Source organism: Vicia villosa, unplaced genomic scaffold (assembly GCF_029867415.1).
Source record: "Vicia villosa cultivar HV-30 ecotype Madison, WI unplaced genomic scaffold, Vvil1.0 ctg.000011F_1_1, whole genome shotgun sequence".
In the NCBI taxonomy this organism is placed as follows: Eukaryota; Viridiplantae; Streptophyta; class Magnoliopsida; order Fabales; family Fabaceae; genus Vicia; species Vicia villosa.
This window is the reverse complement of record NW_026704941.1, coordinates 1170024-1242112: the sequence shown is the minus strand read 5'-3', so window position 1 is coordinate 1242112 and position 72089 is coordinate 1170024. Positions and strand designations below refer to the sequence as shown.

The window sequence follows — 72089 nt, the reverse complement described above, 5'->3', positions numbered from 1 at the left end:
AAATTTTAAGGCATATTACAATAATTATCCACATTAACTTTAAACCAATAATGATGTCAATTTAACCATAACCATCGTGTTGATCTCTTTTTAAAGCTTGAATCACTCTTCAACAAATTTGATCAAGTCGAAGCAATGCTGGAACATTTATATTGGATTTGATTTCGTGGACATATATGCTAGTTTATGTTCTAGAGGCACCTTCTGAACCTGAATTTCCTTTGATTCTATGATGTCTCTTAAAATTGTAAACAAATTCAGTGTGTTTTGTCCTCTCATGATAAATTTGATGATTGTCCAAGTGAATGACAATTTCACTATACAAATTTATCTTTAGACATTCTTGAGTGATCTCTGACTCCTCAATCATACCTCCTAATCATATGGCTTCCTTGACCCCTTTAACAAAGGCAATATATTCTGCCTCAGAAGTAGATAATGCGACCATATATTACTGACTGATCTTATAAGCATCCAAAACAATGTAAATGCAAAACCTGGTAGGGATATATTAATGTATACATTACTTGCATGAATGGAATCTTTAAAACCCTCTAAAGCTTCTTCCTCTTGGGTTGCTTTGTTGTACTTTAAACCACCCTTTAAAGAATAAATCAATACCTTAGCGCCCTCTTAAAATCTCCCAATGAACCTGACTAAGATTTGTTATAAACTAACTTACTTTGCTGAATGTATATGCTAAATACGGTCTTTTATAAACCATACCATACATAATGCTTCCGAACCCACTTGACTAGGGAGTACTATTCATTATCTTTTTCTCTTCCTCAACTTGTGAACATTGTCTAACCGAAAGCTTCGTGTGGTGAACCAAAAGAGTGTTGACAGTTTTAGAATTGTGGTTTCTAAATTGGTCCACCACTTTCTTCAAGTAACTAAACGGGAATAATAGCAATTCACTCTTCTTGCGGTTTCTTATGATATCCATCCCCGTGATTCGTTTAGCTTCACCAATGTCTTTCTTCTCAAATTCACCATTCAAGAACTCCTTGAGCTTACCGATCTCTATCTTTCTAGACCTCGTCGTCAAAATATCATCATTATCTAATTAGGGGGAGAATGAGTTTCTCATTCCTTTTCAATATGCATACACAAGTGTCATAATTTCTTCAACAAACATACCTTAACCTTATCTTCTACAACATGTTCATATTGTTCTATGTATATGTATATTCAAGGTATCCATGCAAAATATTTGTTTTGACATCCATTTGCTCCAACTCAAGACTATATTGATTTACAATTTCTACAAGTATCCTTTCATAACTATATTTATCACAGGTAAAAATATTTCATTGTATTCAATCTCTTCCACCTCAGTAAAACCCTTTACTATAAGTATTTCCTTAAACTTTGGTTCTTCAATTCTTGAATTACCTTTCTTCATCTCATCATTGAACTCCATCAACCATTTTCACTATCTTTTCTTTTGAATGCTTCTCTGAAGGTTTTTGGTTTCGAGTCTTGATAATCATGAGAAATTTTCTGTTGTCCTTCAATAATACTTGAAACTGAAGCTTACCTCCTCGCCTCTAGTCTTATTATAGTAGGAACTCCCACCTCAAACTGAGTCTCTTTCAGCGTAGTTTATGTTTCTTTAACCTACACATCTTTGCACTTCATCCTAATACGAGTCTCATCAAAATCAACATCACTGATTATGATAATTGTTTATCCTTTAGTATCTATTTTCCACTATTTATAATTCTTCACCCTTTAGAATAATCAATGAAAACACACTTCACATCCCCGATATCAAGTTTGTCTTGTTTGATATGAGCAAGCTCCAAAGCTCTAAAATCTTCAAGTTTGAGTAGTCTACCAATTTCCCACTCCAAACCCCATAGATGTCTTGAATTTTATTCATGTAAATGGAAATTTCTTAATAACGTAAGTTGTTATAGCAACAACTTCAATTTTATTCATGTAAATAAAAATTTCTAAATAACGTAAGTTGTTATAGCAACAACTTCTCCCCTGAAACTCTTTGGTTACCCAATTCCCAACAACACTCACCTTATTATCTCCAAAATGGTTCTATTCATTCATTGTGGTAAGCCATTTTGTTTAGGTGTGCCAACAATGGTTCTATGTCTCATGATACATTGTTTCTTACCAAAAACATTATATTGCTCTTAAACAAACTTCAACCCATTGTCAATTCTTAATATAATAAGTTTAGTTTCCTATTTATTTATGGTAAAAATGTATCATTCATTAAACCTTTCAAAAATACCCCTTTTACTTTTTATGAATGTAGACTCATACTCTTATAGAGAAATCATTTATATTAGAGAGGAAATAAAATCCACCCCATGAATTGCCACGCTTGTCGGATCCCATAGATTTGAGTGGGCGTACTCAAAAGGTCTATTAGAATTTTGCACACCACTTCCAAACTTTACCCCATGTTGTTTTCCTGTAGTTAAATTATCACAAAATTATAGTTTATTTAGTTTATATTTCCCTAACAAACATTGTTTAGCAAGTTCAACTAAATCTCTTTTAGTGACATGCCCTAATCTCAAACGCCACAACTTAAATTTATTGGGAAGGTTTTGACTAGTTACTGATACATGACCAATAAAAGGGAAGCCATTCAAAATATATAACCCACAATTTTTGGACCCTTTATCCATTATCAATGCACCATAGAAAATTTTCAACACACTACATTCATTTCTAGTACAGTATCCTAGATCATCATCATGCTTATAGATAAAAAAATGATTAACAGCAGGGACGTTCCTCACATTGCACAAAAGGATCTCACGATCATTCAACATTTTATGTCTGACTGCACAAATACCATAAAATTTGCAGGTCTTATTATTTCTGAGTCAAACGACTTCACCTTCTATTAGCTCTAAAGTTTCAAAATATTATTTCTTTGGCCATGTGTGATAAGAGAAAATTGAATTTGTAACCCTACTCTTCTCTGTATCCAAAAAATTTACCACTTTTGTGTCAAACTTTCATATGAAAAGAATCACCATTGCTCCATCTTTCGAGATAATCCTTCTTGAAGTGGTCGATTTTTACCGAAACATTTAATCCAAGACAATCCTTCTTGACTTGGATCTCTTCCCTTTCTGATTTCCTATAATCTCATTGCTTCCTCTTGAGATACTTAATCCTTCATCATTATCATCAACCTTCAAATCTTTGAACTTTGATAAGGGAATCCTTGAAGTGCTCAAAGGATCTGGATGTTGAACTTAACAAGTGTAGAACATTGTCTTGATCATCAATATTTTGCAAATAATTGATGATCTTGTGAAATCCTATCAACTGATTCACATTAGGTTTATTCCCTACCATACATAAAGAATAAAGTTGATGTTTCAGAAACAATATGATACAATGTCTTGATCATATATAATAATTCAATCTTGAACCATATATCAGATATATGATTTACCTCATGACTCCCCTAAGTAATTTATTTCTTAAACATAAGATAATGACACATTTGTCTTTATCCACCATCTCAGCCTTCTAAACTTTGTTTAGGTTTAGAGGCATAAATGTCTCTTTAATTAATTCTTTTATACTCCTTTGCTGAATTAGTATTGCTTGCATATTCACCTTCCAAAACCAAATTCACTGTATTCACGTGTAAACTTACCCCCCCCCCCACGCAATGAGCACCACTTGTTGTGAAAAATGAATTATAATTCAAAGTTCAAACACACCAAGAATATGATATGTGGAGTAAAGAACAATAACAACCAACCAAGTAGTTTTAGTGAAATAAAAATATAACATGTGAAAATATATAGAAAATTGTTTACCCTTTCTTCTCATTAGGATTTCTACACCTTATGAAACATGTCCTTACAACAAGTTAGAGAGAAAATATGTATAGGTGCTAAAACCTTAAAGATCCAATACCCGCAAATTGCCTGATTGCTTGTCGGAAAACCGACAGTACTGGGACATGTTTTTTTCTACTATTTTTCTCACATGAGTTTTTAAGCAATATTACAACACTATGATAATAAAGAAAACAAATAATTTAATATGTCATCTCAATTAATTGTTTTTTTCTTTTTGGCTTTATTATTTTATTTGTTTTGTAACTTAAATGTTGTAGGAAGATATTAGCATCATGAAGAATATGAATTTGGATGCTTACAGATTTTCAATTTCTTGGTCTAGAATTCTTCCAAGTGAGTAAAACATGAACCAATTAACTTCTTTTGTTTGCTAATTTAATTTATGTTGACTTTTTCCATTAATTTTTTTTCAATCTCAATAAAATATCAATAGAAGGACATCTTAAAGGAGGTATAAATCAGGAAGGAGTCAAATATTACAATAATCTTATAGACGAGCTATTGGTTAATGGTTAGTATATTTAATTTATTTACTTTAATCTTTTTAAACTTCACATTTTAACATCTTATACAACAATTTATCAATAATGTAGGTCTACAACCATTTGTAACTCTATTTCATTGGGATCTTCCTCAAACTTTAGAGAACGAGTATGGTGGCTTCTTAAGCCCTCTCATCGCGTAAGTTATGCAAAAATCATGTTATTTTTTTACGTTATTGTATATTAATCAATCAACAACCATACTACACATTCATATCACAATATATGACTATTTTTTCAGAAAGGATTTTCAAGACTATGCAGAACTTTGTTTCAAAGAGTTTGGAGATAGGGTGAAACATTGGATTACTTTAAACGAGCCATACTCTTATAGCTTGGCCGGATATGCATTCGGATTCTTTGCACCTGGTCGATGTTCAAAATGGTTGAATCCAAATTGCACCAGTGGTGATTCCAGGAAAGAGCCTTATTTGGTTTCGCATTACCAACTTCTTGCCCATGCCGCAACTGTTAATGTGTATAAGAAGAAGTATCAGGTTTGTTATAATTTTGTTGAGTATTTTTTGTAACATTGAAACCATAATTCATCCAAATTATAATATTGAACTACAATTTATGTTTAGTTGCAAAATAAGAACACTGTGTAAACAAACAATTTGCGATTTGTGTTTCTATTTTCTCTTTTGTTACTAGTTGTTGGTCTAGCAAATTTAAATTAAGAACTTAATTTAAAGCTTTAAAAACCTACTTCTAAATTGATGTGTGATTGTAAAAAAAAATTTATATATATATATATATATGGCTAACAACTAAAACAATAATTTATATGCAGGAATCTCAAAAGGGGGTGATAGGAATAACCTTGGTGTCTCATTGGTTCATTCCATTTTCTGATAGTAAACTTGACCAAAATGCTGCCGAACGAGCAGTTGATTTCATGTTTGGGTGGTAAGTGCATATATTTGAATATTAATTAAAATATGCTTAATATTGTTTTGATTAAAGTAGTTAGAAGTTAGTTGTGATTAACTATTAATGGTTATACTAGTTATCTTAAAAACACTATAAATTTATTCTAGATTCATGCAAAATCAATAGTGTATCAAGGATTATGGCCTAAGGTTATACCTTTTGAATTTTAGTGCCTTTTGACCTGGTTGTATAAGATATTATTAAACTGATTCTACCTTATTCTTACAAAATTGACTTGTAAAGTGGTGGCGATAAAGTCTACTCATACATTATCTTTAATATATATGAGACTTAGTTTTTCTAATGCACTCATTCATGCCTAGCATTAATGAACTTGGTATGTTCTTATAAACGATGGATGACTCGAATTGGTAGACTTTAATACCATATTAGATTTTTAAATAGGTTTAATTCATGATTATAAAATCGGCATGTAAACAAAAAATCCATTCTTTATAAATTTTAGTCTGACTTTATCTTCAAGATACGTGAAACTTTATTTTTCAAGGATGTGGTGCAGAAAATCAAAGAGTTCAAAATACAATATAAATAGAGACGAGTAAATGTGCATTCTTTTTAATTGCAGGGGTTTGAGCCCCTTCTAGCCCCATCAAATGGACTAGATCCACCACTATCTATAAGTATCTTCTTCATACTGTCAATTTAAAAATCAATCTATATATCATTTATTTATTTTTATTGCTAGAATATTATCATGCTTCTCAAAAATAGTAATTGCGCTTCATGACTTTTTTTCTTCTTAATTTGTAACAATGATTACAGGTTTATGGAACCACTAACTTCAGGAAAATATCCACAAAGCATGCGTTCTCTTGTTGGAAAACGATTACCAAAATTCTCTAAAGAGCAAGCTAGACTACTTAAAGGGTCATTTGATTTTCTTGGACTAAACTATTATACCTCTAATTATGCTTCTAATGTGCCTCAACTTAAAAATTCTGAACGCAATTACAATACAGATTCTCATGCTAATCTTACAAGTAAGAATGTCATATTGATCTTCACTCAATTTTTTTTTATATTTTAAATTTGCGATAATAATTAAAACTTTGTTTTTATGATTGAAGCTGAGCGCAACGGAATTCCTATAGGTCCAAGGGTATGTATATGGCCATACTTTTTTTAAAAGATGAATATTAACATTGTTATAATTCAGCTATGATTTAAATGTATATATAGCTTATATTTATATAATAATCATCTTTATAGGCAGCTTCAAATTGGCTATTTGTTTATCCTAAAGGAATTCAAGAACTATTACTCTATGTCAAGAAAATGTACAACAATCCTTTGATTTACATCACTGAAAATGGTAAATATATTCATTATCCATTAAATGTCGTATATTATATAAAATAAACAGGAAGGTTAAAAGTTGTTTTTAATTTGTGTATGGTTTTTATTTTAACACTTTTGTCTAGCATTTATATGATCATAACTTTGTTTAATAAATGAATTTGTAGGTGTCGATGAGTTAAATGATCCAAGATTATCACTAAAGGAAGCCCTTATAGACACTTTTAGAATCGACTATTACTATCGTCATCTCTATTATATCAAATCTGCAATCAGGTAAGAAGCTTCTTTTTATACATTTTAAGAAATAGTTTTTTATCATACCTAATTTAATTTATATTTTTTTTATCATTAGGAATGGTGTAAACATAAAAGGATATTTTGCATGGTCGTTGTTGGACAATTTTGAATGGTCCTCAGGTTATACAGTACGCTTTGGAATTAATTTTGTGGATTACAAAAATGATTTGAAAAGATATGAAAAGTTATCTGCAAAATGGTTTAAGAATTTTCTCAAAAATAAATAAATTTTATATACCTTATGTTTCTATTAAATAATGTAATGAAACACATGAATCAAGTTTAGTCAAGTTTAATTTTAAATAAAATTGTGACCCTTCATTCTCAAAATGACAATTATAATGTTTGAGTAGTGACTCATTATTAAGACATGCTTACTATTTTTGTAAGTTTATACTCCAATATTACAAGATGCTTATTCCAAACATTGCTTGTTCCTTATTTAACATTTTAATTATTTAAGGATAATTGGTCATGCTAGAGTTTTTCATAATCTCTACTTTTTAGATCAACACACAAATATTTTTTTCCTTTTTGAATCAAATATAAAATTTCATACAAGTAATTACATTGTGGCCAAGCAATTTAGTCTTTGGAATCATAGCTTGACCATCCTTCTCAACATGTATTGAATTTTATCAATAAATTTTTTTTCTAGCTACTATTATTCATTATTCTCATACTATATATGACTACTACCATTATGCCAAACATATGAAGCTACCTTTTCCTTTGAGCAACATTAAGACCACATATACATTTGAACTAATCCACATGGATATTTGGGGTCATTTCTCAACTCCACCTCTCAAGATCATTCATATTTTATAATTGTTTATATGACTACACAAGACATACATGGTATTTTAGAATGAGGAGTAAATATGAGACAAGATCATTGGTCATAAAATTCATCACTTTTTCTCATACACAATATTTGGCCTCAAGGTCAAGTTTTGAAGGATTTAAAATGGAAAAGGAGTTTCTCATGACCAACAAGGAACCAAAGGCTTCATTCTATTTGATCTACTAATATGAGAACTATTCATCTCCATTAATTTTTATTCATTCCCAATTGCATATACTAGATCCACACTCTACTCTTTTTTAACACACCTGATGACAATATACCAAAAACATTTAAAATTTGCTTAAACCTAACAACTCATTCAGTCCACTGCCTTTGCACCCTAGTACCTATGCATATCCACTCAACTCTAACTAAACCTCTCCACACATCTTTAATTTCCCCTAATGACACTAGTTCAACTATCCCACCCCCACCCTACACTTCTATCAGAAGCATTTACAAACAAATTTTTTTGATGACTTTGTATGCAACTAATTCAAATCCTCTAACACAACAATGTATCACATTCAATCTGCCATTAAGCACTCACACATATCCTCTACCTTAAGGTCTTGTTACTTAGATCATAATAAAACTTGGACCATTACTCCTCTCTTTAACAAGAAAGTCATTAATGGTTAAAAGTGGTTTTTTAAAATCAAGAGACATGTTGAATCTATTGTTTAGTTGCGAAAGGATACCATCAAGTAAAGGCATTTATTGTATGGAAATATTTTCTCCTACTGGAGTTTAAGACGGGTGGATTAGATTTGTTATATTTTTCTTATTTTTACGTAGAAACGAGTGATAGTGTTTGTCTTGAACTTGAATGGAAAGGACAAAAAATTAAAGCAAAAATGTAAAAGACAAAAGAATTTATACTAGTTCTCCTTATCAATCAAGGGTGCATTTATTCCCTCCACTCTTTAGAGGATTTTTTACTATTGTTAGATCTATGTACAAGTCATCAACAAGACGTTCTTACAATCTTCTAAACATAACAAAAGAAAGAACCCTACTTTCTTTAGAATATATTATCACCATAACCTTAGTGATTAAGATACAACATACACTTTGAATAACTTTGAATAATATTTGGTCTAGGATTGATTAAAAGTTTTATTCATTTGATATTCTCTTTCATAATGTTACATATCGTGAGTGTTCTTTATAGCATCAAAGATATTGGGATGATTGTTGTACATATCATGAGGTAGATTCCAAACACCATCGGTGATGAATTGCTTCACTTTTGTGGAGTTGTCATGATTCACATTTTGAAAAATATCCACAAAATCTATGCTACACCAAGGATCAAGCCAACAATCAATCTTAGAGCCATCACCAGGGAGCTAGGAGAAGTTTGATCTAAAACCATCTGAAACTTGTGTTTAATGCTTCTCCATACGGATGAATATATAGTGACCAATGATCCTCCTTTTTCTTAGCACTTTATGCCTAAGCATAATTGTCCAATGCTCATTAGAGTGAATGAGCTCCCTACATAGTTTAAGACCAAAAGCTTCATTAAGCTTTGAAAGGTTCCTAATGCCAATGCCACATTCAGAAGTAGATGTACAAACCTTGGCCCAAAAGACTATAACCAGCTTTTTTATGATAATAAAGAGTTGTTTGAGATTCAAGAACAGTCTCAAAGCACTATAGTTAAAATATGTAAGAAATGAAAAGTGAGGTTTTTCCTGTATAATCATTATAACATTATTAAGTGATATTATAATTATTAATAAATTTTATATAGACACCTCATCTAAAATGATTTTTTATCTTTGTCATATGCCACATGTGCAAAAGTGGAAGGGAAATAAGAAAATCCCAAGGTTTGTGAAATAGATGGACTAAAAAGTTGAATTTTAATATGAGAGAATAAAAAGTTAAAACCATTAAAATAGGAGAATAAAAGTACATTTTATTTAGATAAAATATGTTGTATTCAATTTTATAAAAGTAATGCATTGAATGTCAAGTTAAGAAAATGCTAGGTGATAGAGAAAGTGATTACATTTAATCTCTAACCTTAGTAAATCAATCTAGTTTAATAGTATAGATTCGGGACTAAAGGAACACTTAATATTTAATTCTCCCATACTTTAAAATGAATGACATTTAATGTTTGTATACAAATTAATAAATATAATTAATAAATTAAAACAAAAATAATATAAATTTTATTATATTATCATTATTAACTATTGATAGATTTTTATAATCATAAATATAAAATAGAATATAATATTTTAAAGTAACTAGTACAATACTCCCTCTAATTATAATTAAGAAAATTAACTAATTGTAATTAATTTTTTTAGATTTCATGTAAACTAAAAATAAAAATTACTAAAACATCTTGGTTAATATTTGATTGATGAATATTTGTATTAAATATTTTTGAATCAAATGAAAAGTATATTAGCTAACAATAGTAGAATGTAATAGTTTTAAAGTGGATGGTTTTATATTTAAAAATCACCAATAAGGTACTTTTTGTTTATAATAGCAACTAGAGAAATGATTGTTTTTAATGAAAAATAAAACAATATATAATAAAATTGAAGTACAGGGAGGGAGGGAGAGGGAACTTGTTGTCCTTTAGAGTATTCATTATCCTTGTGAGCTTTTATATGATTATGCTCACGAAACTCATTATACGAGGGAATAAAGTTTTCAGGATAACTTCTAACCATACAACAAATTGAGCTTGACGTTGTTAGTCTCCAAACCAAATAACAAATTGTGAGAACAAGATTTAGTTCTTCATATGGCCTTTAGTTTTAATGGGAACAATACACAGTTTCATAAAGAACAACTTTGTACCTAATGGTTTGTTAAGTGTGCAGCTGCTAGAAAAGCAAGTTATGACTCTGAGAAAGTGACTTGTGACGTCACGAGACTCTAAACTCAACACCCTCCAACTTAAAAGAGATATACAAAAGTGTTTTCTAGAAAGATAATCAAGCTCTAGATCACTCTAATCAGCACTTTTGATCATCGCTCATCCAAAAAGCTTTGGTTTATGACTCTGACAAGAGAAGCCTCTAATGTTATCAAGCTCTAAAGTCTTACGCTCAACAAACTTTGAAGAACTGCTTTACCAGACTATGGATCAAGACTGTGAAGACCATGTTTTGAAGACTCTCTCATACAGACTTTAGTCCTTCTTTGCATGCTTCATCAACTCTCTTTCTGAAACCTTTAAAGATTAGAAGATAAGATCAAAAGGTTTTACGTGAGAAAATAGTACACATTACATTATAAATATTCCTTCCACTACAATGATTTTGTGGGAAATGACTGTACTATTGTACAATTTTGTCTTCCATTTTCACAAACCTTTATACAAGGATACATTTACATTTGTGGAATTCCATCTTTACCCCACAAAAGATCTTTTCATTGGCTGCTTAAAGGAGTCTTGTAAGAATGGAATATATAGAACTCGAACGTGAACATTGCAATACTGTGAAACTTTGAGAGAAATAAAAGCATACATGCGAGGAATTTTTGTTCATACACTTTCATAGTTAATATTTTTGTGTAAATATTTGTAATTCATCTGTGTAATCTGCTTTCATAGAAACATCTTTGTAACACACTTTGTATCTCAACTTTTGAGTTGTATTTCCTTGAGAGACTAGGGTATAGTAAGAATTTCTCAAAAAGACATTGACATTTTGTCTTTGTGGTTGTAATCAAGTTTAGTTATAGTGGATTAAGTCTTTGTGATAAGGCGAAATCACCTTGGCGGATGAACTGGAGGTAGCTTCGTTAATAGCGAACCAGGATAAAAATATTGGTGTTCATTATTTTTATTCCAAATTCTCTCCTTGAATGTTTTTGGTTGCAAAAGATTTTAATTTTTGGAAACTCAATTCAAACACCCTATTTCTTGTATTTTCTTAACCTTCATGAACGAGGCTTGAACGGGTAGGGTCGGGTGCGGGTTTCACACTACCCAAACCCGCACCCGAAATCACCATCCAAACCCAAATCCAAAGGCTATTTGAGTGGCAAAATAACATCCACGCACACACCCGTTGGGTTTAATTTTTTCCACCCGAATCCGCAGCCAAACACATTAAATACATTAGCAGCATTGAAATTTTCTATCAGAAAGTGTTAAATCATTGTATTGTGAACTTCCATGGGAAACACAATTTAAAAATATCTTTTAATTATGTATATTTTTATTACCAAAATATCCATTACTTTATCATTAATTATTTAACAATATCATCTTTTTCAATGAAAATAAATAAATTTTCTACGGGTATAGTTATATCTTGAATAAGGAATGCACTACATTTGGGAAGAAAATATTTTCATAATAGAAGACTTACCTTAGATGACAACAACTACTAGTACTATTAATATGCACTACATTATGTACATGCCTGATATACAAAATGTCATGAAAATGTAAAGCAATATTGAAAACTTGCAGAAACTATAACTTAAAGCATGACAGTTGAAAAAGTCAGTAAAACTTTCCCTCAGCCAATTAGCAGTTGCCTAGATATTTTTTTAGATTTTGTTTCTTGTTCTCCACCCTCTTCCAATTTCCTCCTCAAGTTTTTCAGATCATCTTCACTAATCAAACCATTCAGTGCTTTAATCAAAGTTTCCCCCATTTTCCTTTTGCACTCTTTACTTGTAGAGTCATGAGAAACAACTGAAACACAAATAAGAAATAACCAAGAAAGAAATATTAGAAATATATGAATCAAAGAAATACAACTTTCTCTCGAGAAAACCTAATGCTCTTCCCATGCAGCACTTAATCCGAACAAAATGGACTATACACGACGCTTTTGAAAACCAAGGAAAATAATAGTAAAACTAGATGTTGAATATGGCTCATATAAATACAACCAATTTTTAAATTTGTCAAAGCCAGGTTTTCATTATTTGAGATCCTTGGAGGCAAGCTGAAACCAAATAGTATTGATATGCAATCATCAATACTTTGCTACAATTGTGCTCACTTGAAATAGAAATTGCCAAAATAAAAGTAGCAACTAAGTCCAACACTTAAAGTAGCAGCAATTAAAACTAAAACTGAAAATAGCATTTGACAAAACAAAAAACTAGATAGATTTGCCTATAATAAACTGCAACAGACTCTCAAGCTCCATAAGATGATTACAAATTTGATCTTCTCATTTTCTTGCAAAGAGAGCTTTAGTTTCACATCATGTTAATTTAATATTTAATCCAAAAATTATTCCTGCAAATGTGTGGCTTAAAGACCCTGTTCAACGAGATAATCACTAAGTTTGAGTGATACAATCTTAACAATTGTTACCAAGTTAGAGACTCTGTTCAACGAAACCCTATTCATTCTCGGGTTCAACTCAACTCGCTTCAGCTTTCGTTCTCATCACTCTTCAAAAAAACATAATTCATCGGAACAAAACTCGAAAAAAAAAACAACTCTTTCGCTTATTTCGATCCTTTATGTTTCATATTTTTACAACAATAAGGTGGTTCTGTGAATTGGTTTGTGAAGGAAGGTTTGCGCGTTTCTGCAAATTCGTTGATGATGATGTTGAATCCGCCGTTTAGAAGATGGAAACGCAGAAGAGTGAAGCAAAGTCAATCTAGTGGAAACCCTATTTTGTTACACTTATATATAGTTAGGGTACTTAATTAATTTTAGGTCTAAGCAGGTGTGGTTTCGGGTGCGGGTTTCACACTATCCAAACCCACCCCCGAAATATCGGGTGGCAACCGAACCCAAACTTAGTCAACTCGGGTTCGGGAAGCGGGTGGGTCCCGCGGGTTTGGGTCGGTTTGCCATCTCTAGGCTTGAAGCGGTTATTCTTCACACGCAATGCTAATCTCGAACTAAGAGGTTTAGCTATTCTTTGAACTAAGCGGTTAGTCTCCAAACCAAAAAACAAACAGGGCTATTTCTTCTAACCTAACTAGGGTTAGATATTGGTTGACCACATATTGAACCAAGATTTATACCACGGTGATCTCAAACAAACTAACTTTTTACACTTGATTGAACTCAGAAACCAAGAGAGATTTTATACTAGGATAATATCAAATCAATAGAGCTTTTAATCGGGTTGATTTCAATAACCATTGTGGGGATTTTCAACGGTTGATCTTCAAGAACCAAAATAGAGCCTTTTCATTGGTAGAGCTTGTGAATCAAACAAATACTAAGACTAATCCCCCAAATACAAATAAGAGTTTTTTTAATGGTTTAGCTCCAAAAGAAAATGATAACTTCCTAAGAAGTGATTATTTACTTGAGAAAAATATACTCGTGGTTAATTTACAATCATACCTCACCTAGAATAATATATTCACTAAGACTCAAGAACACTCTCAAAGCAATATGGATAAAATATGTGAGAAAAACGAGAATGATTTTGAAAGGTGATGACAGAAATGAAAAATGAGGGTTTTCACGTTTTTTTGGATGTTTTGAAATTATGGAGAGCGTAAATATTTTCTGGGATTACTATCTTTGATTTTAGCATTTCACAATAACCCTGAGTCTTCTTGATGAAGCTTGAGATATCTCCCTGTTTGTTTCCATCATCTGAGATGTTGAAAGTTTAAACCAACAGTGATCGTAAACCCCAAGTCTTCACTTGGTAGTCATTGGACCATAATATTGACTTTAAACAAATGTTTTTAGCTTGATTCAGGAGGATAGCTTGATCAATCATCTTGTGCATTTATGACCGCTTGAGCTAGCTTCTTCAATTATTTGACTTCAAGTTTTGTCATCATTAAAACCATGTCGCCATTAAAACTAATCAGCTAGTGATTTTGTATTGTATATTTCTATCCATAAGCTTCACGGTCTTGGATCACTTCTTAATTATACCTGCAAGTAGGCATGACAACAAAATCCATACCCGCGGGTACCCACCTGAACCCGCTTCGATGTTAATGGACAAAATTCCCTTTGACTGGAGTTGGGTTCGGGTTTGGGTTTTCCCCGATTATAAAATATGGGGACGGGTCGGGTAATGAGGACACTAGTACTTGCCCCGTTTATTTTATTATGTACGTTATTATTTATTTTTGATAATTTATAATATTAAATATGTGGTCAATATTTTAATAATTTGTTTTTTATTTATTATTTAAAATATATGAAATGCATGTATAAAATTTTTTAAGATTCTTTTATTTTATTATTTATAATGTGATTTGATTTTGGAAAAAATAAATACTTTTATTTAAAAATTGACTATACTAAATAGATGGTGGCAGTGCGGAGATACTCGAACCCGTTTGGGACGAGTTTTGGTTTTAATTCTCCACCTCCATTTAAGTTTGAGACGAAGAACGAGAATTGTTTGGGAATTCAGATTTGGATTTGGGGGAGGTAAAAACTGTCTCCGACTCGCCCTGTTGTCATGCCCTCTGCAAGCACAAACCAGTATGTAAATTTTGTGGTAAGGGGAGTAGATTAGATGGAAAGAAGTCTAACAACTAAAGGAAGAGAAAGACCATGAAAGACTATAAAAGAAGTTATTAAGAAAAAATTCGAGATTAACAATTTGGATAAAAGTTTGGTCCTAGATAAAACATTACGGCGAAAGTTGATCCATGTCGCCAACCCCATTTAATAGACTAAAAAGTTATAGCAATCAAAATAAGGGATCAAACTACATTTAAGCCTATTTATTTTTTAAAAAACTATATTTTATTCAAATTTATAAAAGTAATGCATTGAATGTCAAATTAAAGAGATGCAGGGTGATGTAGAGAGAGATGAGATAGACGTTTAATGTCTAACCTTAGAAAATTGGTCCCGTTTGATTTCCGAACTAAGTGACACTTAATATTTAATATCCTCCTACTTTAAAATTAATGACTTTTAATGTTAATAAATACAATAATTGAAAGAAAGATAATATTAATTTTATTAAATTAACATTAATATTATTGATAGATTTTTTATAATCATAAATATAAAATATAATATAATATTTTGAAACTATTATACTCCTTGTAATTATAATTAAGAAAGTTGACTAATTGTAATTAACTTTTTTTTAGATTTCATGTAAAATAGGTCAAAATTACTAAAACATATTTAATTGATGAATATTTATATTAATATGTTTAAATTAAATAAAATGTATATTAACTAGTAATACTAGAATTTACTAATTTTAAAGTTAGTGATTTTTATTTATAAAAATGACCAATATTTTAAGCTGTTTATAATACTAACTAGAGAATTTTTTTTAATATTTTAAGCTGGTTTCCCGTTTTGTACCGTTTATTTTTAATATAAATGATATCTTATTCAAAAAAAAAGAGAGAATTTTTTTTAATGAAAACTAAAAAATATAAAAAAAAATACGGGATTGAAAAAAACACTAGGATACTTTTTAATCCTAAAAAAATAGAAAAACAAACAAAATCGACCAATAATAAAACAAGCCAAAACAACAACCACCACAAAAGACAAAAATTAAATAAGGGGAAATAATAAACAACAAGGACCGAAAGAAATTGGAGAGAACACCAAAAGCCACCCAACCAAGAAGCAACCACAAACATGCGTGTTTAAATCCTTAACGACAACTACTTATTCAAGCACATGACAAGATCCATTAACCACCCTGACAAGGGGTAAGAAGCAGAGGAAATTTTACCAAAGAGTCATTTTCAAGATAAAAAAAACTATCTCTACCAATTTTTTATGGTAAATGTCACACGTGCAATGACAGGAGAGAGAGATGGTGTTAATAAGAGGTTTCCACGTGTTTTCTTACGCGATTAACACCCATCGGAAGCCCAATGTACTTACACAAAAAGGTCTTATACTTACAATGAAGAAATCCTCCCTCCATAACCAAAAACTCAGAATTGGTGTTAACCCCGATCCAGTTACTTTTAGCTAAATTCACCCACAACCCCAGGGCTACCTCAAAACCATAAATATTGTCTTAATAACCTATAAATTATCAACAAAAGCCTTTCCAAGAACAAAAGTATCATCCGCATATAAGGAATGGGAAACTACCAAACCAAAAGTTCATGCATTAAATCCTATAAAAGAACAATATCACCTGCCCCTTGAATAAACCACTCATACCCTCAACAACCATGAGAAATACTAACGGGTTAAAAGGATCTCCCACCTTAAGCCCTCTCTAAATGTTGATCTCTTAGGCTGGGAACCATTAAATATGATAACTAGGCTCCTAGAGAAAATACAAGCTTGCATCCAAGCACGCCTTATAGTACAAAAGCCTAATATCTCCAACATATAATCACAGAAACTCTAACTAATCGAGTCTTATCTTTTTCAAAGTCTATTTTAAAAATAATATAATCCTTTTAGACTTCTTATCCAAATTGACAAACTCGTTAATGGCCACTACCCCATGCATTAGTAGATAACTTTTGATAATAGACGACTAAGTAGATGCGATGATATTGTACAACATAGTAGACTGGCAAAAGAATCCTTATTTAAGATCAACGCCACAAAACTGACCAGAAGGATTTAGGTAGCGTGGCTTTGTAAAAAAATAATCAAACATTACAACCATATCCTCCTTAAGAAGTTGCCAAAAATTGTTGAGGAATGAAGAGTTTAACTCATCAGGGCCCGAGTTTTTATTCCCCTCTAATTGAGAGACAACTAAATATATTTTAGAAAGAATAAAATGATAAGTGAATCTTAATAGGTTTTTACTAGGGACAATTAAAAATCTAACCGTGTTTAAAGTGGAACTGTCAAGTGAAGGTTATAAAAACTTATTGGTAAAAAACCTAATGCCTCATCCTGCACCTCATCCACCTTCTCCATCCGAACTTTACCAACTTGCTAAGCTAATATGGAAATTCTTCTCATCCTTTTCTTCACACAGTCATGGAAATAACATGGGTTTGCACCACCTTCTCTAAGCCACATATCCTTGGATCTTTGGGAAAGTTAGGAGTGCTTAGCATTGAGGAAAGCCCAAAGATCGGTTAAAAGCCTTCTATAAACTATCTCAACTTCTGAGGTGATGGCTTCCTTAACTTTAAGATTAATCTTTCAAATATTCTTTTGAAGGAGATCGATCCTACCATATTGGGACCCAAAAACATATCTACTTCACCTCTTCAAATATCCCTTGAGAGTTTTTTCTTCTATAAGAACAAAGGATTTCCATCCCACAATAACATAGTTAACCTAACTATTGAACACCCACCTCAGAGAAAGCATTATGGTTGAATAAAAGATCCTTAAACCTAAAAGGATTAGGGACCTATAGCTTATTAGAATACCGGATGACCAACAAACAATTATCTGAAACATCTCTCAACAACACCCACTAAGAAGTAGCTCCCCAAAGGTCACATAAACCCTCATACACAAGGATCATATCCAAACCGATACCAGCTTTACCATTAGGGATACCAAGTAAATTGTCTTCCCAACAAAGGAAGTTTGAAGAGGTTCATATGAGCATACAATGACTTAAAAGCACTTTGCTAATCCAAATCAACTAAAGTCTAATTCCCTCAAACAACAAGACCATCTTCCACATAAATGAAAAAACTAAAATCCCCAAATTACCTCCACATCTCACCACCAATATTACCTTTACATCTAATAAGATCATTTGATAGAGCCCTTGTCCGCAAAAGAATACTTGGAATAGATATTAACATCAATTAGCTTTCCAATAGAGACATGCTCCAAGAAAACCTGACCCACAAAAGAAAACAACGACGTCCCTTTAAAACTACACCAAATGGAAAACATCACCCCTACTAAGTTTGGTTTTCTGAATCAGTATAAAATCTTGGTTATTAGACAAGATAAATTTATCCATAATATTAACTACTGTAAGTACTTAAGTCATCACTGGTAAGAATTTGATGAAGAAAAATCTTAAAATAATTTACTTTTATAATAAAAATATACAGATAATTTTTATTTTAAAAAATTAATAGTCAATACTCTTTTTGATTTTTTTTCCTTCGATAATAGTATAACTATTTGCAATTATTTTAAATAACTAAAAAACAATAAAGAAATGTTATATTGAAAAAATGAAAACAAGATTCATTTTAAAACAAACTATTTTTTTTTTCTTTCTAAAAACACTCATTGGAAAAGAGAAGAAGTAATGAGTCAGAAACTCTACTTTCATTTAAACTTAAAATGTATCATTTCCAAATAAATAAATAAATAAAAGACTCTTTGAAAAATTCAAATCCAGATAATAAAAAATCAATAAAGTTATATAGGATACTCTTACAATAATATTCATAGTAACACTGTAGTGGCCTGTTTTTTCAAAAAAAAAAAAATTCTTTAAAATAGATAATAATAAAAGAAATAAGAATCGAGTCAAAATTGAAACGTATTGTTTGTTTTTTTCTTTTAAATTTTGGTTTTATATTTGTCTGTTTCTTCAATAGCAATAACGACAAAGCTAATCTATATTTTTCTTTTCTCTTTCTTTTTACTATAAAAAGAACCACATTTTCACGATCTTATGCATCAAGCATAATTGTGAGCCACTCTATGCTATGGCATTATTAAGAGCTCTTTTATTTCTTTCTCTCTTCAATCTCTTCACTGCACTATCTTCTTCAGAAGCTGTCTCACCAATTCTTGATGTTTCTTCACTCAATCGAACCAGTTTTCCCAAAGGCTTCCTTTTTGGAACAGCTTCTTCATCATATCAGGTAAATATTTTATATAGTTTTTATCGATAAATATTATAATTTTTTTTATCATTGACATTTACGAGATTTGAAAATGAGATCTCTTTAAGTGATCTGAGTCCGGTTTTACTATACTGATTTAGTGGTGATTGACGCTAGATTTGATACAGAGGACCACGGTTCGATCCCCACAACTGCAATTGGGAGGGGTTGGACAGATCCTTTTTAATTTTTGTGAATTGATTAATATTTAAGAAAATTAATTATTAGTTTACGGTTTTCATAAAATATTTAAAAAACTCATTAAGTTTATGTTATTGAACAATTAAATTGAATATATATGCAGTATGAAGGTGCTGCAAAAGAAGGTGGGAGAGGACCAAGTATATGGGATACTTTCACTCATAAATTTCCAGGTATTTTTAGATTCAAATTACATTTTACTATATTTTTCTTTTTGGTGTTTGTTTATTTATTTTGCACAATGATGAGTTATGAGTTTGTCTCTATCTTAGACAGCATTTTTATTTGAAGATGCTGCAAATAGTTGCCAATCAAGTCTCACATGGAATGATTGTTTAAAAAAAAAGTGTAACATGGAATGATTATATATTATATAGATTTCAGTGTTATAAATCTTTTTTTTTACCATTTTATTTACTTTTTTTTATATAAAATTATTATGCAAGTTTTTACTACCTTTTTATTTATTAATTTTTTTTTTTTACAAATATAATAATTTAATATAAGAAATGTGCAATATGCAGATAAGATACGAGATAAGAGCAGTGGAGATATTGCAGTTGACCAATATCACCGTTATAAGGTAAGATACTCTAATTTTCACTTTCTTTTTTTTTTTTTTTTTCTCACATTTTATGGTCATAGTCAAAGATATTCATAATTTCTTTCTTCTCAATGGAAAATTGAGTAATACTAATCAATCAAAAAAATCTTGTGGAATAGTCAAAGTCAAAGATATCTTGGGACGGAAGCTATTTGCTTAATTTTACATCCATTATAAGATATCACTTCTAATACATATGTGGAATTAGTTGAGACACATTGAGTACATCTTTACTGAATGTGAAATTATATCTATAAGTAATTTTTTATGTTCAAAAATGAAAACAATCCCAGAGAAAAGTCATATAGTATACATACATATTTTTACAATTTCATTCAAACTCTTTGTTTTTTTATTTGAGATTCAAACTCTGGAAAAGAGACGGATATCTACATATATTCCTATTGTATGGATATGATTCGAAATATGTTCGTTAATGCCTATTTGATTAAAAAGAAACATGAATTAAGGAAACAAAAAACTCTTTTTTTTTTCTTCTGGATTTAACCTTTTCTTTAGACTTTATACTTGCAAATCCTGATAGAAATTTTGCAAAATTTAAATTTGTGGAAAAAAATCTGTAATAATATGAAAAAAGACATAGGACTTGATATTATATTCTTATGTATGTGAACCCACTAGTAATAATATGTAATTGTTAGAAAGTATAGGATAAGTATTTCTTTTATCGTCTCCTCAGGGATTGATGCGATATTATCGTCGTTCTACAGCTTAGTGTATTTTGAGTTAAGTTTAGGTGAAAGTTTGGTGACATGAAATGTAAATAGCATGCAAAGTAAGTAAAGACAATAAAATAGGGTCTGAAAACGATTTGAGAAAATTGTGTCAAGATTAGTGTTCGTTAGTTTGCTTCATATGTACTCTAATGATCATATATATGAACCTATTAATGATTAATACAACCACGTATCCTCTCGATACTGTTTATCTCTAAAGCAATATCGTGATTATTATCATATTAACCGTCAGATGATCTCTCATGCCGACAATCAACGTGATAATCTTAAAAGCTTGATACAAGTGATTATCAACTCACAAATCTATCTCTAGAGTTTGTTTATTGATAGATGAATATCTTTTAGGTCTAGCTTTGAAACATATCTCTCAATAGTGATCCAAAACAACAAATAAAACATAAATAACAATATATTCACCATATATTAATCATCAACCAAGTTCATACATAAAAGATCAAAGAAAATACATATTTACAAACTAACTACCTCTAATCTTGACACAAGATGAAACTTAGCTCTCCATAGCCATGGAAGCTTCAACAACAAGCAACAAATCAAGATTTAGTGGCATCAAACTCAAGAAGAATGAAGAAAGATGCTTGGAAATCTTGATTTTACACTTTTGAAATGGTTTTTCTCTCCTCTTCTCTTGCCCTGGCTTTTTCTCTAAAGTTCTGTTATGATAAAAGTTAAGTGAACCACACAAAATATCAAGTTTAAGTGGCTAAGCACAAGAGAGGAAAAAGTAGGTCCGCTAAGCGGGCTAGGTCCGCTAAGCGGAATAGCCAAAATATCTGTTTTGTCTTCAGGGTCCGCTAAGCGGACTCAAATTTGATGTTCTCCTTTGCCGAGATCCGCTAGAGGCCCGTTGAGCGGACTTGATGACCAAAAGTTTCTGCCTGCCTCCGCTAGAGCTCCGCTGAGGGGACCTTTTGGTGCAATTCTCCTTCTTTTGGTCTTCCAACCTCCTTGCAAGCTTGTTCCAATCATTTCTTTTCATTCCAACTTGCCAAAAAATGCTAATACCTATAAAATATATTAACAAAAGTTACTAAACTAACTTATATACAAAATAAACAAAAAGTTATTTATTTACATCCTAATACATCAAAAGGAAATCAAACTTGGCACAAGAGTTTAGAAATACCACAAAATTCATATACAAAATATATACAAATGGGATTCTAACAGTAATAAATGGGTAATATCATTTCATGGTGGTCCGTATATATTTTTGGGCCAGGATAGATTTGAACCAGCGTAGACATATTGCCAACGAATTTTCAGTTCATCCCTATTAATCTTCCAGTCATCGACTCAGGAAGAACAATTTTAGTCTTTCTTGATAATCCTTGATCCACTTTCTTTCGTAGTACCCTACCCTTAGAAGAAATTGAATCCTCACTGCCCCCTTGAAAGAGAGATGTCTTAAACCGCTAGATGATGGAGGCATCCTTGCCCAACTTCCATTCTACTATGTTCATAGCATGAAAAGTGGAGAGAGAGAGAGAGAGAGAGAGAGAGAGAGAGAGAGAGCATATCATATGAGAATGAGTAAGTTATATGAAAATGCGAGAATGTAATAATAGCCATATGATTTATATTTAATGGTTGACATTAAAATATATTTTTTAAAATTTGATTAATAATTTCTCTTTCCTCTTAATGACACTTGATTTATTAAAGATCACAATTTAATATCAACCATTCCTTTTTCAATCTAATGGTTTTTATTCATTCTCACATTCTCATATAACTTATTCATTTTCACTAGATATACCATATATATATATATATATATATATATATATATATATATATATATATATATATATATATATATATATATATATATATATATATATATATATATATATATACACACACACACACACATAATGTTTTTTATCCTAGCATGCATATGGATTACTTTCCATTATCTTCTTCTCTTCCTTAGTTTGACGACAATGTTTAATCAAAAGCTTTGTGAAATGAACCAAAGGAGTGTTGACGGTTTTAACACCGTTCATTCTAAACTGCTCAAACACTTTCTTCAATCAACTAGAATGAAATAAGAACAATTGATTCTTCTTGCGGTTTCTCATGATATCCATCCCCATGATTCGTTTAACTTCACTAAGGTCTTTCTTCTCAAATTCACCATTCAAGATCTCTTTGAGCTTACCGATCTCTATCTTGCTAGAGCTTGCCATCAAAATATCATCACCATATAGAAGGGGTGTAGAATGACCTTCTCATTCCTCTTCAATATGTATGCACAAGTGTCAAAATTTCTTCTTACAAAAACATGTTTAAGAAGAAATTCCTCAAATATATGATACCACTAACTTGAGCTTTGTTTCAACCCATACAAATATTTCTTAGCCTTATCTTCTACAAGACCTTTAAGTTGTTCTACGTAGATTGACTCTTCAAGGTGTCCATATATAAAAAAAAGATATTTTAAAGTTCATTTGTTTGAACTCAAGACTATATTGATTTATGATTTCCATAAGTATCCTTTTAAAGTAATGTTTTACCACAGGTGAAAATATTTCATTGTAGGAAATCCCTTCTGTTTGAGTAAAACCATTTGCTACAAGTCTTGCCTTAAACTTTGGTTATTCAATTCTTGGAATACTTTTATTCTTCTTTAAGATTCAGTTTCATTCAACCTCTCATTTTAGGTAGTGTCACAAGCTCCCAAGTATGGTTCTTCATCAATGAATTCATCTCATTATTCACAACCATCAATAATTTTTTACTATTTTTTTATTTTGAAGGCTTCTCTAAAGGTTTTTGGTTCTGATCCTTGCAACCCTTCTGAGTAGACGTACATAAATGGCTTACTAGAATTATGCACAACAGTCTCAAACTTTACCCCATGTTGTCTGCCTTTAGTGAAATTATCATAAAATTCTAGTTTGTTTACTTTCCCAGTCCCTAGAAAACCTTGTTTAACAATTCCAACTAAACCTCTTTCAATGACAGACCCCAATCTCAAATGCCACAACTTAAATTTATCAAGAATGTGTTAAGTAGCTACTGATACATGACTAATAGTAGGGGAATCGTCCCAAATGTAAAAATCACACATTTTCTTACCCTTTAACCATTATCAATGCGCCATGGGGAATTTTCAACACCCCACGTTCAATTCTAGTGCAGTAGCCTAGATCATAAACATTCCTATAGACAACAAAAATCGGTTAAGATTGGGGACGTACCTCATATTGCATACAAGGAACTCACAATCATCAAATATTTTTATTATGGTTGTACTAATATTGTGAACTTTGTAAGCCTTATTTTTTGCTAGTAAAAAAACTCCTCCTTATTTCAGCTCCAAAGTTTCAAAATATTATTTCTTTAGACACATATGATAAGCGAAAACTCAGTCGATAAACCAACTCTTCTCTGTATTCAAAATTGTTACCACTAGTGCATCATTACTTTCATAACCATCTTCATCTAAGGCATCCACAATCTAAACATAATCACGCTTACTCCCTCTTTCAGGATATCCTTCTTGAACTGACTGGTTTTTTGAAAAGTAAAACATTTAAACTTTGACTTATAAAAATCGTACACTTGGACTTAGACTTTGACCTAGATCTCTTTCCTTTCTCGTTTCCTCTATTCTCAACTTTGGTAACTTACGACTGTTTGGACTTCATCCAAAGTGATAATACCTTCATTGCCAAAAAGAAGGACATCATTAAAGTGCTCCAATGATCTGAGTATTGAACTTAACAAGAGTAAAGCATTATTCTCATCATCAATATTTAACTCAATACTTTGCAAATCATCAATGATCTTATGAAATTCTTCCAACTGCTCCACAATAGATTTATTCTCCACCATACGGAAGAAAAATGTTATTGTTTCAACATAATATGTGATCAATAAATTGGTCATATATAATTGTTCAATCTTGACTCACATCTCAATTGCAGTCTTTTTCCTCATGACTTTCCTTAATACTTTATCCATGAAGCATAAGATAACAACCCTTTTGATTTATCCATCATCTCATTCTTCTTAATTTTTGTGAGGTTTAGAGGCATCAATGTCTCCCCCTTCACGACTCCAAAATATGATTCATTAACAAATAGACCCGCTGACAATCTGAAAATCTCTATACTTGTCTAGATTTTCACTATCAACCAGCCTCTGATCCGCCTCGAAACATCGTCAGTTAGCTTTTCCATGTCGCCTCCTCCACGACATCACCGACTCTGTTGTGTTGTGTTGTCTCTGCTCGCCAAAAAAATAGCAATATTGAAATATGTTTTTTTTTCTTTTTCCTCACTTGAGATTGTAAAACATATTACAACAATAATAAATAATACAAAATATGATTTACCTTAAATTCAATAATTGTGTCGAACATAGAAGTAGAGTGCAACTCATAAATAATACAAGAATAAAATTTATCTTAAATTCAATAATTGTGTAGAACAAGAAAGTGAAGTGCAATTATTACCCCGTCTAAAATTGAGTATACTGTGAATGACATCATATAAAATAGAAATACATTTGGATGTTACCTTTGCTTATGTTTGTTCTTACCTATAAAGAATTATATATCTTTTCAATCATCAAGTTCTATATTTCATAAGCTAAATGAAATGTAGGAACACTTGTGTCACATATTCTAAGCATGTCATACATGGAATTTATGAAAGAAAGAATGCAATATATTTTATGCCACCATAAATTATTCAAAAGAAACTACTTATTTTAGCTTTTTCTTAGTTATATTTACGATAAACACTCTACACTCGTAGATAATGGCCATATTTTATAAAGCATTTTTCAGCATCTTGATTATTTTAAGCACCATTATCATTGATGTAAAATGCGTTTCACCAAAAGAAAACATTCTATAGTGAAAAATTGATTAAAAATGACCAATGCTATAAAGATATACATGATGAAAGTTTGATAAAAGATACTTTATCAACCAGTTCAATGATCCAAATGAATTCAAAATAAACATTTTCATTTTTATCAATGTTCTTAACTACATATAATTTAATTGAGTAAACCTATGTTTTGTAATTGAAATTTTGAATCACATCAAAACTTTTAACATGTGGGACAAAAAAACAATAACAATAAATCAAATGGCTTATGTGCAATAAAATGTAAAATATGAAAACACAACAAAAATGTTTATTTAATTCGATAAAATTTGATCTACTCTGCGGGAGAGAGTTACTATGCAATTCACAATACTTCAAAATTATTGCAAGAGATTACAAGATAAGTTACAAGAAAATAGTATTCATAGTTTTTAAGAATAAATTATATTTTCTATCCAAGTGTTTCTCAATATCTCCAACTCTTAGCAAATGAATTACACAAACTCAAGAAGTTTAAAGTGTTTTTCAAACTCCTTTAATGATTCCAAAGACTAGCGAACTTCAAAAAATAAAATCTTAGCATTTTTAGCCTTACTTATCACTAGGATTTTTACACCTTATGAAACTTGTCCTTAAAAAAATTGGGAGTGAACCATATTGATAATTATAGAAACCCTGAAAATTCAATACATGTAAATTGTCTGGCCACTCGTCAAAAAATTGGATGAGACATGTTTTTTTTCCTGTTTTTTTCTCACTCGAGGTTTTACGTCCCCTGCAATTGATTATTTTGTCTATTTTAAATATTGCAGGGAGATATTAGCATCATGAGGAATATGAATTTGGATGCTTACAGATTCTCAATTTCTTGGTCTAGAATTCTTCCAAGTGAGTTAAATATAAACCAATTAACTTTTATGTTAGTTAACTTAACTTAATTATGTTGATTTTGTACATTAATTTTTTTTCTTTAAATCTTAATAAAATATCAATAGAAGGACATCTTAACGGGGGTATAAACCAGGAAGGAGTCAAATACTACAATAATCTCATCGATGAGTTATTGGCTAATGGTTAGTATATTTACTTTCTTTGCCTGAATTTTCATTACACTTCACATTTCAACAATCCATACACCATGATAAACCAATATAATGGAGTATCAATATTGTAGGTCTACAACCATTTGTAACTCTATTTCATTGGGATCTTCCTCAAACTTTAGAGGATGAGTATGGTGGCTTCTTAAGCCCTCTCATCGCGTAAGTTATGCGACAAAAAATCATATTTTAATAGATCAACAATAATATTGTGCATTCATATCATAATATATGACTAATTTTCAGAAAAGATTTTCAAGACTATGCTGAACTTTGTTTCAATAAGTTTGGAGATAGGGTGAAGCATTGGATTACTTTGAATGAGCCATACACCTACAGCTTGGGTGGCTATGCATCTGGATTCTTTGCACCTGGTCGATGTTCAAAATGGTTAAGTCCAAATTGCACTGGTGGTGACTCAGGAAAAGAGCCTTACTTGGTTTCACATCACCAACTTCTTGCCCATGCCGCAGTTGTCGATTTGTATAAGAATAATTATCAGGTTTGTTATAATTTTGTTAAGTATTGCTCGTAACTTTGAAATCATAGTTCATTCAAAAAATAATCACACTTGGTCAAACATGTAAATAAGTAGTTTGCAATTTGTATTTGTATTTTCTCTTTTTTTTCTAGTTGTTGTTCTAACAAATTTAGATAAAAGCTTAATTTAAAGCCTTAAAAATCATACTTCTATAATGATGGGTGATTGTTAAAAAACCTAGTTGGCTAACAACTAAAACAATGATCTATATGCAGGAATCTCAAAAGGGCGTGATAGGAATAACCTTGGTGTCTAATTGGTTCATTCCATTTTCAGATAGCAAACTTGATCAAAATGCTGCTGAACGAGCAGTTGACTTCATGTTTGGGTGGTAAGTACATATATTTAAATATTATCCACTTAATATTGTTTTAACTAAAGTAGTTAGAATTTATTTATGATTAGTTGTTATTTGGTTAATATATGTGGAACTTGCTTTTTCCAATACTCTCACTCACGCTTAGCATTACTGGACTTGATATGATGATATAAATGGTAGATGATCTGAATCGGTAGACTTTAATACCACAATAGATTTTTAAACATTGTTTAATTCATCATTATAAAATCGACTTGTAAAATGAAAAGTGTCACTCCATATAATTTATAACCATACCTTATCTTTAAGATATGTGGTACTTGGTTTTTCGAGGAAATGGTGCAAGTAAATCCAAGAGTCAAAATACCAATATAAATAGAGATGGATAAATTTGCTTTCTTTTTAATTTCAAGAGTTTGAGTCCTATCAGGTGGACTAGATCCACCACTATCTATAATTAACTTCTTCATACTATCAATTTTAAAATAAATCTTTATATCATTAATTTATTTTTATTGCTAGAATTCTCCATGCTTCAAAATAATTTTAATTGTTCATCATGAATTTTTTTCTTTATTTGTAACATTGATTACAGGTTTATGGAACCGCTTACAACAGGAAAATATCCACAAAGCATGCGTTCTCTAGTTGGAAAACGATTACCAGAGTTCTCTAAGAAGCAAGCAAGACTACTTAAAGGGTCATTTGATTTTCTTGGGCTAAACTATTATACATCTAATTATGCTACTAATGCGCCTCAACTTAAAAATTCTAAACCCAATTACAACACAGATTCTCATGCTAATCTTACAAGTAAGAATGTCTTTAATTAATGATCACCACTCAATTTTTTTATACATTTTCAATTTAACGGTTAACTAAAATTTTGTTTTTATGATCGAAGCTGAGCGCAACGGGATTCCCATAGGTCCAAAGGTATGTATATGACCATGATTTTTTTTAATGACAAATATTAGTATTGTTAAAATTCATCTATGATAAATGTATATATAATGCTTATATAATAATCATCTTTATAGGCAGCTTCAAATTGGCTATATGTTTACCCTAAAGGAATTCAAGAATTATTACTCTATGTCAAGAAAATGTACAACAATCCTCTGATTTACATTACTGAAAATGGTAAATACATCTTATTTCATATTTATTATCCCTTAAATGTTGTATATTATATAAAATAAATAATAGATTGAATACATAACAATTTTGCTAAAAAGTTGTTTTTAATTTGTGTATGATTTTAATTTTAACATTTTGATCTAGCATATATGTGATCACAACTTCTTAAGAAAACTTAATTTGTAGGTGTCGATGAGTTTAATGATCCAACACTATCATTAGAGGAAGCCCTTATAGACACTTTTAGAATTGACTATTATTATCGTCATCTCTATTATATCAAATCTGCAATCAGGTAAGTAAATTATTTTTTATATATTTAAAACATAGTTTCTTTCTTATACCTAATTTAATTTATATATTTTTTACTATTAGGAACGGCGTAAACATAAAAGGATATTTTGCATGGTCATTGTTGGATAACTTTGAATGGTCATCAGGATATACAGTGCGCTTTGGAATCAATTTCGTGGATTATAAAAATGGTTTGAAAAGATATCAAAAGTTATCTGCGAAATGGTTTGAGAATTTTCTCAAAAGATATTAGATATTCTATACATGATATTTCTAATAAATAATATAATGAAACATATGAATCCAGTTTAATTTTAAATAAAGTTGTGATTGTTCATTCTCAAAATGACAATTATAATGCTTAAATTGCGACTTATTGTTAAGACATACTTGTTATTTTAGTAAATTTACAATCTAATATTATAATAATATAGTAAGATGTGTAATTTCACTTATGCAAATATATATAACTATTGAAAATATATTAATGTCTATCTATCAGTCAATTATTTGCTATACTATCATACTAGCAAGGGAACTAATTTAAATCAAATTATTGAAATAATTGATTGAAAGCATTATAAGTCCTTTTAAGGGATTTTTTAAGGACTCGTTTCAATAAGTTTTAAATTTAATATGGAGTTGATTAAATATATTAAATAAAATGTGTTAGGGCGCAATCATCCATGGAGTTGGGATAATCTCATAATAATATTTTTTATAAGCAATAATGCATTGAAAGAGTATTAGGGAAACTCGACCTAATTATAAGAAAGAGAGATAAGGATTAACTCTAACAAAACAAAGGGTTAACCAACCACTCCTCTCTATAAAAAGAAAAAAAAACCCTTATAACGAGCCCCAAACCAGTCCCAAGACAACACCTTAAACAATGTCCAAGGAACCTTTTATACCTCCATTAAATAACGTATCATTTCTAGATAACTAGATGGCTCTAACAACTGCTAACCAAATAAAAATTCTAAAATTCTTCTTTGATCTATTGTAAAACACAACTTTCAACTGTAAAACCTCAAGTAAATTACGAATTCGGAGACCTTCCTCAAAGAATTAATTGTCGACTACAACACATGAAATATAGTATATCTCGAGACGGGACTTTTGGCATAAGGCTCGCTTCAAAACAATAAAACATAAGTTTCAGAAACAATTAATTCCCGCCATTTTCCTTTATGAATTGGCTTCCGGCCCCAACATGAAAGATGTAGAGAAAACCAAAAAAGTACAACTTATGAATTTTCTACTTGCACCATAAAACAGACTTTCGTGCCATACTTTCTTCAAACTGCGAGAACTCTTTATTATTTTTCTTTGATTTTTGAGCGACAAAATAAACGTTCTCCATAACTTATAGCATAAAGAAGAGGGATAATTTTGGGGTGCAACAATGTTATAAAAATCCAAGGTAACAAAGCTATAAGTGAGCGCTATTTTTAATACATAAAAATAATAATAAACCTATTCTCTCGATTTTTTTGGAGAATCGAAGTAATATAGCTATAAGGTATCTCGCTTCAAATCCCTGTTGCCGCATTTAAAAAAATTCAACGATTTATCACTTGGTGTCTTTTCCAAATTCCATGTTTTTTTTTGTTAACTAGTAATTCTCAAAATCTTTGTTATCAATAAACAAGATTAGACAATAATAGAAAAAGGAAATATTTCATTGATAATAAAAAAATAAGACAACAAAGAAAACTATTCGGCATATTCAAACTTCTCAGTCCACTCAAGTTCAACATTATTCCTAACTATCCCTAACTTAGAAAAAAGTTCAGAAAGAACTCTTCTATATGGTATGAGGAAAGTCATTTCCTCCCGAGAAATGCTTATCTTTTCCTTCAAAAAGTTGAAAATGGTAATAGGAAGATTAACTCTAACGTTGTAGGTGAGGAAGTACAAGAGATGTTTGTCATACCAAGTAAGCGTTTCTAGTTGTTTCTCTCTTTCGTGGAGATTTTCCACTATAAGTTGAAACCAAAATTTTGCAATAGGTTGTAGAGAAGTAGGACTGGTGGGCTTATCTTGGTTGGCATAAATTCGGTAAATTTGGGTTGAGTAGACATTGTTGAATTGATAATGTTCAACATAATTACATGTCTCTTGACAGTTAATTTTCATAACAATCAGTGATGGAGTAATGCAGAAATGAGATCCATTGACATAGGACTAGATAACTTCATCATGACCAGCTGGCACAATGGAGACATTCATCCAGAACTCTTTAACGAGATTAGTTTATATGGAGCCATGTACAATGTGAAAGTAATCATTCAACCTTTGTTTGTTAAAAGCTTTCCTTAGTTCAAAATGATCGAAATCATTGAAATCAACAAACTTTTCATTGATAATGAACAAAAAATTTGCATCCATTTTTTAATAAAATAGACTTTCAAATAAGGAAATAAGACATATAGAGTTTGAAATGAGATGTTGAAAATACGAAAAGACTTTGAAACAAGGTTTAAAGGCAGAAAGAGTTGAAAATGAGAGGTTTAAATAGCTCAAAAGTCTCCTTGAAAATCCAAAAGAGACGTTACGACTTGAATATAGATGATCATTGTTATTCTAGTGATATGATTTTAATACATGCCGCCACATTTTAATTAGTTTTTAAAATAACATAATACCTCGGGTTTTCGCATAACCGAGGGAAAAAACAAAATTGGAACCTCTCTTTTTATTATATTTTTTATTTGTAAATTAAATGATCTAACCCATCGGTTTTTATAATAAGTGAAGGATAAGATAATCAGATTTAACTATAAAATCACTCCTTAAATAGATTTTACCCTAATCCTAACCCGTATGCATAATTCTTTGGGATATATTCTTATCATTCCCTTTAAGAAGCTTGAAAAAGAACTTTATGATGGATTTCAATTGCATAAAAACATTTTCTAATGGTTGGAACAAATATCTCCTTTAGAAGTTAGATGCATTCTATCCATATAACATTTTCCCAATGTTTGGAATAGATAACTCCTCACAGCTAAGAAGTTGAATTTGTTGCAATATTGTGTTTTAATATTCTGTGTAAACAATATAACTTCAAAAGAAGAAGAAGAAGATTTTGCACCTCGGTTTTCCTAAAAATCGAGGGGATAATGTAGCGTTAAAATTGAAGATATTTATCAGCATCCTTAATCAAATCCTCGTCGTCCATTTCATGACTATCAATGCTCAACATACTACCATTAGTGATCCGCGTGAAAAATAAATAACTTCCATTATAAAAACATTCTGAATATCAAAAATTGATAATGAAACATCATGAAGCCCTTGAAACTATCCTCCACTTTAAGGTTTGCAAGAGTGTTTGCCATGAAGAACTCTCTATGATGGATTGCAAGAGTAGAAAATATTTAGATTTAAGGTTTGTGTTCTTAAATATTTATTTGAGTAGAAAATCATTTATTTATCTAACCTTTTTTTGTCTAACCCTTTTTTGTTCATATCAGAAACAAATGCAAGCAAAAGCCATAGAGAATATTATGCACACATCATTTGATCTTTCCCAGAATTATACGATTTGAAGATCTAAAATCTATATCTTGGGGAAATTAATTTTTTTCTGTGTAAACAATGTAATATTCTGGATAAATATTATAAACAAATTATTTTATTAATTTTCTGTGTAAACATTGCAACAAGTTTTAATTTAAAAAAAAAAACAATTTACCCCCTCGATTTTAGTGTTAAACTGAGATATATGAAGCACTATTATTGTAAATAATAAAAATATAGATGATGGGGTTCGAATCCATGCACAAATAATTTCACCCCTTGGTGTTTTAAAAATCGAAGTGTTAAGTCGTTACTTTTTTATGACGCCATTCGTTACCTCGTTTTATAGCCGAGGTAAAACACATTTCCTGTCCGAGGTTAAAAGCACTTTTGTAGTAGTACAAGAGTCAAATCCCCTAGAGGAGATGGAAGTACTGGATCCCCAGCCACTCTTAGACGAGATATGGGATGCACATGTCATTGAGGGATTTAACCCCCTTCTCTGGAAAAGTTTGATGTGCACATTGATCCCTATAAGCATGTCGCCTCCATCAACACACAAATGGCTATCATTAGGACACCTGACTCCCTAAAGTGAAAACGATTGTCTAGCACCTTCAAGGATGCCGCCCTTCGATGGCACATATGTCTACCCTGTGCCTCCATCTCCAACTATCAGGAGTTGGTAAAGAAACTTGTGCATTAATTCGTCTCCAGCCATCATGAGAAGATGTCCACCACCGGCCCATTCAATATAGGACAGGGTCCATCAAAGTCGTTGAGGGACTATCTCGCTCGATTTAATGAAGCCACCATCAAGGCCATTCCCCCAAACCAAGAAATGTTTGTGGGAGAATTCCAAAATGGACTCAAGCTGGACACTTCAACGAGTCTCTTGCCCACAAACTAGCACTTTTGTTAGTAAAAGTGGTCACCAGAGTAAAATCCTACATAAAGGGCGAGGAGAGCAACACCGAGAAGAAGGCGTGAGACGTCAAGGATTGTATTTCCAACGCCAAAGGTTCACACCACTAGAGGAAGAGTAATTATACCTCTCATATTAAATACAAGACCATGTTCGAAAGAATAAGCAAGATGGCGGAGAGCTTCACCCCTCTAAACACTCACCGTGAACAGATTTGGCGCGAGATTCTTTACCTACACAACATTCCTACTATAACACCCCAGTTTTTATTATAATATTTTATTATTATAATTATTTTTTTTAATTTTATCGGGTGTCTTTGAGTTGATTTATTATTATTTAGATTAATTAATTTGGATAGAATTTTATTGTATGTAAATAATGTAGAAGTGAGGAATATTGGTTTTAGTATTAAAACAAAATTAACTTAATTATTTTTAATAAATTAATTAGCAGAAAATGGTGAGAAAGTATGGTTTGGCCAATAAAACTGAATTTAAATAAAATAGAGAAATAGGTAGAATTGTTGATAATTGAGGGGGAGTAGTAGAATTAATAAAATTAAAATAAATAGAGTTTTATTTTAAATAGAAAAGAAGTGAGAAGGGTTGTCGGTACGTAAAGTTGTCAACAAAGTAGAGAAAAGCCCTATTAGAGCAAGAGTAGGAGGAGAAAGCTTCCATAGCCAAGTTCAAAACTTTTTCTGTAAATTCGAGATAAGGAAGAAGAATTATTCAATATATGGGTGTTTAAGCATGAGGGGTAGTAGGGAGTCCTTATCCTCATTTTTTTCTTTTTTCTTTTCCTCCATTGATGAATGAATTAAACCTTGAAGGGGTTTGTGCAAAACCTCTTTAGGTTGTTGTTGTTAACCGTAATTTCTGTGCTCTATTGAATGTATGTTATTAATTGATATGATATGTATTGAAATTTTACAGCTGATGAGTTGTTTGTTGAATTAGTATGAATCATCGAGTTTATTGTACTCTTTTGATATAATAATTGTTGTTGATGAGTAATGTTGATATGAATGTCATTAATTGATATTATATGTGTCAAGATTTTATGATTGATGAGTTTTGCGTTGAGATGAGCAAATGTTGTTTTTGATGAGCAAATGTTGATTTTTGAGTTTGAATCGCCATAAGGTTGAAAATATAAAATTCTGGAACGGTTACATTGGGAAATAAGTTAAAATAAGCCAAATAAATTGCAAAAAATATGAGAGTATTGGTCATCTTGTTTGATGTTGATCATTGTATCATACAAAAGATCTTTTCCAAGAGTATGATTGGTGCAACTAAACTCCACCGAAGGCTATATTACTAAACCGTTCACAATCAAACCACCCCCTTTAAGTTTATGAATCACATTAGTTCTAAGATTCACAAAGTTAGCAACGGTAATATTTGGCACTTACGCCTATAACATCCCTCTAATATTTTTGCTTCTTACATAAATAAAATTTTTCCTTTACATAACTTTTCTCCAAATGCTTTTCCGTGTGATTTGTGTTTTTTTAGCTATACATAAAAGGTCGCCTTTTCAAAATAGTCAATCTCATGCTTCTAATTGTTTTGATCTCATTCACATGGATATATGGGGCCCATACCCCTTTTCTTTCATGCTAGGGTTTAAATATTTTCTTACCATTGTTGACGAGCATAGTAGATATTGTTGGATATATCTCATGCACTTAAAATCTGAAACTTCTACACATGTTAAATCTTTCGTTTCTCTCATTCAAACTCAATTTCATAAAACCATAAAAACTACAAGGACCGACAATGACCCTGATTTTTTTCTCAAATACTTTTATGCCAAAATGGAATTTTACATTGGACGTCTTATGTTGATACACCTCAATAAAATAATATTGTTGAGCGGAAACATCAACCCCTTTTGAATGTAGCTAGGTATTTTCTTTTTCAATCTAATCTTACCTATATATTATGGGCCCGTGCCCTCATTCATGTTGTTTACTTGATAAATAGGCTTACTTCTAAGTTTTTACATCATAAATCTCCTTATTTTCCCATGCATAATACCATGTATGACTATTCAGTGTTAAAAGTGTTTAGATGTTTAGTCTATGTCGCTACCCTTAAACATGGTAAGACAAAATTCTATCATAGAAGTAGGTAATGTATATTTATTAGACATGAACAGGGAGTTAAAGGTGTTGTCCTCTTAGACCTTTAAAACTAACAAATTTTCATATCAATAACTGGTATTTACATCAGTTGGACATGAATACCGCATTCTTACACGGTGACTTAGATGAAGTCATGTATATGAAAGTGCCCCCAAATTTAAAAGTTCATAGTAATAACCTTGTTTGTGAATTAAATAGATGTATTTATGGATTAAAGAAATCTAGTGGACAATGGAATCACAAACTAACTTCTACGCTCATCAAATTAAGTAATAAAGAATCTTTGGCGGTAGGAAGCTATAAGTGTCAAATGTAAATGATTTAAAAACACGTTGACTAGCAGAATAAGGTTTCACATGTTTAACCATTTAACTTGCAACAAGTTTGAGTACTATTTGTCCTATGGTAAAACCTTTAGCCCTCAGTCCCACAAGTAGAGAAACTTGAGCCAAATCCACACATGCATGTTTCTCTCATACCCATTCGTACACCAAAACATACGCCTGTTAAAAAATTCATACGTGTCTCTTTTCATTATCTATTGAATTATGTTAACTGAAAAATAATACTAATATTGCTGACTTTTTAATATATAATTATAAAATAAATTTTAACAATATATATGCTTATAGTCAAAAGAAAAATAAAAGATCAAACAACAAATGATGGAAGCGGATTCTCGATAGCTGTTTTTTCGTGCAACACTCTTTAACTCAATACATTGAAGATTTGATTTACTTCAAATTAAGTTATCTTTTTTTTTTCTCTCTCTTAAATTATGCCACAATTATTGTTTAATGCATTTAATGTATTGGGATATAAAGTGTTCAAAAATCATTCGTCGAAGATCCGGTTCGACAAATGGAAATGAATTGTATTTCATCATAAAATTTTGATAATAAATGATAAGGTTGTATGATGAATTTTTAAATATTTAATTAAGATCGATAAATAGCATATAAAATTTATACAAAAAATTGAAATAAAATTTAAGAATTATAATAAATAATAATCAAGAACAAAGTATGACTTGAGGGTCTATTATGGATTTCAAAGATTATATAGAAAACCATTTGTCCTTAAAAATATAAAATGAAATTAATGCATTAAGATTTTGTAAAATTCTAGAATCAAAATGTAAAAAAAAAAAATCATCAAAATGTTTCTTAGCAAGAATTGAGCTAGCACCCTTTTACTAAAAATGCAAGGCCTTAGTTGCTGAGCTGCAACATCTGATTTTTAATTCTTTTACAAATTGCTTTTATATTAGTTATTAACCATTATAATTTTTTAAACCATTTTGCTGATTTTGAGCCTCCGATTTTTCAAAACCTTGTGCAACGTGCTAGGTTGCATGGATCCTTATCTGACCTTGGAGTTTTGATTGTTATTGAATTGGCACTTGAGAGGCATTCAAAGTTTCTCTGGCTTGAGACAAATTCAAAGCATGTTGTATAGGCTTTTACAAACTTCTCCAATGTTCTTTGACACTTTCAAAATCGTTGGAGCAATTGTGTTAACAATACTTCGTCCATGAGTTTCTTGATGACTCGCATTTCTAGGGAGGAGAACAAGTGAGCAGATAGGCTTACTAGTACTGATTTGATTTCTAGGTGCTTCAATTGATTTGAAATCATTCGACCATTATTAAAGATGATTATTTAGGAAACAAGCATGATTTTCCTAATTTTAGAGCTAAACACTTTTAGAATACCCACACCCATATCACCTAATTTGATAATATAAATTAACCTCATTTACTATATTATATTATTTAAAAAATATATATTTTTCAAATATTCATAACACTCATTTAAAACTTTAAATTATATCCCACTAATCCTACAATTTATTTTAATATATAATTGATTAATTTTTTTTGTCTATGCCGACCAAAACTACATTGCTGCAGAAAACATATTTAAAAGTTTGATATCAGTTCTAGTATCGAGTAGTTCTAGTCTACTCCAGATCAAAATTAAGAAGATAAAACTATAATTCTCTTTGTGAAAAATTCATCATCAATTACGACTAAATCACTAAATCAAGTATCTGACCAAACAAGAAAATAGAAAATAGGAGGAATGAATATATAATGGACTTGATTTCAATACTCTTTCATTAATTAATTTTCCGACAATTTAATTGGGATATAAAAATGGAAGAAGCATTGTGTTGGCGGGAAATAGCTACAAAATTTACATACCGCATCGCACATTACTCTTTGGAAAGCAAAAAAAGAAGCGCACCAATCATCGTTTAATATATAAGCCGTTAAAATATCACATCACCATCTCTTTTAAACAACCACCGTTGATCTCTTAAACTCGTTTATCAAAACAACTGCAACAGCGAGAACTACAATACGGTCAACCGCACTGGAACGCTGTCCAAAAACCTAGCACTTTCAGTTTTTCAAAGCCCTAGGTGCAGGAACTAGCTGAATCGAAAATGGTGGCTCAGGATCTCCGATTCCAAATCTGAACTCAAACTTCATTCCAAATCGAAATCGAAATCAAAATCCAGTTATTCAGTTTTTTCCTTTGTATTTTCTTTTGGAATCTCCATGGGAGGAAGCAGTGAAAGTCCAATTGAATCGAAGAAATCCAACTCCAAAACCCCTCGAAAACCAAAAGAAACTGTTCTCAAACAGAGTCTCTCTTTTTCTCTATCTTGCAATTTCACATTTCGTTACCTTTATCTTTCAGTCTCAACTGATTTTATTTTTTATTTTGAAATTTGCAGAATCTCCGGCTGAGTTCTTTGCAGAGAACAAGAACATCGCAGGATTTGATAATGTAAGCATAATTCTACAGTTTATTACAATTAAATTTAATATAACTGTATTTTTGCGATATTTTTGTATATTTAATTTTCTGAATTTGCATGGATTTTGATACAGCCTGGAAAATCTTTGTATACTACTGTTAGAGAATTAGTGGAGAATGCACTTGATTCGGCGGAATCGATATCGGAGCTTCCAGTTGTTGAAATAACTATGTAAGTTTGCAACTACAAGTGTATGTGTGTCGTTAATTGAAAGAATTTTTCGGTGTTTTGAATTGGTTATTTATTTGATGTTAACTTGGTTTTTGCAGTGAGGAGATAGTTAGAAGTAAATTTAATTCTATGATTGGTCTTGTTGACCGTGAACGTATTGATGCAGCACTGTATGATGATTTTGAAACCGTAAAGGCTCGTGAGGTGTGTTCAATTTGATTTTGCAGCATTGGTTATTGTAATGAGATATAGTAGTGTGGATTAAACTATATGGTTGGGCTGTATAGAGTGTTAATTTGATTATGTGTTTGGAACTGCTTTGGACTCCAGCTCAGTTTCTCTGTGTGTCAAAGCAACTTGTATCGTTGTTCTCATGCATGCAACTTTCTAAAATTGAGTCGGCTCTCTTTATACGGTTTTGTGTGTTTCACATTATCTCTTCTTGTGTAGAAACGCTTAGCAAAAGAAGCTCGTGCTCAAGAATTACAAGCAAAAAATGCTTCCCTTGGAAAGAAGGTGAAAGATACTCCGGCCTCAAAGGGTATCAAGGGCCGAGGTGAGGCTTCATTTTACAGAGTTACATGCAAGGTGTGTATTTTTCTGCCTTATGCCTTTGTTTGTGCTGCTGTACTTGCACACCTTGGTATTTATGTCTTAGTTTTTTTTGTCCAACCTGTAAAAAAATTTATCTGATTTTGAAACCCAATTTGAAAGTACTTTCTCTTTTTATTTTTTTTATCTATCCCATTTATGTACGTACAACATAGCTTGTTTGGTACTAATTACAGGATAATGGAAAAGGAATGCCACATGATGACATCCCAAATATGTTTGGTCGAGGTCAGTTGGTAACTGCTACTCGAGTTGACTATGAATCAACATTTCTGTAGTTATTTTTTTTGTTGCTAGTACTAGTAACCTCACTGGCTGTAAGCTTATCTATTCTTGTAGTTCTATCTGGGACAAAGTATGGCTTGAAACAGACTCGGGGAAAGTTTGGTCTTGGTGCGAAGATGGTACTAGCAACATGCACTAGTTAATTTTTTCTCTCTATGACATTGTTTCATTAACTCTGATGACTAGCTTGTAATAGCTACCAACTTTTCATTCAAGTTTGACTTGTTGTATATGGTTCTTATTTACCTGTATTTTTCATGTACACAGGCACTAATATGGTCCAAAATGAGTACCGGACTTCCTATTGAGATCTCTTCATCGATGAAAAAGCAAAGTTATACTTCATTTTGCAGGCTAGATATTGACATTCACAAGTATGTTTTTATACTGTTTTTTGTTGATAGGCATGTTTTTAAATATTATAATTGAATTGAGATTCAAACTCCTACTCTAAATAAACAATGCTTCAATTGTCAGGAATATTCCTCATATACATTTACATGAAAAGCGGGCGAACGAACCACATTGGCATGGAGCTGAAATTCAAGTTGTCATAGAGGGTAACTGGACAACTTACCGTGTATGTAATTTAATTTGATCTAATTTTATTAAATTTGCTGTCATAACTACAGATATATTTAAGCAGTTCCATATGTTTTCATGCCTGTAAACTAAACATGTTTCATTATATATAAGCTCCTTTGTTTGCATTGCAGTCGAAAATCTTACATTACATGCGGCAAATGGCTGTTATCACCCCTTATGCGCAGTTTCAATTTAAATTCGTGACAGATGTGCCTGAGTATGTAAATATATCTATTCAGATTCTCCCTCCAAGAACTACTATGCACAATCATCTTATACCATCTGTTCTCTTTTGCAGCAAGAATGTAACTGTAAGGTTTGCTCGCAGAACAGATGTAATGCCACCCATTCCCTTGGAGACAAAACATCATCCATCATCTGTTGATTTGCTGCTAATTAAACGACTTATTACTGAAACTTCGAAGCAAAACCTTTTACAGTTTCTTCAGCATGAATTTGTAAATATCAGTAAACCCCATGCTGAAAGATTGATAGGTAAGGAAAATACTAAATTTATTAATAAGTTGTTTGAGATTCTTAATTGAGAGCACGTGTGCATTTATTATAAAGGTCATTTCTCATGGGACTAGTATTTATGTGCTCCAGTTGACTGTTTGTATGCAGTCATGCATTGAATATAATTAGCAAAACTGGTATTTTATTTGTTTAGAGGAAAGATAATAAAGTTTCTCCACCTGATAATAGTTAATTCTCTTGCTGTTAAAGCAATTTTAATGTGAGATTTTATTGGAGTGAGAAAACATGTCTCGCTTACTTTGTTGATGTTGAAACATTGGAATAATAAAGATCCCTCTTTGTTTTAATGAATGAGTAATGAGCTAGGTTGCCCGCTGCAGTTCTGTTGTATGTAGATGCTTTTGTCCCTGAGACTCATAAAGAGATACTTTGAATTACTGCTGAGGGCTGAAATTTTAGTAAATTAGTAACAGTTCATTTGTCCTGAAATTAGAGGAAGTTTATACTCACATATTTCAATGTGCATATTATAGATCCCACTTTGTTATGCACTACACTCTTTTCCTTCTTTTTTTCAGGAGAAATGGGTCCTGATTTCAGCTCAAAAATGGCTGTGAAGTCTCTAACATCACAGCAACTAGTACGCATTCATCAGTTGTTTCGTCAAGCCAAATTTGATGATCCTAGTGGTCATGTAAGTGATGAAGTCTATTATGATCCCTTTTCATTACGTTCATCACACAATGATGTTACTCACGTCATTGCTTATGTCCTTACTGTCTATTATCAGTGTCTTAGCCCTGCTGGCGAATACAATCTTCGACTAGGAATTATAAAAGAGCTTCACCCAGACATGGTTGCAACATATTCAGGCAGGTTGTGATTTAATATCAAAGTTTTGCTAGATCTTACTTTTACCTCAAACACTGCTTCTTGTCACTTGTATATGTCTTAATAAACCATTCTTTTTAATCCTTCTTGCCGTGGACCGTCACAGCCATTTAGCTTACTGTCTATAACCGTGTTATGAAAGTTCCGAAGGGTTTATGGATGCCCCTATAGTAGAGGCCCATTAGAGAATATATTTTTTTAATATTAGCTATGTACTTGGCTTTTCTGGTAATAGATAATTCAGTATGCTTATATGTTATTTACTTGTGACTACTGCACAGTGCTCAAGTATTTGAAGGCCACCCTTTCATTGTGGAAGCAGGAATCAGTATAGGTGGAAAAGATGTCAAGCAAGTTAAGTTTCACTTCCAGCAATATTTATGTTATAGATAGCAGTTTAGTTTGAAATTAATGCGTGCTAAAAATATATATTTTTTCCTGAAAGATATAGTTGGAGTGTCAATTACTATGGTGTTGTCAAAGTAGCATACTGAACAGCCTCCACAAAAACCTGCATAAATGAGTGTCAATTACTATTGATGAACGGCCTCCACAATAAACCTTGCAATTACAAACTGCAGGAAAAGAAATGTCCTTGAGGTTCAAAGGCATGATAGTACCATACTTAGATTGCAATTACCGACTGTAGGAAAAGAAATGTCCTTGACTTTTGCCATCTTTGCCCTGTTTAACAGATCCCCTGAGTATTCTGATTGAATAAGTAGAAAAGCACCATGATGAAGCTGTTTGAACTTTGACCTCAACTCCCCAAAAGTGATCAAAAGATCCTAGGTGTTTAAGTGCAAATTATTAACTAAGCTTGTTGATCAAATCATCAACAAGGGGAAACTTAAGATCCAATAATAATATTGTAATCCACATACATAAAAACATAGAAACAAGCGGTAGCCTTAAATAAGATGAATAAAGAGGAATTGCACTGCTAGAAATGAACTCAAACTGTCACAAGGTAGATATGATCCGTTCGTACCCAACATTAGGTGTTTGTGTAAGGCCATAGAGAGCCTTGTTAAGTCTGCAAACCCGAAATTTATTGGGTGCTTCAAACTTGGGAGGTTACATTATGTAAACCTCGTCACATGTGTGCCCATTGGGAAAGACATCATTAACATCAATATACTAAATAGTCCGTCTACTGATGAGTGCCAAAGTTAGAATTACCCTAGACTGGGAAAAGTTCTGATTGAGTTGCTGATAAAATCCCTTGGCAATCAGGGGAGCTTTGCATTTGTATGGTAGCCAGATGTCTCTAGCTTACTTTTTTTACAGTAGTTAAATGTCTCTAGCAAAGCTGTGATGTGTGCTCCTCTTCTACATAACAGAATATGCTGACCCAGCACATTTTATCAAGAAAAACTTGCATGGATACAAACCTAAATCCTTAGTGTTAGAAACAACCAATAAGAAGAGAGAAAAATTTTAAATTTATTTTAAATTTAATTTCGTTTTTAATTGGATTCATGAGGGTGGTTGTGATTGACTAGGAGAGAGAAAAATTTATTTTTATTTTTTAATTAATAAAAAATTGTGATTGATTGTTTGTAAAGCCACATGTTATGTTTGTTTTCATGCAAGTATTTTTCCATTTTATCAGTTTAGTTTCCGTAATAATGATTTTGTTATGCTTAGTGAGCTAGGTAGCTTATCTTAGGTTGATATCTATATAAACCTGGATTGTACATACAAGCGGTTATGAAATCATTTTTATTAGTAATTATCAGATTCTATTCTTCTTAAGTTCTCTTTCAATGGTCGCTCATTTCTTTAGTTCAAGCTTGCTAGAACTCTGTGAAGAGCTAGTTATAAAGTGTCGTGTCATTGTGTCTTTCAACAATAGTAAATTATTAATGGCTTGTCCTGACTAATATACAATATTTGTTTTCAGGGTTTGAATATATTTCGTTTTGCCAATAGAATTCCCCTACTTTTTGAGCAAGGTGCCGATGTTGTCACCAGGACTGCACTTAAAAGAATCAAGTAAGTTTGCTCAGAAGCATATGGTTTCCCCTTGCCTTTCTAGTTGAGACGAGGTCACAAAATAAGTGCCGATAATTGCTTTACAAAACTCTTAACAATCACAACACATTAATTATAAATGAAACCTTACTAAATACTTTTTCAGCTGGAATAATTACAAGATTAACCAGGTACAAGACAAGATTGGTGTCTTTGTAAGCATTGTGAGCACAAAAATCCCATTTAAAGGAACTGGAAAAGAATACATTGGAGATGATATAACCGAGATTGCTTCTGCTGTCAAGGTTTGAAGTGTTTAATTTACAAATTTTCAATGTCAGCAATGTTAAGTAAGCTAACAACAATTTTGTGCACTATATTCAGTCTGCTCTTCAACAGTGTTGTATCCAATTAAAATCCAAGATTGTGAAAAGGTTGCAGGCCCGTGAGCAGCAGGAAAGAAAACGAAACCTAAGCAGGTAGGCGTAAGTTTTATTTGTGCCATGATTTTAGGAATCAATTGAATGATGCTGCACTTGCTTCTACTTTGTTTGGTATGATATAATAAGATATGGCTCCTATATCATTGGCAGGTATATTCCTGATGCTAGTGGGGCAATATACAATGTATTGAAACAAATGATACCATCACAGCCATCAAAGAAGATTCGTTATGGGGATGATGAAGAACTACTAAGAAAAGTCTCCGACAATTTGGTTACCAAAGAAACATTGAGCGAAAAGCTTGCTAAACATGTTGAACAGGTATTTCCCTCTAACTGTTAATTTTTTTTTTTGTTTTATTTCAATTTACAAACAAATAGGATAAATTGACCTAAATTGATGGAAACTGTTCGAGCGACAATTAAACTGACATAGAGGAACACCGCATGCTTGCAGTCATGTGAACACATCCACTAATCTAGCTTAAGTTGAAATCTAGGTTTAGTTATTGCTATATCGTTGGGCAGCTTGAATATTCTACAAGACTTTTATGACCAGCATAGAGGTTGTTGCTCGTAGTGCTGTATGGCTTGAGTACAACTTGAATTTTCTACAAGACTTTTATGACCAGCATAGAGGTTGTTGCCCGTAGCGCTGTATGGCTCGAGTACAGGTCAAAACGGCAAAATACGCTTCCCTCTTCTCTTTCAAATGGAACGTGACGGAATGGAGCGGAATGAAATGAAGTAATATTATGTTCCATTGTTTGAATTGGTAAAAAGATGATGAATGGAGCGGAACATGATGAAATACATTTCATCCTATTCCATCAAATTATCAAAGATACACAATGGAATGGAATCTATGTTCCTCCGGTTCTTACTGCGATGCATGAACTGTAAAAAAAGGACACGCTAGGAAGTTTGCTTGAATTTGAATATGTTGCTGAATTTTTATATATTATAATGTGCATATGCAGGTGGATTATGAAATGGCATTGGAGTATGCCACGCAGAGTGGAGTTAGCGAGGAACCCAAGGAAACAATATACATTCAATCATTGGAAGCTGAAAATAAGACGATTGACTTACACACTCCATTATTTGTTTTCAGAATCTTTCAGTAGATTTAGAAAATTGACTTGACAATGAAAAGAAATGAGTGAATTTGATTTTTCAACTTAGATTATATCATACAGTACACAGAAAATTTGTTGTATCAATTATTTTTATTTGTATATTTCAGTGGATTACGAAAGTGTTTATCGATACATTCATGAGGGATGCTGGTGACACTAACTTCAATTTATTTAAAAAATAAATAAAAAGAAAAAACAGTAGATGATACCGAATTTTTATACGGTGTAGATGTTAAATTAGTGTCAAAGTATCAATTCTCATACATCATATTGTATATTGTTGCTCACCTTTTTTTTCTCTTTTATATATAGACTATCCTCTCCGCATTAAACTTTTAAGATTTCATATTCCAAGCTGAATTTGAATCCAGAATTTTTTATTAAACTGAAAGAAATATCTTCCGTCCCATCGAAGACCTCATATAATTTTTGCTTACTTATGACCAGTCGTAAGAAATACACTCCTCCTAAATTATAAATTATTTTTGCAAAAAGTTATTTATTTTAAATTATTATCTCTGTTTTGGACGCCGATTAAGATTTTTTCACATAGATTAAGAAATACAAAAATATTATAATAAAATATAATATTTTTACTAAATTAATTTTATTAATGTGGTGAAATTAGTGTAGAAAATAATACTAATTTCTACATTAAGAAATGAGAATGATAGTTATTTTAAAATAAATTTTATTTATTAAAACATCAATCATTTTAAGGGAGGGAGTATAAGTAACTTTACTATTCTAATGCAACATTGATAATATTTTTATAATGTACTCTATATTATTATTATTTTTTCAATTTTTTAAATTCCTCTTTCATCTATAATAATAGATAATATCATAATATTTTATTTAAATTATTTTTCTCATACAAAATTAATTACGTTGGAAACAAAATTAATTGATAATTTCAATGTTAGACTAAATGATTGACAAAATCATGTAATAATTGATATGTGTAATGTAATGTTTGCAAAATTTTAGTTAAATTTTGGTTCCAAAAGGGGAAAAATAAAACTATTCATTTTTCTGTTTAATTAAATCCAGTTTCCTTTCTTTTTCACTCTCCTCTCCGTCGGCATTCCCCTGAACGAGAACCACCGAAAAACTGTACACACGGTGAGATTCAAATCCCGATCCGAACCGATACAAAATGGCGACGAACCACCCCATAAAGATCGCCATTCTCGGAGCAGGCACATTCGTGAAGAGTCAGTATCTTCCACGACTCTCAGAGATCTCCAATCTCTTCCATCTCAAAGCTATTTGGAGCCGCACCGAGAATTCCGCGAGTAGTGCTGTGGAAATCGCTAACAAACAGTTCGGTCAAGTGGAGTGTAAATGGGGAGATAACGGTCTTCAGGATATCATCCAAGATCCGTCCATTGTTGCCGTTATTGTCGTTTTGGCTGGACAACATCAGGTGTGTTGCTTTTCGTTAACTCATCATTAGATTGTAGATATAACTTCAATCATATTAGAGCTTAGAATTGATTATGGACGTCTAGAATTGATTTTGACGTGTTTGGTTGTTCTGAGTAGAATTGATTCTGCTTTCGAGAATTGATTCTAATTTAAGTTAATATTTGTATATGATTTGTAACTTTTGAGTCTAAACGCACCGAAACTCACTTCTTACAAATTATCAATTGTTGCAGGTTGAAATCTCACTCAAGATGTTGAAGGCTGGTAAACAAGTACTTCAAGGTAATGCTTATTGCAATTGTAGTGTGTGGTTGATGGCATTGGTTGGTGGTATGCCATCAAGGTAATGATTATTGCAAATGTAGTGTCTGTGTGTGTATTTTTTTCTTTCTTTATGAGGAACAGTTTAACATTTGATAATCATTATTTTGATATTAATCTTTTTGTGCCGCTGACTATATTTCCTCTGTATTTGGATGTACTTATGTGTTGGATGGCTGATTTTCTGGATATGAAGAGAAACCTGCTGCATCTTGTAAGTAGTAGCTCTAACTTTTTTGGGGTATATTCTCTTTTACTATTAATACTGTTGTTCTTTTTCTTCTTATTTCTTTTCTTTGCATGATTCTAGGAAAACTAGAGTATAGACCATCCTTCTTCATTTGCACGCGATCACTTGATTATGTTACTGACTTAATTTAGGTCGCTATGAAGATTTGGTATGAAAGACATTGAATGTAAAATTCTTCTGTACGATGTAATAATACAGAAGTCAAACTGAAACTTTGTCGCGTTTAGGCATTTTTTAGAACCTGCACATTATGCCACTTATCTATTGAAATTTGCTTGATTTAATTTAAAAAGTAAGAAACTGACGATGTACTATTGGTTAAGAATGTAATTACATTCAAGTCTTGCATTGCATCAATTTGGTTTGGGTTTTGTGGAAAAAGAATAAGGTAAGAAAGAAATATTGGAAAAGAACAATAAAGGTGATATAGCTGCTTCTAAACTCTCAACATAATTAAACATTAATCTGATACTGCAGGTACAAATGAGCTGCAAACTGCATTATCTGCCTACAAATCGATTTCTGCTGATGCTCCTGGCCATATAATTTGGTCTGTGGCTGAAAATTATCGTTTTGAACCAGCCTTAGTTGAGGTATTTTTTGTTTCTGCTTTGACATTTTAACCTATGAATCTGGCTGTCCATTCACATAGTCTTTTGGCAGGGCAAGAAGCTAATTGCTGACATTGGGAAAATGATGAGTGTCCAAGTTATTGTAGAAGGATCGATGAACAGTTCAAACCCATACTTTTCAAGTTCTTGGAGGCGCAGTTTTACTGTATGTGCTTTGAAATTAAGTTGCACATTCAGTGTTTGTTTAAGTACAGGAGAGCATATGTCGAAGCTTTGAATCACTTAATCAACTCTACTATAATTTAATAACTGAAGAATATGTTTCCTAAAATTACACACTTTATCAAAGTAAATAATAAGTTTGAAATTTCTTTCTCAGATATGAATTCTTTTTAGTTTATATGACATAGCCGATGATGGAGTACTAAGAATTTCTGACCTATATTCATTAACGTTCATTATGGTTTTCTGTATTTCCTTAATCAGGCTAAACCAGCATGACTATTTAAAATTCTGACATTTTTTGCATAATTTTGTTTTCTGGCAGGGAGGATTCATTCTTGATATGGGTGTGCATTTCATTGCGGGGTTGAGAATGGTAATATTCAAGATTTTACCGTATAATCCACAGACTATTTTATTCATTAACTCACATTCTTCTGAAATTCTCAATGCTATTTTTGTGAAGATAAACTCTGATTATCATCGGTGTTATCAATCGGTACTCTCTGGCATCGAAATCTTAAATTATGAATGAACCTCTCTTTACCAAAACTTTCTTACTAATGCTTAATCTGCCAAAACATACTTGAGTATGGAAACGCAATTGCTTGTCTGATTTAAACTTTTTTGCGAAAGAATATATTTTGAAATGTTTATAGTTTCACATCTTATTGAATGCATAAATTGTGTAAGAATTTTGCTTTTACTTTAGCACCAAAACAAGCCTCAATCTGTAAGTTTCTTATGATTCTAGAAGTTGATGAAATTTCCTGCCTACTTAAAAGGTAAAAAAATGAAAAGAACTGATGTACAGCTCTGATACAGAGTTACTTCTCTATTAGAAACCTAGTAAAGAGGCCATTAGGCTTTACATCTATATAATGATTTAATGGCCGTCTCCTTTTATTCTTGATAGCTTGTTGGGTGTGAGGTGGTTTCCGTTTCAGCCATGACATCGCATGTGGATTTGATCTTACCACCACCAGATAATTTATCATCTGTCTTGTAAGCTTCTAATTTCCAGAGATAACTTTACAAACACTCGGCCAAGAAGTCTGAAAATATTTTTGGAATGTTTTTCCTCAGTCATTTGGAGAATGGATGCTCAGGAGTATTTGTAATGGTTGTCTCCTCCAGATCACCCAAGGCATGTGGTAAATGATAGCTCATCTTACAAACACACACACACACCCAAGGCATTTGGTAAATGATAGCCCAACTTACAAACACACACACGCTTTCCATATATGTTCATTATTCATGCATTTTTCGTTCAAGTCTTTAATCATGGCATTAAACACATTATAGATCTTGTGGCGAGTTGTTGGCATGAATGGAACCCTTCAAATTGAGCGTGGATTCCAAGGACAACATGGATACCTGGTATATACTATAGTTATAAGTTACATTGTAGGTTTTCATAAGTAATATCTTAGGTAGATCTGAACTTTTCAAATCACTTTCAGTTATCTTCTTTATTTTCTGACGTTATGATGCTATATAGATTTCATTATTTTCTGACGTTATGTTGCTATATAGGTTTCATTATACGATGCTAATGGACAATGCAAAAGCTCATTTTTTCCGTTCACTGGAGTAACTGAAGAATTGAAAGCTTTTTTTAGTGACGTTTCTGAAAACACCCTCAAGGTAATAAGATTCTTGCAAAATGCTTCCACATATCCACCTTCTCATTTTTTAGTTTCGTGTCAAAATCCTGGCAAATATTTTTGTTCATCACGTTCCTTTCTTATCCTCAATTAAATGCAAGTATGTATTATCTAGTCTAATTTATTTTCATTTTGCAGAAGGGTAGTGAGTTTGTGCCCGAGCATCGCCTCTCTTTTGTCGAGGGTGCAAGAGACGTTGCTCTTTTAGAGGCAATGCTTGAGTCTGGATCAAGGCAGGGCGAGCAAGTTCATGTGAAAAAGTTTTGAGGTAATCATATAGCTCTTTGCACTGGCCTCTTAATTCAATATCTACAAATATTTACAAGTGTAGATGAACAAGCCAAGCCAGTGGATCAAGGCAGAGAGATCAACTTGATTAGATGAAATTGTAGGATTTGTATACATTTATTGAAATTATTACTTGTATGCTCGAGCTGATGCATCTGAAACTTCTAATACCTCGATGCTTATTATTCAAAATAATGCAATGTAAGTTGAGCTTATTTTTTGGTCTAAATATTCAAGGCCTAGAACTGATAAACCTGCCATGAGCTTATTTTTTGGTTTGAGCTTCACATTTTTAAAAGCAAATAGCATGTTAGCCAACTTAAAGAGTTTTTAACAAATAGCATGTTAGGCAACTTAATGTAATGTGTAACATCTCTGGCTTTTGCTTAACTCAAAATACAAGTGCTTGCATGATTTCAGAGTGGAAAATTCAAATTCATAGATGTTATGCAGATATTAAATGACAATAAGCGACACTAAATTCTCCTGGAAGGATATAGATATGGTATCTCTAATCAAATTGTTGTTGATGAGAGTAAAGTTGTTTCCCATGAGGATTGATATGTATTATCTTCTAAAGCTGGCATCGCCAAATGTAACTGAAAATACATAGAATAAAGTTGCAATTATATATCTATCTATCTGATCTATGAATTATACATTATTTTGTCTAAAACTAAACCAAACCATACTAAAAATTCACTCGAACTCAACCGAATCGTTTCAATTTACTAAGAATTGAACCAAAATTATTGGTTTGGTGTACTATTTCGAAATTCCGAACCGTACAAATCCGTTAGAAAACAATTTTTTTCCAAACCGAACCGTTTATCAAAGAACCAAACCGTTAAGTTATATTTCAATTTTTTTTAAATTTTTTTTAACTTGTTTTAAACATTTTTCATTTTCAGTTTTAGTTCGGTTTGGATTCAGTTTCAGTTCGGTTCAGTTTCAATTACGGTTTGGTTCTAAAACTGTTTGTGCATAATGATTTGGTTCACTAATCAAACATAACGGTTCGATTATTTTAACTTCAGTTCGGTTCGATTCGACGGTTCGATTCAATTCTTGGATTTTTTTGAAGAGCCAATTTTTGGATAAAAAACCAATTTCAAAACAATTAAACGGATCCAAAAAGTTATAATTTGGGAGGAAAAAACAAAAGTATGAAATCCACTTGTATTTTGACAAGTTTTTGACAAGCTTTTATAAAAAATTTGTTTAAGTTTTGACCCTCGATAATAATCTCCATACTAATGTAACTTGTTGGAATAATCTTTATTTTGAAAAAAATGAAAATATTTCCTATAAAGATTGAATTTATTTTTATAAACCACTAATATATTAAAGAAAAATAAAGATACAACAAAATACTAAAGAGGCAAAACCTGACTCAATCAAACTATAACAAAAGTAGTTAATATTTTAAACAGAATACAACTGACATGCTTGATTTAGTCTTAACAAAACACAAAGATCAAAGGGTACAAAGCCAATTTTCAAAGAAATACAACAAAGCCATGGATATGACAGTATGCAAAAGCATCATAAATGCCAGAGTGACTCATAATTGTTTCAGTATTATCAAGTAGGATGAAAATTGGACTTATATTCATTATATATACTCAAATAATAACTATTTAATAAAGTGAAAACTCACATTTAAATATTTCGGAAATGCATTTTTGAAGCAGGGATAAAATGGGATTTTCGCTGGGGGTGACCCCCATAGGAATTATTTGAGTTTTCACTTACATAATTCAAATGTGAGTTTTCACTTTATTAAATAGTTATTATTTGAGTATATATAATGAATATAAGTCCAATTTTCATCCTACTTGATAATACTGAAACAATTATGAGTCACTCTGGCATTTATGATGCTTTTGCATACTGTCATATCCGTGGCTTTGTTGTATTTCTTTGAAAATTGGCTTTGTACCCTTTGATCTTTGTGTTTTGTTAAGACTAAATCAAGCATGATATATTTTATATTTGCTATCTATAGAAATGTCTTTTTCATCAAAAAGGTACCATTGGCCAATGAATCTTATGAATTTTTTGGTATATTCTTGTTTGAGTCATTGCGATAACGAAACTATAACGGCCTGCAAATATATGTGGGATAGTGGGAGACTAACCCTTTTAATCCAATAATTAGCATTTCTTCTTTGACAATAACCCAATAATTAACATTAGGCAAAATATTTTTTTCCCCTTAATTATATCTTAGAGTTTAGATTGGTCTCTTAATTTTTTTTGTTACCTTAGTTATTTAACTTTTTAATAGATGCATATGAGTCTTATCCATCTGTTTTCCTCAAACGTTAGTTTATGTTAGTGTACGTGGCTGCTGAGTTGTCAATGGTACATCATCTTCCTTATTTCCATCGTGCTTCTTCGTTTTCCACTGTGTTTATCCGTTTTCTACAACTCAAATCAAATTAGCATAATATTAGTTTTCTTCATTTTCATCGTTTTCTTCGAAGCATGAAGTTCGGCCAATGTTCATCGGTTTTGAAGCAGAAGAACTCTGACAATTGTGATTCCAGTGTATACACAAGCTTGCGATGGAAACCTACTTGTCATTGTCGAGACATAACAATGATTCGTAGGTGTTTACCTTGGAAATTGGTAAACAACGATAGTCTCTTTTTAAAGGTTACTTTGCGAGATCAACTAGGGAATCTCAAGACAACGCTTCAATTTTCAGAGTGTTTTAACAAGAGTTATAAGTAAATTATGTTGTAAAAGCATTATGTTCCAAAATGTTGCTGTTGAGAATAGAACCTGGGACCTTTAGGTCTATAACAACGGTTGAGTTAACTAATCATTGTGATATCGCGCACGCTTTCCAGTATACTACAACGGTCCCAAGACCGTGATTGTAAGTAACACATTTACAACAACACTCTACATAACAACGCCAAGACCTACGTGATTATATATATATTTTTCAACTGTTGTTAAATGTCTTTTTCGTAGTAGTGGCCGTATTCCAATCTTTTATGATAATATTGCTGCTATTTGTTTGACAAAGAATCCAATTCAATATTCAAGAACTAAGCACGTTGAAATAAAACATCATTTTATTAGACACTATATTCAGAAAGGTGTGGTAGATATATAATTCATTAATGCTGATCATTAATGGGTTCATATATTTTCCAAGCCTCTAGCTATAGAAAGATTTGATTTTATTAAAAAGCGTATGAAAATGTATTTTATATAAGAATAGTGCTTGCTTTTGAATGGAGGATCAGAGTCTGTTGGTGATCAGAAGCCACTATGATCAGAGGCTCTGAACTAGCCTTTGATGAATAGTAGCCTCTGAAGCATCTTAGCCTGTGATGCTTAGAATTTGATGATTTGTCTCTGATAGCATATAAGTGAAAAATATTTGAACTTCCTTTTTGACACCTATCCCACTTATGTGACACGCATATGAAAGGTTTTTTTATGTGTGTATTAGCTGATGCCTTTTAACCGTTGGATTATGATTAATTGCTTTGAATATTGAGTTCCCCCTTTGTCATTAATTTTTGTTTTAATCAAAATTGAAAAACACTTTTCACTTAAAGCACTTTATTTTGTTTACACACGTTTATCCCTCTCACTTCACAACCCCAACTTTCATTACCTTCTCAGTAAAGCAACCTATTTTTTTTCATAAACTTCTTTAGAACCCTAAACCTCATTTCAATGACGTCTTCTTCTTAACAAGCTCCTATGGTAGTTGATTCTGGAAAGGGTTTTCAAATTAAGCCAAGAAAAATGAAGGTTAAAGAGAATGATATCAAGATGTTACTGGAGCAGATGGTGGATTCCAAATCTTTCAGGGTTAATGGGTTTTCTCTAAGGGAGTATTTTGAAGTTCAAGGGTGGATACCTTACTTCGAAATGCTGAATGGTCCTACTTACCCCTACCTGGTTAAAGATTTTTGGGTTAGGGCAGAAGTCTTTGATGAAGTTGCTGTTGATTTTGAGGTTAGACAGAAAATTGACGAGGATGAAGAAAATAAAGGGAAACCATATCAGTATATGAAAAACCCTCTCCATTAAACATCATGACTGATAATGATCAATTCATGGAAACTATACCAGAAGAACACCCTAACACAACCTCTATCCCTTAATACCAAACTATAACATCCTCAAGCCCCCAATCTTCATCAACCTTAAGCTCTAATTTTAATGAATCAGAGTTTAGGCCTATGGATGTCACACCCCTTCAAGCTATTCCTTTGGAAACCACAACTTCTGAAACTCTTCAACCAGTAGTTGAAACCAACCATGTTCATTCTGAAGCTGAACCCATTTCTAAACAAACAATTCAATGCCAAACAAACGTTATTTAACATGACCCAAAACCTGAACCTGGAGCTGAACAAGCTATACAAGACCAACTCAGATTAAAACCACAACCAGAACCATAATCTCCTAAACATCAAACCCTTCCTGAACAATAAACCCCTCCATAGGTACACTTTTCCCCTTTAAGAGAAAAATATGTTGTATCATGATCTGGCACAATAGCTTTCTCTTTCTCTAAAGATAGACCTTCACCTATCCCTTCATTACTTCACCCAACTAATTATCTAAGCCCTCCTTCTCACATACAAACACAAATGGAAGAATTTAGGACTTGTATCTTTAATAAGGTTCATGATCTAGTTGCTGAGAGACTCATAGCATCTGATTCCATTTTATATGATGCTAAGTGGGATACTATTAGAACATATATGGATACAGTTCTGCAAAATCTGAAGACTTTCTTTACTGATTATGTAGCTTCTTCTAGCCAGAAGAAAGAGCGATTAAAGGCTGAATTAACGTCAGTAGTTGCTAATCAAGAGGCTATGGGTGCTTAACTTCAGACTGGAGTTGCTCGTCAAGGTTCTCTAGTCAACAAGTTGTATGAAATGGATGCTCAGCTCAAGTTAGTGGTTGCAAGGAAGAATGACATGGGATCTGATATTAAATCCATCCCGGAGCTTGTGAAGAAACCCCAAGCTTTAGTACTTAGCACCTTTTGATTGTTTTTGACTATTTCTGAAATATTTTGGTTCTAAAAATCATATTTCCTTGGTCTAATGATATTTTTCCCAGTCTCTTTTCTTATTTCCTTTACTTGATTTTGTATTGATGACAAAAGGGGTAGTAAGAAAAATAAGTATTTAAGCGCTTGAATCTAACAGTTAATAACTAGTATATATATATATATATATATATATATATATATATATATATCCTTAATCTTATTTTAATTTTTATTCTAGTCTTAGTTTCCCCTTAATCAATTATTCATTATTAGCTCTACAAAGCGACAATATATTACAGTAGATTGATATCGGTCTCTGTGAATTTGACAATATTTATATTACTTCGATATTTGCGTACACTTGCGGACGCATCAAAAGTGAGATAGTTGTTGAGGTGTTACCTTGAAAGAGATGATATCGAAAGCCAGCTCGTTACACATTTCGCCATAAGAGGGGGCACAAATGGGTTAAAACAAAGCAACCGAAGGAATTGACGAAGTTGAAATAAGTTGTAAACACATAAGAAGAGTTATCAAGATCTACGAGCAACAAAAAGGGAGATGGTGACCCCATGGCTCCCTATATATTCTCCAACAAAGGAAATTGTATGATCCACAATAATAAATATTGTGGAGCGTGAATTGTGACTCCAACGGCCGAGTTCTTACTTCATATTATTCATAATACTCGATAACTCTAGTATAGGAAGACATAATTGCGCCAGGTATATGGCCACCCATCGAGGTTCCCTTGCTAAATGTTGCTAATCACGAGGGAGATATTTAATGCGTTTGTTCCCAATGTTATTGATGTACTTTTGAATCCTTTCCACTTCCTTTTACTTGAATTCAGACTAAAGACATGCATGACAACCCCTCATTCTACAAATATGAACAAAAGCTTGAGGGATAATTATTTTGGGTGGCTCGTAAGACCCACGATGAAAGGTCCAATAACAAGTGTTGCATGAAAAAATGCACGGAATAGGTGTGAGACCTCACCCCATCGAAGAACACGTGGTTCTGACCTCCAACACTCTTCCCACCATTGGATCAGACGACCACCCGCGTGAAGTGTCAGATGTCATTAAAACGTTTTTAAGTTCCGCCTTATATAAAGCACAACACACGTCATTCCAAATATTTATTCATTCATACATTAAAATTACTTTTACACTAACTCGTGTGTTGGAGTAATAACTTTGCATATACTTTCTATTCAACCATTCGAAAATCACTCGATAATACCGAAATAATTATGAGTCCCCATGTGGCATTGATGCAATGTCTTAGCACACGTGTCACATCCGTGGCTTTGTTGTATTTCTTTGGAAATTGACTTCGTACCCTTTGTATTTGTTAAGACTAAATCAAGCATGAGATATTTTATATTTGCTATATATATAGAAATTTATTTTTCATCATAAAGGTAGCATTGGCCAATGCATCTTATTAATTGTTTTTTGGTATATTCTTGTTTGAGTCATTGCGATAACGAAATTATAACGGCCTGCAAAAATATATGTGTGATAGTGGGAGACTAGCTCTTTTAATCCAATAATTAACATTTTCATTTGACTATAACCCCAATAATTAACATTAACGTACACATTTCTAATCATCTTTTATTTGACTTGTTAATAACCTAATGTCACTGTTTTCAGAAAATCATTTTTGTTAAACGAGTTTACTTTCATTTTATAGGTACATTTATAAGTCCTGCTATTGCTCAATAATTAAAAAATTATGGAAAAGGAAAATTCAACTTCCAAACTATAAGTGGAAATATCAACTTTTTTAAAATATTGTATCCCATGTTGATAATATGAAGTTTTGTTGGATACTCTGCAAGTAAAATTAATTTAAAAATTTATTCTTTTTTAAATAATCAAATGTAAAAATGACATGATTTCAAATAATTAAATAATGAGTATGTACCATCAAAATTCTAAAAAATGTATATTATTTTTTAAAATAGAGAAATTCAAAACTTTACTTAGTCTATTTATTTAAACGAAAATGCTATTCTTACACCAATTCTTACACTTACACCGTATGTACGGACGATATTATTCATGTACGGACGACACTGTTCATATACGGACGAATACTATTCATGTACTGGCGAATACTATTCATGTACGGACATTTATTTTTAATACCTGGACGTGCATTAACCAACTTCATTATTGCATTAACCAAATTTTTACACAACATTAAACAAGTTTGATGACTGCTAAAAATTATTTTTAATACCTGAATGTTGCATTAACCAACTTTATTACTGCATTAACCAAATTTTTACACTGCATTAACCAAGTTTGGTGACTGCTAAAACTTATTTTTAATACCTGAATGTTGCATTAACCAACTTCAGTACTGCATTAACCAAGTTTTTACTCTGGATTAACCAAATACGATGAACAGTGTTTGGTGTAATAAATGGTGTAAGAATAGCATTCCTCGATATGTCTATTGATATGTCTACCGATCTATGTCCACCCACCATGTATGAAACTTATAGAATATCAAAAGGCAATAACGCAAGATTAAGCCAAACATGAGCGAGTTCAAAGAGATCGGTTCGAATTTGCTAACTCAACTACAACTCATATCATATACCAAGTGGTGGAAAAATACTCTAACGAAAATCGAAAAATGTCTCTCAGATCTCGAAAGTGAATTTCCGGACGCACCCTTTTTTTCCCAAAACAAGTCCTGAAGTGAATCTCACCCCATTTTTCTCCAAAATTTTGTCCGGAGATGTATTTCTAGATTCACCCCATATGCACCTCATACATTCCTCACTAAAACACCTTCAATTTGACATAAATTCGTCTATCGGTTGGACTAATTCCTTGGAGGTTCAGGTCTTTTGCATACAACCGAAAGAGGGAAAAAAATAAAATAATAGCAAAGAATTTCCTTAGTCTATAGTTATACGGTGTAATAATGGAGTTACGATATTGACGATATTGGTCCCCGATAACGGCGCCAAAAATTTGATGGGACCGCAAGTGCACGACTTTATCGATTTTGGTATAAAAGATGTCGAATTCCACAGAGACCAATTGACAAGTACCATTATCTATTATCATGTTGTTTATTTAAGGCGGTGCGATTTGGTTTGTTCATGTAATTGGAAATAAGAGGTTTAAAATGAATTCTAATAACGAGAGATTGAAATGTAATTCTCGTCGACCGTTGATACTCACAAAATCGTGTTTTATAATTATAAGGAGAAAATATTTTTTCACGGGTAAAGATAAAGTTAAAGGAACTGCTCGCTTTCATGTGTACGGTGTCAGATTTCAAACTTGTAATTGTCCGCTTTCGCGTGTACAAATTTTAAATAATCAATTCATACTCAAAAAACTATTTAGTAGAAAATTAATTTAGAGATTCTGGCCGCTTTTGCGTATCCGGTATTAAATTTTAAACGTATAAATATCCGCTTTCACAAGTACGACTATAATTTTAAAATCCCTTTTTGGAAATTAATGTTTTCTAAATTAATTTGAAAAGCATTTTCGCGGTAATTAAAAATTAATTTCTGAAATTATTTTCAATCGGTTACCGTTTCACTCTTTTGAGCTAAAACTAATATCGCGGTGTTTTTACTTTCTTAGCAAACTTTTAATAATAAAAATAGAATTTTCAAATTTAAAAATAATTTTCATTACAATTATTTAACGTACAATTTATTAGAGTACAACAGTCCTCCCATTTCAGACATTATGAAAATCTACTCAAACCTGGATCCTTTTATTGCATACATAATGAAAATAAGCATATGCAAGTAAATAGAGGAATTTGTAAATTGCATAAAATAATATTGGAAATAATGTTGGCAGACTTCAATTTAAGTAACAGCAACAGCTAGCTCCAAAGTGCAGAAAATATTAAAGCAAAAGTTGCATAAACACTCTAATATTAAATGTTTATGCTTTGAAGTTACTAATTCTATTAGAAGCTTAGATTACAAAAATCTGATTCTAAAGCCTTATTTATATAATAAAACACGTGTTAAAAACTGCTAAAATCGTGCAAAAACAGTGGAGAAAATGCTGGAATTGGCAAAACAGAACTGTTGAAAATGGCTAAAATTCTGGAGTCCGACATCATGACAGTTGTCATCATGCTGACTGTCATTAGCATGACGGTTATCATCCTACTGACGGGTCGTCCGTCATGCTTTTTTTTTACACTTGCCTCCTTCACTACGTTGACGGTTGTTGCTGGTCACCTCATGATGGCGTCATGGCAGGGCAAAGCCCGTCACGACAACCTGAAGTGCTCAATAATTAATCGTTTTTGCCATTTTTCACTATTTTTTCGTCACTGAGACTTCAACATGATCAGTACCTGAAATGCACAGCAGAAAACCAACATAACACCACAAAATGCACGAGTTTAACCTTAAAACTAGTGCAAATCGAGCTAAATAAACGATGCATTTTACATACTATAAGTGAAGAAACAACTTATAAATGAAAGGAAAACCTAAGGTATAGGTTGAACTAAATGGAGTGTCACACTCCCGATAATCCAACGTGCTTCTGAGATTGTACAAACTCTTAAGTGGAGTTTGATTCTTCCATCTTAGATAATTGATAGTTCAAAACGTAGGAGAGTAAATCCTGAAATAGGATGGAGGGAACGGATAAATGAATTCATATTCTCTCATATTTAATAATTAGTTATACAGAAAAATTAAGCAATTGATTCCATTTTTTAGTTGATATATTAAATATTAAATACAATCAACTACCATTCTTAACGAGTTAATATGTGAAACTTAACCATTTTTTGTTTATATTATATTTTAGATATTATATTCACCAAAATGAAAAGAAATTTCGAGGGTACTAAGACTTCTTAAAAATCTAAACATGTTGAGTCGATTTCTATTGACATTCTTCATTGATTATTATAAAAACTAAACTATGAAAAACAAAAATTGAGAACATATTTTTTCTGACAAATTTCAAACTCACTCGAAAGAAACGAAAGATGTGCCAAAAACTTTGAAGTTATAAAACAAGTTAGAATAAACTATTCATGGCGTTGACCACATATATATTCATTGGTTGTTTTCTTTTTTCTTATTCATACAATATGTATATTAAATAATTTGCAGAATCTGATGCCTTAACTATAAGAAAGACAAAAAAATTAAAATAATGGAAATTTCATCATCACAAGCTTTGAAAATTCCGTTATTAAGCTTCAATAGTAGTAAAATATAAATTATAAGCACATTGTGATGATTCCGAATCTTGAAAAAGCATATTATAGCCAAACTCATTGTTACATACTAATTATAAACACTCATGGTGTATTTAATATTTATCATATATTAAAATAATTTTATAGTAGAATTAATGGGTAAATTTTATCTGAAAATATTATCCTAATTTTTTATAAAGGTATATTCAATATTGACTATTTATTTTCTGAGACAAATGAGTAGTACTATGCATGTTCTAAATTATAAGTCCTTTTTTACTGTTTAAAAAATTTTTAAAAAATATTTAACTTTATACGAAAAAATAAATTATAAATTATTTTATAAAATTATCATTAATTTTTAACACAAGAAAGAAAAATTAAGGAATTTGAATAAAAGAGAGTAATAAGTAGTATGATAGAGAAAAAAACATAAATAGTTTATAAGTATTGTAAAGTAATTTTGAATTTTAATTTTTTTATAAAACGATTTATCACTTGAGATGCAAGAAATATTAATTAATTACTGTTGTATTTGAAAAATAAATGCAGCTAATAATTTATCTTTTCAACATTGTGCAAAAATTTTCATATGCTAGGCTGTTTGACACCAAAATAATTCCACCATTTTGACCATAGTTAAGCTGGTAGTTGTGTATGGACATCTGATTGTGAAATTCTAATAAGGGGACAACTTCTCTACCCATCACAAAAAATTGGATAGATAAGAATTCACCTTCTAATAATTAATCAATTAATATGATAGAAAAAAATCGACAACTAATAAAAAAACTAGAAGTATTGACACAACATCTTCAAAAGATATAATTAAAATCGAACCAAACTAAACCGCATCAACAACTCCAAAAAGTTATGATATACTTAAAAAGTTCAGAAAAAAAACTTCAAAAACATATGTAGCAACAACATAACCATAATCGCTACACGAGATATTGACACAACATCTTCACTCAAAACTTTATACATTAAATATAAGAATCACGTTCTTATATACCATTCATTTAGTTCATGTCTAGTTGATGTTAGATCAAACACTCAGAATTGATTTCCAATCATTAGATTTAGTTGCATGTGTTTGTACTTAGTACTAGAAACGATTTTGATCTAACGTTAATGATCCCAAAGACAAGGATGAGGTAAACTTGTCAGCATCAGACGGATTATTCCAAGGTAATATACCTTAGATAATCCTAAGTTGGCATATGTTGAACAGGCAGTAAAACTCTAGTAGTTATCGAGGACTAGGTAAACAATATTTTCATCTTGTCACTACTCTTATAAATAAAATTACTTTTATAATCTCAATTAGATTATACCCTTCATTTATATTATATATAACATTAATGAGCTCAGCGGTTTCATTCAGTTTTCCCTACATGCCATTTGGCATCCTCCTCTGAGAAATAACCAAATTAATCTGTTTCATCATCATCAGTAAGGTAACTACTATAAAACAACTTAATCACTCTTCTCTTTGTAACACTTTTTTCATGCTTACAATCACTTTTGCTAGCTTTCACTTATTACATCATTTCTATGCTAACATGTTTCATATTTGGTATGAGAATCTTTCTGGTATTTTCTCACAACATAAACATGTGTGTGGAACTCTATGTCATGAATTATTTGCTGACAATGATATTGCAATCACAGCAAGTGTTACATGCAATGCTCCTAGCTGATTAAGTCCTCTCATCAAGATTGTAATACACTCCACACTTCTCATTTCAAAAGGTATATATTATATGTCTCTCCAGCATAAAAGTGGTGAACCGTGTTTTTTCTATATTTAGCAACTTTTCCTTTAAGAAAAGAAAAATAATCTTGTTTAGAAGTTCATGTTAATTTCCTTAAATAATCAAACTTGTTTAACAACTTTCTTATGTTTTGGTAAACAATAAGATTAAGCGCTGTTAGCATTTTATCATATAAGTGATTATTTACAAAATATGGTTCTATTTGGATAAACAAACAGCTTATAAGTGCTAATGTATAAGCTTACATAAGTTATTTATATAGCAAATAATAAAATAATATTAAATTGTTTTTTTTATATGCTATAAGTTGTTTTCATGATATATCTTACAAAAGAGAATAAGCTGAAAAAAGCTTATGAAAAATATCGTAAGTTGTTTTCTTAAATTCTCTCAAATAATCTCACAAAACTTATGTGAGTACATAAACTCAAATAAGCTAATCCAAACGGGCTCTTTCTATAACAAAAATAAAACAAAGTTAAACTATTTTCATAAACTATTCTGGAGAGCTTATAGAAATAAGCTGAAAACAACTTACAAACATGTCATACGTTATTTCCGTAAGCTCTGTCACACAAGTGTTGATACCACTAGAAAAACTTAAATACGTCAATCCTAACAGGCTCTAATTTAGCAACTTCCCTTATTGCAATTCTTGCTAAATCCCCTTAAAAGTTGAATGCATTCATTGTAATAGTATTGATTTCAAAAGCTTTTGTATATTGCAGGTTTTGAATTTCAGAGATGGATCCTGAAAAATCAATAGAGGAACAATTCTCGAAGCTACATCCTTCATTGCCAGTAAACACCAGAATTGGAATAGTCGGTGCCGGTCCAAGTGGCATATCAGCTGCCTATGCATTGGCAAGGCTTGGTTACAATAATATCATTGTCTTGGAGAAACACCATGCAGTTGGTGGCATGTGTGAATCAGTAGAAATTGAAGGTACACTAGCTAGTAAAGACCGTTTATATATTTTATGGACTAAATTGATGGCTTATTAAAACAAATTACGAAAAAACAGTAACAAAAGGGTCCTTAATATGTTTATGCAGGAAAAGTTTATGACCTGGGTGGGCAAGTTCTGGCTGCAAGCAGTGCTCCTGTGATCTTTCACTTGGCAAAAGAGACTGGTTCTGCGCTAGAAGAATTGGACTCCCACAAGCTTGCTGTTATCGACACTTCCTCGGGAAAATACCAAGATATTAAAGTTGCTGATGATTATGTATCTGTTATTTCACTCACATTGAAAATCCAAGTTAGTCTTCTTATTCTGTTGTTAATCTTCATAAGTCTTCTAGTTCTGTTGTTAATCTTCATAAGAGATGACAATTGAAAGTTGAATACTGCTAATTCGTCTTGTGATATTCACAGGAAAAGATGGAGAATTCCGGTCGTTTTGGGATCCATGCTGTCAGTGAAGTTGCGGCAGACTTAACTCCGGAATATCTTGAGCGTCATGGACTCAAATCAGTTCCTAAATCTGTTGCATATAGTTATACTGCTTCAGGATATGGATTCATTCAAGACATGCCTTATGCCTACATTCATGAATTTACCAGAACATCCATGGCTGGAAAAATTCGACGATTTAAAGGTGGATACACAAGTCTTTGGCAGAAGATTGCTGAATCACTTCCTATAAAACTTCAATGTAACACTGAAGTGTTGGCAATAAGGCGTAATTCTGACAGTGTCACTGTTAATGTTAAGAGCTCAAATGAAATTGAAACTCTGGAGTTTGATAAGATTGTAGTCTCGGGTAACTTTCCATTAAAATATGGAAGAACTTATAGATCAGTGCCTTCAACTTGCATAGGTATGTAAATTTCTAACTTGACTGTTTGACCGTATTTACATATTATGTTTGTATATTGCTTCAGCCAGAAAGATATCTAATGAGTTTAAGTCGTGGCAGATTATGAAGCAGAGGTGATGGACGCTAGTGACATTGAAAAGGAGTTATTCAGCAAAGTAGAGACAAATGACTACTACACCACTGTTTTTAAGATCAAAGGGCTTGATCATATGCCCGTTGGATTTTATTATTTTAATGAATATATGGAAGATCCGAGTACGATCGGAAATCCAGTAGCCATGCAGAAGTTTTACGCCGACTCTGATATATTCTTGTTCTGGTCTTACGGAAACTCTTTTGATATTAAGGGGCCAACTATCACTGAGCTAGCAATCAAGGCAATAGAAGCAGTGGGAGGAGAAGTTGAGAGCTTCATACTTCAACGCCGCTTTAAGTATTTTCCTCATGTTAGCAGCCAAGGTATTTTATGGTTTCTATATTCCACATTCCCTCTTTTCAAGTAATAGGAAATCTAAATTTTTCATATTTGAATGCAGATATGAAAAACGGGTTCTATGAAAAGTTGGAATCAGAGCTCCAAGGTTCAAGGAATACATATTATGTCGGTGGACTTATGGCATTTGAGCTCACGGAGAGAAATTCTTCGTATGCCATGGCTCTTATGTGCAAGAACTTTGCAAATAGCAGTGATTTGCCGGTGTTTCCTTACACTAAGGTAATTTGGCATTTATATATTATTAGCTGGAATTGATTTGAATAATCTGGAATTTTGAGTACTTTTGTGCAGTCATGTTTTCCATATATACATGCACTTAAAAAAAGCATGTCTTATGCAGAGTTTGTTTCCCTTGCAAACCGAGTTTCAGAGAAAGGAACCTAAAGAGCTAGCTGAATTGCCCGGCGTGGAATTTCCCGATTTGCCTACTTTGAGTAGCTATTTAAAGCACTGGGGAACTCATCCAGTCACTCAAGACAGAACCCTTTATAGCTGGATAAATGAAGAAGGGATGGTGATAGGTAAGAGGACATACAGGGAGCAACATTTAAGAGCTTCTTGCATTGCAAGTAAGATCTTACAAAGCCATAAGCCGGTTATAAAACCTGGTGACAAGGTTCTTCTAGTCTATGTTCCCGGTCTAGATTTCATTGATGCATTCTTTGGATGCCTAAGAGCTAAAGTTATACCAGTTCCAGTTCTTCCCCCAGATCCCATGCAAAGAGGTGGACAAGCACTTTTAAAAATTGAGAACATTGCAAAATCATGTGGCATAGGGGCAATTTTATCAACAGTAGCTTATCACTCAGCAGTCCGTGCAGGTTTGGTGAAAAATTTCATCACATTGAAAAATGGGAAATCCTCAGCTCGGTGGCCAAGTCTTCCGTGGCTGCACACTGATACTTGGGTCAATAACTCAAGAAGTTCAGCTATGGAGGATCAATATAATGATCAGGTTGAATCTCAGCCTGGTGATATATGTTTCTTGCAGTTTACTTCAGGCTCAACCGGTGATGCTAAAGGAGTCATGATCACTCATGGAGGACTAATTCACAACGTGAAGCTGATGCAAAGTAAGTACAAGAGCACCTCAAGGACAGTACTGGTGAGTTGGCTTCCTCAGTATCATGACATGGGGTTGATTGGAGGACTTTTTACAGCTCTTGTCAGTGGTGGAACTGCGCTTCTGTTTTCGCCAATGACATTCATCAAGAAACCACTCTTATGGATAGAAACCATGAGCAAGTATCAAGCAACACACAGTGCTGGACCTAACTTTGCTTTTGAGTTAGTCATCCGAAGATTAGAGTCTACTGACAAGGATAAGCTTCAGAGTCTAGACCTTTCATCCATGATTTTTCTTATGGTTGCTGCTGAACCAGTGAGACAGAAGACATTGAAAAGATTTCTTGAGCTAACCGGTCCTTATGGCTTGTCTCAAAAGGCGATGGCTCCTGGATATGGCTTAGCAGAGAATTGTGTGTTTGTCAGTTGTGCATTTGGAGAAGGCAAACCTATTCTTGTTGACTGGCAAGGACGAGTTTGTTGTGGATATGTTCATCCAGGGAATGCAGACATTGACATCAGAATAGTTGATCCAGATGGCAGTGAAGAGCTTCGGGAAGATGGAAAGGAAGGTGAAATCTGGATCAGTAGTCCAAGTGCAGGAATAGGATACTGGGGGAAGGAAGAATTGAGTCAGAAAACTTTTCAAAATCAGCTTACGAACCATCCTGGACGTGTCTACACAAGAACTGGAGACTTGGGAAGGATAATAGATGGAAAACTATTCATCACTGGAAGAATCAAGGATCTTATCATTGTTGCTGGAAGAAATATCTATTCTTCAGATGTTGAAAAGACAGTCGAAAATTCGTCTGAATTTCTTCGTCCGGGATGTTGTGCTGTCATTGGTGTCCCTGAAGAAACTTTATCGGCAAAAGGGATTTCCTTGCCGGATGGTTCTGATCAGGTTGGCTTGGTTGTGATTGCAGAATTAAGAGATGGTAAACCAGTTAGCAAAGATGTGGTTGAAGATATTCAAGCACGTGTGGCCGAAGAACATGGAGTCAATGTTGCTTCTGTCAAGTTGATTAAGCCTAGAACCATCAGCAAGACTACATCAGGAAAAATTAAAAGATTCGAATGTCTCAAACAGTTTGCAGATGGAACACTGAATTTGGTACCACAACCTGTTCTGACAAAGAAAACACTGGTAAGGTCATTCACTACAGGAACATGTCAAGAAGGAAGGACGCCCCGGGCGCGGCTAGAGAAAAGTGCATCTCTAACTAGTCCAAGAATCAGTACCAAAGAAATTCTGGAGTTCTTGAAAAAGCTTATTTCTGAGCAGGCTGGAATCTCGGTAAGCAAAATCTCTGTGACAGACAACATGTCAACCTATGGAATTGATTCAATTGGTGTCGTGAAAGCAACTCAAAAACTCTCAGATTTCCTCGGAGTTCCAGTTGCAGCTATAGATGTTTTTAGTGCATCCTGCATTCAAGAATTAGCCAACTTCTCAGAGAAACTTCTGTTGAAGTCTCAACCTCACCATTTGAGCAATCCATCCTATGCTCCAGAAGATGAAACCGAATCTACTGAACTCGTCGTGGATGTGTCCAAGTCTCATCAATGGAGTATATATGCACTTCAAACCTTAGCACTTGTTTTCATTTCTATCCTTTTGGTTTCTCCTGCTTATCTAACCATCACTACTTTTCAAAGTCTCATCGCAAGTGTCGATAAGTCAGCGTATGGAACTCCTTGGTCAAACTATCTAATTTCACTTGCTTTGGCTCCGCTTTCTTGGATCCTTTGCATTGCTTCTACATGCATTTGCATTTCATTTTTCGGAAACTCTTTCTTGAGACCAAACTATGCTCTTACTCCTGAAATATCCATATATTCAATGGCCTTTGTCAAGTGGTGGGCACTTTATAAAAGCCAGGAAATTTCATCCAAAGTTCTGGCTACACACCTCAAAGGAACGGTGTTTCTGAAGTACTGGTTTGAGATACTTGGAGCAAGAATTGGATCCTCAGTTTTGCTTGACACAGTCGACATCACAGACCCGTCGCTGGTTTCAATTGGAGATGAAGCTGTCATTTCTGAAGGGGTTCTGGTTCAAAGCCATGAGGTTAAGAATGGAATTCTAAGTCTCCATCCTATTAGGATTGGCCGGAATTCTTCCATTGGACCGTATGCTGTTATTCAAAAAGGAAGTGTTGTTAAAGAAGGAGCTGAGATACAACCACTACAAAAGGTTGAAGGAGGCCAACATGTGCTCAAACCTACAAAGCTTAATAATGTTAAAGAGGTTAGTTCGGAGTACCAAAACATTTTATATCCTAATAGAATGCCTTATTGCTAAAAAATACATTCCATATAATAATTATCATGAATCATGATACAATAATTTTCTATTTTTATTTATTTCAGAATGCAGTGTTGCTCGTTACAACCAACAAAACTGAGTCTGAAGCTATATACCATTTTCTGGGGATTTACCTTGTTGGCTTTCTTAGTTCCCTTGCTGCAGCTATTACTTACTTCATGTATACATGGTTCTTCCAAAAAACCGCTTCATTCCAAAGTTTTTCATTTATGTGCATATGTGGAGCCTTCCATTGGATACCATTCACTATTACTGCATATGCTATCATGTTTTCTGATGTTCCATCAAATCCCATTGCCTTTTCCATTTCATTTGCATGTGCATACTTGCTTCATGGGCTCATACTCACCTCTCTCACCTGTTTTTTGACTCGTTTATTGAAAAGTCAAAATCAAACTCACTTCAAAACTTGGCTTCAAAACCAACTGACCCTTTCCTGCCACCTCAGATTTGCAAAGCTTCTCTCAGGAACAGAAGCCTTTTGTGTATACTTACGCCTTCTAGGTGCCAAAATTGGCAAGCATTGTTCCATTAGAGCCATCAATCCAGTTTCAAATCCTGAGTTAATGTCAATTGGTGATGGGGTTCATCTCGGTGACTTTTGCCGCATAATCACTGGGTTCAATTATTCCAATGGATATGCTTGTGGAAAAATAGAGGTTCAAGATAACTCAGTTGTAGGTAGTCAAAGTCTTATTCTCCCTGGTTCTCTTGTTGAAAAGAATGTGATTCTAGGTGCCCTTTCAGTTGCTCCAATGAACTCTATACTCCATGAAGGTAGTGTTTACATTGGATCTCAAACCCGAGTTACTATGAGGAACTCAGGAAGTGCTAATTTTGATGAAAGAATTGAGGAGATGGACATGGATTACAAGAAAATAGTTGCGAATTTGGCTGCAAATCTAGCTGCAACAACTATGAATGCTAAAGCAAGATATTTCCATCGCATTGGTGTTGGTGGAAAAGGGCAATTGAAAATATATGACAAACTTGAAGGTGTTCCAATGCACAAGATTTTTCGCCCTGGAAAAAGCTACCCTATCTTAGTAAGACATAGTAATAGCTTGAGTGCCGATGATGATGCAAGAATTGATGCACGCGGTGCTGCTTTGAGGATTCTTTCTGACGATAAACTTGTTACTGATTCTCCTCCTCCTACTCTCATTGACTTAACACTAAAAACAGGAAACGCGTTTTATGCTCGAACACTCTCTGATTTTGCAAGCTGGCTAGTGTGTGGACTTGCTGCAAGGGAAGAACTAGTGAAGGGTGCTCCACATGTTCGTGAAGCAGTGTGGAGTTCCCTTAGACATGCCGATTCATATGCCGAATTGCATTACTTCTCAAACTATTGCAGGCTCATGCGGTTCGAAGATGGACAACAAATGTATGTGAAATTCAAGTTAAGGCCATATGACACAAGCATCAATGAAGACAGAGGCAAAGTTATCCCAACAGGGATTCTTCCACCAGAGACAGGTGCTATTCCTAGAGACACAAATGATTCACGTCCTTTGCTTTTCCTTGCTGACGATTTTCAAAACCGTGTTAGTTCCTCAAATGGAGTTTGTTATGTTTTCCAAATTCAACTAAGACCAGTTCCAGACGACGAACAAGCCCGCGAGATTGCATTGGATTGTTCCAAACCATGGGATGAAAATCAATTCCCTTTCATTGATGTTGGAGAGATAAACATCAATGAGAATCTCTCAATGGAAGAATCACAGAAGCTCGAGTTCAATCCATATCTCAAAAGCAATGAATTGGATGTAATTTCAGCTACTTCCAACACACAAAGTGCTTCAATCGATCATGGCCGCTCATTAATCTACGAGATTTGTCAGCATGTCCGTAACAGACAACCACTCCCAGAAGCATGGAGAAACCTCGTACAACAATCCAATGTCAAGGTTGACTTATCCTGCTGTCCAATGGCATCATCACCACCACCATTACCTGAAAAAGAACCATTACAGAAAAACAAAACTCCACCAAAATTAACATTAACAAGAACATGGTATCAAACATTCTCAGCACTCTTCATTCAGCCATTTCTACAAACAGCTTTACCTCACATGGTAATTGGTCTATCCATCTTCCTTCCTCTGAACATGGTTGTTTATTTCAAGGATACCAAGAAACTCCCACTCCATTGGCTACTTCCATTCTTCTGGATCCTCTCAGGCTTCACAGCTGCATTATCATGTGTTATAGCAAAAAGGGTTCTTGTAGGAAAAAGGAAAAATGGCGAAACAATCCCAATATGGAGCAAAAGGATCATAATGGACACAACATGGCAAGCTATAAGAACACTAGTTGGTGACTATTTCATGGATATGACAAATGGGTCATTTTTGTTTCTGGTTTGGATGAAAATGATGGGTGCAGAAATTGAACTAGATGGTGGTACATATGTGGATAGCAATGGGGCAATGTTGAACCCTGAAATGGTGAAGATTGAGAGAGGTGGTTGTGTGGGAAGAGAGGCATTGTTGTTTGGGCATATATATGAAGGTGAGGAAGGTGGAATGGTGAAATATGGAGAGATTAAGATTGGGGAAGATGGGTTTGTGGGAAGTAGAAGTGTGGTTATGCCTGGTGTGGAAGTTGAGAGTGAGGGAAATCTTGGGGCTTTGTGTCTTGCTATGAAAGGTGAAATTGTTAGGTCAAGATAGATGTTATAATGTTTACTTTATGTAATGTAATGATTTCTCCTATATCTTATATATAAATAAAAGTTGAATATAATTCATTTGAATTTGAATAAATAGGTTTTAATTTTGAGATGTGGTGTGTGAATCATATAGTTTAATTTGTTTGTGCTGTATGATGATAAAATTTCATATCAAGGTTTCAAATGATGTGATATTGTTCATTACCTTGTAGCTATTAGGGGTGGAAATAGGCCAGGCCGATAACAGGGGCCTATAGGCTGGTCTATAAAGGCTCAGGCCAGGCCACACATTTTTTATAAATAGAAAAGGCCTAGGCCTTTTTATAAGCCTATTTAGTTAAAAAGACTAGGCCTCAGGCCCAAAAAAAAGCCTTTTAAGCCTTTCAGGCCGGCCTATTTAAAAAAATATGAATAATTTTGTTATTATCATTATGTTATGTGTTGTACTTTGAATTAAAATACATAAATAAAACTTGGTTATCTTAAAGAACTTTTGAAAATAAGATGAAAACACCTGATGAACATTGTTTTTATAAGTTCTCTTAAACAAGTAGTCTCCCAGAACTTATGCTAATAAGTAAGTTAAAATAAGTCAATGCAAATAAATTTTTAGTCTCTTGGTATTTTAGTTAGTTAGTCTATTTAAACATTACTTTAGTTAGTATGTCAAAATAAATAGGCTTTTATGTAGGCTAACAGGCTAACCAGGCCTTCGAAAAGGCTGGGCTCAGGCCTAAAAATAAGCCTACGACAGGCCACAGGCCAGGCTTAGGCTTCGATTTTTTTGACAGGTCAGGCCTAGGCTTGGCAAAGCCTAGCTCGGCCCAGCCTATTTCCACCCCTAAGCTATATCAAACATTGTAAATGTGTTTTCTCAAACTACTAGCTTTAACAAAGCTTTTTTCATGGAACCTTATTATGTTTTCTCTGTTAATAATGTGAATAATCATCCCAACCCATAAAAAAATCACTTGACATTCTAAGAACTCCTAAATTATTCTTCAAAGACAAACTAACTAGTAACGCTTAAGTCATTATTGTCCGAGAAAAATAAGGCATGATCATTATTAATAAAATTTGCATCAAGATTGAAAATGAAAATTGCTTTCTTCGTAAAGTTCATTTGGAGGAAAATGTTCTTTAAGACATGTGTAACCCCTGGATTGATGCCATCGTGGTCAAACTTTTAGACAAAAGCACTGGCTACCACACTATCAAGGACTGCCTCCAAAGAATTTGGAAATTGCAATGAGGGTTTGTAATCATAGATAACGATAATGTTTTTTCATGCTTAAGTTCGACCATGTTGCAGACAAAAAATGTGTTATTTCGCATGGTCCTTGTATGATCTTTAATCACTACCTCATCATCTTTCATTGAACACTAGAATTTTCTTCTCCTAACGCAAAGGTGGAAAGAACTATAGTTTGGGTTCGCTTTCCAGAATTAAATTTGGTTTATTATGATGAAAGCTTCATGCTAACCATGGCCTCTACCATAGGATGTTTGATTAAAGTTGATAACAATACCTTAAAAGTCAA

General features: G+C 32.5%; 5 protein-coding genes across 5 annotated transcripts in view; all 5 read left to right on the top strand.

Annotated features, from left to right (window-relative positions):
• Positions 1–7303, top strand: part of LOC131621855 (beta-glucosidase 12-like) — an 8731-nt gene extending 1428 nt beyond the window's left edge. The window contains exons 4-13 of the mRNA XM_058892896.1: positions 4118–4193; positions 4294–4371; positions 4454–4541; positions 4644–4899; positions 5196–5311; positions 6119–6336; positions 6424–6455; positions 6566–6668; positions 6820–6928; positions 7008–7303. Coding sequence (XP_058748879.1) covers positions 4118–4193; positions 4294–4371; positions 4454–4541; positions 4644–4899; positions 5196–5311; positions 6119–6336; positions 6424–6455; positions 6566–6668; positions 6820–6928; positions 7008–7179 — 1248 coding nt within the window. The 3' untranslated portion in view covers positions 7180–7303. The remainder of the gene's footprint in view (positions 1–4117; positions 4194–4293; positions 4372–4453; positions 4542–4643; positions 4900–5195; positions 5312–6118; positions 6337–6423; positions 6456–6565; positions 6669–6819; positions 6929–7007) is intronic.
• An 11985-nt stretch (positions 7304–19288) lies between these two features.
• On the top strand, positions 19289–29824 carry LOC131621854 (beta-glucosidase 12-like). The gene is made up of 13 exons (XM_058892895.1): positions 19289–19496; positions 19822–19891; positions 20243–20301; positions 26761–26836; positions 26944–27021; positions 27123–27210; positions 27295–27550; positions 27805–27920; positions 28504–28721; positions 28813–28844; positions 28949–29051; positions 29235–29343; positions 29424–29824. The coding sequence occupies exons 1-13, from the start codon at positions 19338–19340 to the stop codon at positions 29593–29595; spliced, it is 1536 nt and encodes a 511-aa protein (XP_058748878.1). The 5' UTR covers positions 19289–19337; the 3' UTR covers positions 29596–29824.
• An 8459-nt stretch (positions 29825–38283) lies between these two features.
• LOC131621852 (DNA topoisomerase 6 subunit B) lies at positions 38284–45577 on the top strand. The gene is made up of 19 exons (XM_058892894.1): positions 38284–38604; positions 38696–38748; positions 38853–38950; positions 39049–39154; positions 39401–39538; positions 39739–39790; positions 39902–39966; positions 40115–40221; positions 40325–40427; positions 40564–40649; positions 40731–40927; positions 41488–41603; positions 41700–41785; positions 42082–42154; positions 43707–43798; positions 43944–44082; positions 44162–44256; positions 44371–44542; positions 45201–45577. The coding sequence occupies exons 1-19, from the start codon at positions 38517–38519 to the stop codon at positions 45345–45347; spliced, it is 2013 nt and encodes a 670-aa protein (XP_058748877.1). The 5' UTR covers positions 38284–38516; the 3' UTR covers positions 45348–45577.
• A 791-nt stretch (positions 45578–46368) lies between these two features.
• On the top strand, positions 46369–50342 carry LOC131621745 (dehydrogenase FPY6). Its single transcript, XM_058892789.1, has 11 exons — positions 46369–46788; positions 47024–47072; positions 47308–47325; positions 47839–47954; positions 48025–48138; positions 48481–48531; positions 49072–49160; positions 49242–49302; positions 49464–49538; positions 49695–49805; positions 49964–50342. The coding sequence occupies exons 1-11, from the start codon at positions 46519–46521 to the stop codon at positions 50090–50092; spliced, it is 1083 nt and encodes a 360-aa protein (XP_058748772.1). The 5' UTR covers positions 46369–46518; the 3' UTR covers positions 50093–50342.
• Positions 50343–61797: 11455 nt separating this feature from the next.
• Positions 61798–70639, top strand: LOC131621851 (uncharacterized). The gene is made up of 8 exons (XM_058892893.1): positions 61798–62138; positions 62890–63107; positions 63218–63420; positions 63537–63981; positions 64081–64440; positions 64518–64696; positions 64818–67796; positions 67919–70639. Exons 2-8 carry the CDS (start codon positions 62906–62908, stop codon positions 70547–70549), a joined length of 6999 nt encoding a protein of 2332 aa, XP_058748876.1. The 5' UTR covers positions 61798–62138; positions 62890–62905; the 3' UTR covers positions 70550–70639.
• The last annotated feature ends 1450 nt before the right edge of the window (positions 70640–72089 follow it).

Coding starts and splice junctions, on each gene's coding strand:
- LOC131621852 (XM_058892894.1), top strand. CDS start 38,517: ATGGGAGGAAGCAGTGAAAGTCCAATTGAATCGAAGAAATCCAACTCC. Junction 39,539..39,738: donor TTTACAGAGTTACATGCAAG/GTGTGTATTTTT, acceptor TACTAATTACAG/GATAATGGAAAAGGAATGCC. Junction 43,799..43,943: donor ACTGCACTTAAAAGAATCAA/GTAAGTTTGCTC, acceptor ATACTTTTTCAG/CTGGAATAATTACAAGATTA.
- LOC131621851 (XM_058892893.1), top strand. CDS start 62,906: ATGGATCCTGAAAAATCAATAGAGGAACAATTCTCGAAGCTACATCCT. Junction 63,108..63,217: donor TGAATCAGTAGAAATTGAAG/GTACACTAGCTA, acceptor ATGTTTATGCAG/GAAAAGTTTATGACCTGGGT. Junction 64,697..64,817: donor CGGTGTTTCCTTACACTAAG/GTAATTTGGCAT, acceptor TGTCTTATGCAG/AGTTTGTTTCCCTTGCAAAC.
- LOC131621745 (XM_058892789.1), top strand. CDS start 46,519: ATGGCGACGAACCACCCCATAAAGATCGCCATTCTCGGAGCAGGCACA. Junction 48,139..48,480: donor CTTGGAGGCGCAGTTTTACT/GTATGTGCTTTG, acceptor GTTTTCTGGCAG/GGAGGATTCATTCTTGATAT. Junction 49,806..49,963: donor TTTCTGAAAACACCCTCAAG/GTAATAAGATTC, acceptor TTCATTTTGCAG/AAGGGTAGTGAGTTTGTGCC.
- LOC131621854 (XM_058892895.1), top strand. CDS start 19,338: ATGGCATTATTAAGAGCTCTTTTATTTCTTTCTCTCTTCAATCTCTTC. Junction 26,837..26,943: donor TTGGTCTAGAATTCTTCCAA/GTGAGTTAAATA, acceptor AAATATCAATAG/AAGGACATCTTAACGGGGGT. Junction 27,551..27,804: donor TGTATAAGAATAATTATCAG/GTTTGTTATAAT, acceptor ATCTATATGCAG/GAATCTCAAAAGGGCGTGAT.